Source organism: Hemicordylus capensis, chromosome 5 (genome assembly GCF_027244095.1).
Source record: "Hemicordylus capensis ecotype Gifberg chromosome 5, rHemCap1.1.pri, whole genome shotgun sequence".
Classification (NCBI taxonomy): Eukaryota; Metazoa; Chordata; class Lepidosauria; order Squamata; family Cordylidae; genus Hemicordylus; species Hemicordylus capensis.
Window position 1 is genome coordinate 192,760,153 of NC_069661.1, and position 70,657 is coordinate 192,830,809.

At 43.8% G+C, this 70,657-nt stretch overlaps 1 long non-coding RNA gene across 1 annotated transcript; it reads left to right on the forward strand.

The window, feature by feature from the left end:
• Positions 1-13,896: 13,896 nt before the first annotated feature.
• On the forward strand, positions 13,897-35,304 carry LOC128327245 (uncharacterized). The gene is made up of 3 exons (XR_008308542.1): positions 13,897-13,966; positions 32,957-33,053; positions 33,322-35,304. It is a non-coding gene; the product is annotated as an uncharacterized LOC128327245 (long non-coding RNA).
• The last annotated feature ends 35,353 nt before the right edge of the window (positions 35,305-70,657 follow it).

Genomic DNA, 70,657 nt, shown 5'->3' on the forward strand with positions numbered 1-70,657 from the left:
ATAACTTCTGAATGGGAACAACCACCAGTGTGGCATCCAAGCTGGAGTACATGTAAACAGATATTTTTATCCACAATAATCTTGCAGTCGTGTCGTGGAGGCCCACCAACTCTGTAGGGGTTGGCATTTACAGTGATAGCCACCCTCACAGAAGTGCCCTGGCTATGACAGTGGAGTAGCTCCCAAAGTGGCATTGGAGCCAAGCCTAGGAAGATTCCTGGCTCCAACAAAGGAGCTCAAGCCCACCCACCCCCCACACACACTTTGGACCCTTGCGCTATTAGGGGGAAACCACCTTCACAGTTTACAGAACAGCAGAATTGGTTTCTGAGGGTGTGCATCTTCAGAGGACAGTTCTCCCCACCCAACAGTGATTTTTCCCTCATGGGCTCCCAAATTGCTGCATATATTAGGAACATAATTAATAATTACTGTACTGTGAAAATAATTATGGGGAAGAGAGCTTGTCTTGTGGTAGTGAACATGAATTGTCCCATTTGCTAAGCAGTATTTGTCTTGGTTTTGCATCTGGATGGGTGATTACATGTGAGCACTATAGGATAGTCCGCCCAGAGACGAAAGTTTGGGCAGTATATACATGTGATGAATTAAATAAATAAACAAACAAACATAAATATTCTCTTTAGAAGATAGGGCCATAGCTCAGTGGAAGCACATTTGAGGTCCCATATCCACTTCCTGGCATCTCCAGGTAGGGCTGAGAGTTACTCCTGCCTGAAATCTTGGAGAGCCATTGCCAATCAGTGTAGACAATACTGAGCTAGATTGACCAATGGTCTGACACAATGGCTGCATTTGGATGTAACATGAAACCAGAGGTTGCTGAACCCACAGTTAATTTCTCAAACCATGAATCACATCACAGACATCTGTAGCATTGCCAGATTGCATTGCCAGATTGTGGGCAAGGCATCAGCACATCTCCAGGGTGGCAGCAATTGGCCACGATCTTCAAGGGGGCATGCCAAACACGATTGTGCCTTTTCAGAATGGTCCGCCCACCCTCAGCAGGGCATTTAAATCCCTTTAAGTGCTATGCCATTCAAGCCCTTCTTCTGATGGTGATTGCACTGCCATGCTTGTAAAAGCACAATTGTGGGGGAGGGGATCGGGGGGGGCACTATTTTTCTTGTTACCTGGGAAAAGGAAGGGGACATGATGACTTCCTAGGAGCAGATATGTATATGAGGGAGGGCGAAGGATCCTGAGATATTGCCTGCCATGACCAAGGATGCTCTTGCGAGGACTCACCCCAGCAAAGCAGTCGATGGAGACCAACCACACTCCTGCCCCCATGGCAGCTTGCCATAAGGGGACTAGCAATCTCATGAGAGGGCCAGTCGACTAGGGAGGGCCTTAGGGTTGCCAAAACTTTCAGTTTTCCACCAGACTGCATGCTCATGAGTTGAGCTAACCTAACAAAGGGGGCCCCACCCTTTCTGGTTAATGATAGAACTTTTGCACAGTGACCCCCTTTTCTCCAGGGAGGCCTCCACACATTCAAAGAAGAATTTGATGCCCCATGGGTTCAGGTGTAGCCAAGTGAGCACACTGGGGAAAGACTGGGGTCCGGGGATGGCTCTTTAATTCAAATTTCCTGGATGCAGACTAGCATCACGCCATGTGCAGATCTGCCGCCACAGGGAATCACAGGAGAGGGGAGTCCTGATTTCCAATGAGAAGAGCTGGTCTTGTGGTAGCAAGCATGAATGGTCCCCTGGCTAAGTAGGATCCACCCTGGTTTGCATTTGAATGGGAAACTACATGTGTGAGCACTGTAAGATATTCCCCTTGGGGATGGGGCTACTCTGGAAAGAGCATCTGCATGGTTGTATGCAGAAGGCTCCAAGTTCTCTCCCTGGCATCTCCAAGATAGGGCTGAGAGAGACTCCTGCCTTCAACTCTGGAGAAGCCGCTGCCAGTCTGTGAAGACAATACAGAGCTAGATGGACCAATGGTCTGACTCAGTATAAGGCAGTTTCCTATGTTCCTATGACCCCAGGAGAGTGTGATTGCCATTCTGGGCAAAACCTTAGCCATTTAAGAATTCCTGGTTGGGGCTGCCTTTTAAACTCAACCCTGGGTATCGCCACCCTGCCCTATGTTGCTGTCCCAGTGCTCTAATGGGGTTGCCCTGCTTATGTTACCTGGGGTGCTTGTAAACATCCTTGTTGCTTCATTTTCAGAGAACAAAACACTTAGTGCCCATCTTGCCACCCTCTCCCCTTTCTGTCCTGATTGCCAGCAGTGGGAAGTGGGAATGCCCCTGTGGCCAATAATCAGGGTGGGAGTTGTAGTTCAACATCTACAGGTGGGCCAAAGTTGTGCAGCCCTGTTCTAGCAGAAGTATGATCTACTCATTTCCACTCATGAACAGAATCAATTTTTTGTTGGGGGGGTGGGTGGAATTAGTCCCCTATTAAAGAACTGACACTAATCAAGAGGGAGGGAAAAATATAATGGCTGAGTAAAAGAGTTTTGGCAGGTACAACTTGTCAGGCAGAGATGAAAATAGTTACCCCTGCCAAAATTTCCTTTTCTTTATAGCTATTAAAGGTACAGAATCCCTGGCTTCCTTTGCATCTGGCAACACTGTAATTTGATAAAGGGCAAAAGTTCATGTTTTGTGTAGCCTGCATACCAAGAAGACGCCAAAGAGGAAGTACTAGTGAGTGACATCTACCTTCTGCAAGTAAAATCAAACAGTCAGTGTTTCCAGTGCCTTAAGACAGCCTTAATTCATTCTTCTGCACTTTGACTGTCAAATGTTCCTTGGTTGGCATGTGCGCAAAGGGATGTGTGGCCCTTTTCTGAGACAAATGAACTGGCAGCATGATTAATTCCAAGAATATGAGAGAAGCAGAAGCTGAAAACTGTTTACAGTCATGTCTAAAGGCAGTGCTGTAGATCAACAATTGTTTTCTGCTAGGATGTCAACACCTGGAATTGACTGACAGACAAGAGGGCTGTCTGTGCGTACCAGTTTAACTGTCACCTTAGCCATTCTAAATGTGACCTCTTTCTGGTAAGAATGGGTGGTGCAAGTTTGGCTTTTTGCTACATTGCCAAGTAGTGGGAAATTCTGGCTCAGAGCTTGGCTTTTCACATGATTCTTGTGTCTGAATTGGCACAAACTGAAAGTGAGTTTAACATTGGCTACACACCAGTGTGTGGCTGACCTGTGCAACAGTTGCAGTGCACTGTCAGGTGAACCAACTTAATGTTGTAGCTGCAGTCAAAACAAACCTCATGCAGACCAATGTGCTACTTTGTTTTGGTACCTATATAATTTCAGAATTGATGCCACACCACCACTGAGTGTGGTGTAATGGCTAGCGCCAGTGTGGTGTGGTGGTCAGACTAGGAGCAAAGAGACTCAGATGCATAATCCTTGCTGAGACACAGAACTTGGTGATCAGTCTCTATCTCTGTTTTACATAATAATCTACTGCACAGGGTTGGTGTGAAGATAACAGTAAAGGTGAGAAAGAACCTTGTATGCCACACTGTGTTCTGTGGAATAGAAATGCAGTTAACCACAATGCTATGCCATCTCTGATTTTGGATATATCATTAGTACTTCAAACATGCCTGCTATGATCACAGCTTGTTACACAGCAGGATTTGATTAGTGGCCCTGTCTGGAGAACACATTTAAAAAGCTAGGTGGACTATCTATTCCAGGACAGTTGTCCAATGAGGACTGTGCTCATGAAATCTCTTTCTAGAGTCAAGATTTGAGCAGATGATTTTAGGCTAGAACTGGTCCTTTATCTTTGTGTCTGCAAGGGAAAATGCACTTTTAGGCCTTTCCTCCACATATGGCTGATCCCTCAGGAACCATATCAAGCACAGCTGCACGTTCCCTGCCCTCTCTGTAGGAGCAGCTAATGTTAATCAGTTTAGGAAACACCTCATGTATTTTTGGGTTGGGTATAAATAAACCCAGCACTTCCTGTATGGCAGTTCATCAGAATTTTTTAATCCTCTCATGTTGGGGAAGCCTGCTGTGCAAACTGACGAGTTCCCTTTCCAGTTCTTCTTTTTCCAGTGCTTTAACTCCTGGTATTTCAATCATGTGCTTTGCCGACAGAGGTTCCTCTATAATAACTTTCTGTGCAAGCCCTTTATCATATTTTATTTCCTTCCATAAAATGGAAAAGAAGAAATTTTCACCTAGAAATTTAAAATGCTCGTCCTCAGTGGCTGCCCACATCTTTTAACACCTCCACTTTGAAAGTCCAATGGGCTCATAAATGTTTTAATACCATATTCTACAGGCATTTACTTGGCAGAATATACTTGCTCTCGTGCAGATGTTTTTAAGTATAGGCCACACTACCTTGATTCCCCATTCACCGTGGCCACTTCAGCCCTGCTTTGAGTAGGCCAACATTGTTTCAAGCGAAACCCTTTGGCCCCTCAAAGTTTTGTTCCCCATCAAACTATTTACCGGGACAAATGAGTGACAGGAGACCAGCTTCTTTTGTTCCTCTTCAGTCCCCTCCATAGGAGAACAAGCAGCCACCTTGCGCACCTCACTCTTAAAGAATTTTTAATCCCTGTCAGAATTTCCTTTGGAATCTATTATCTAGGGAGTGGTGTGGGTCCTCTTTGTAGTCTTTTCTGGTACTTCAACAATTGTTTCCTGTCCCTGCTGGTCCCAGTTAGTAGTTTGAGGAGCAGGATGGGGCCAAAGTATTTGGCCTGGTTTGCTTCACTGTGATCCCACTTCAGCCCCACCAGACAATGCTTCACTTCTAGTCTAAAAAAACAGAAGACTGAGTGGGAAGCAGGGTCAGGCAATGATAGCCATCTTCAAATATCTGGTTGCCACTGTTTCATGTAGCACTGTCCTCTTGCACAATATTTCAGACTCACAGAAACAACGATTAAGCAAACTCTTTGGCCGCATTCACACGTAACGTGGAACTGGAGTTTTAGGGGGCAGAGTTCTTCTTACCATTACACATGAACACATGCAACTCCGGTTCCACACAGTGACCGACCCGAGGTTCTGTCTTTTTAACTCCAGTTTGAACCCTTGGGTTGCAGTGACAAAACTCACTGAGGTTCTGTCTTTTTAACTCCATTTTGAACCCTTGGGTTGCAGTGACAAAACTCACTGCAACCCAAGGGTTCAAACTGGAGTTAAAAATACAGAACCTTGGCTTGGTAGCCTGCAGTGTGTCCAAATTCAGAACCACAGGCTATGTCCCCTTCAACTGGAGTTAAGGGAGGACGCTTATCCCTCAACTCCAGCCGTCATTGGCTGTAAAGGTTATCCTTCATGCCAGAAGGACATTATCATCATAGCAGTTACTTCCACATAGTGAAATTCTTAGATACAATGTTATACAGATAAACTGACTGCTTTCTAGCATAAGAACATGCAGCAATCATGACTTTCCAGAATGTTATGCATACATAACAATTGACACACTTGTAGGATTATCCTGTGTTACAAGCTACTCCTGAAGACGGAAAGTTCCCTGTCAGAATCTGGCAAGGTGTGAAACCCCCTTGAGTACTACAGGTGAAATGAGATCTGAACCTGAATATTAGGGCTGTGTGAAACGTCAGGAGTCCCTGGTGGCGCAGTGATAAAACTGCCGCCCTGTAACCAGAAGGTTACAAGTTCGATCCTGACCAAGGGCTCAAGGTTGACTCAGCCTTCCATCCTTCCGAGGTCGGTAAAATGAGTACCCAGAATGTTGGGGGCAATATGCTAAATCATTGTAAACTGCTTAGAGAGCTTCCAGCTATAGAGCGGTATATAAATGTAAGTGCTATTGCTATTGCTGCTATTGCTATTCAGGGCCTGTTCTGGCTATGACACTTCAAAGCTTCTGGTTAAGCCAACTTATCCTATGAGGAAAGGCTAAAGGATTGGAGAGATTTTTTTAGTTTAGAAAAAGACAATGAAGGAGGGCCATGATAAAAGTGTATAAAACTATGAAAGGAGTAGATAGTGGTTTGTTTGTTTCTCTCATAATAACTAGAGTTCAGACCTACCCAGTACAATTATAATTGGCAACAGATTCAGGATAAAAGAAAGGGGTATTGTTTCACACAATACTTAGTTAGGTTATAGAATTAATTGCCCGAAGAAGTGGTGGTCACTAATTTAGATGCCTTTCAAAAAGGTGAGCCAGCAATTCCCAAACTTGAGTCCCCAAATGGTGCTGGAGCACAACTCTCATTACGCCACAATGCCCTTCAAAAGCTATTCGCTGTGATCTTGAAATAAACCTCTATATTCTGAGGCAGTATATTTTATTTTATCAATCAATCAAGCATATTTACATACCACCTGATATCTGTTTCTCTAGGTGGTGTTTCAGATATATGTATCTCTAGGTGGTATATTTCAGATGATGCTAAGGATATGAAATGTGAGAGCACTGTTGCCTTCCTGCCCTTCTTATAGCTTTCCTGAAGGCATTTAGCTGGTCACTTTTGGAAACAGGATGCTGGACTTAATGGATCTGTGGCCTGATCCAGCAGGGCTCTTGTAGTGAAGCTCAGGCAGGACCAGCCAACAGGAGGTGAAAGTAACTCTATGGAACTAAAAACTTCCGTCTATCCTGGCATGCCCAAACAAACTACTAACTGGAGGCTATTTTTATCCTGGGATTTTACTCCAGCCATGAGCACATAACTTCCACATATTTCTGGCTGGGATTCTTGTCCTTTAACAACCATGCTTGATACTCCTAAAATGGATGGCTTGTTGACTGATCTGGTTAAATGGCATCAGGCCAGCTCATCAGCTTTCTCCCCTCTTTCAACAACTAAGCAGCGATAAATTTAGAGGATCAGCCTACAAGACAACATGAGGACCATATCTTCTTATTCTTCAGGAAGTGAGAGCCCCTAAAGCCTGAATACCTCAAGCCACTTTATACTTGACATCTGTGGATGTTTGAAGTACTGTATGTGACAAAAGGAAAAACTTGGTAGAAGAGGAAAGGATGCCCTGCAGTGTCTATAGTCATGGCTAGCTGTCTGTGTTGGAGATACATACCAGCTGGGGACCAAGAAGCCCCATCGAGCATACTTGCTAGGAGAGCACTGCATTTAAGACATGAGCACTGTCTTCACCCAGCCACTTACATCTGAAGCAAAAACGACCACATAGCAGAAGCAAGAGCTACTAGTAGTAGCAAGTTACATCTTCACGGGGGTCAGCTGGCCTGACAAGCAGCTGAAGCATATTTCCCTTCCAAAACAAGAGTCCCATCCTGCCACATGATAGTATAACCATGTGGAACTGAGGTAGTTATATACAAAATGCAACATGAAAAGCATTTGCATTCATTGTGCTCTGTGCAAAATGCAATGTGTAAGCTGGCTCAGGCACAGTCTGATGACTAGTGTTACTTGAATTGCCCAGTGGAAAAAGAAAGTTATATACAGTTCTTCCATACTAGCTTCTAAAACATAATTAAGCAATTTGTAGGTAAGAGACTTCCCTATTTAGACCTGTTAAAGATAATTGGCTTGATTATAGATAAAAGGAACCACTACTGGTATTACTCTAGTACTAACTGCTGTTTTGATGACATGGCATGCTTCTAGGACACGAAGGCACTCACATAGCCTTAGTTTATTCACAGTGGAATACATCCTACAGCCAATGAAACATGCAGCTATTCAGCAGAAGGAAAATAAGACACTAACAAGCATTTATGTCAGTTTGTCAGACAACTAAAAGTTAAATCCATCAGTCACTCAAAATTGCTTTGGAAAGTCTACTCTGGGGTAAGAAATCCAGTTTTTAGAATGTATGTGTGTGTGCCATTGTAAGTACCATTGAAATAAGTGAAAATTATTTCTGAGTAATCATCTATTGCAGTGGGCTGCATGTATATATAAAGAGCTATTTTGTGTAATGTGTCATCCCTGGTGTACTTTCTTCTCTGCATGTACATGTCCAACAGGTCTCCAAAAGTTTAACTGAATCATTTCAGTTGCTTCTAAATATTTTGTAGGACAGCAGCCAACTTTTAGAAGTGGCTTAAGGATTATTACTTTGAATATTATATAATGCAATTTGTGTATGCAGGACTGTACACAAAACACATTCCCAAAAATCTAAGCTAGCTTGATTTCTGCAATCAGAATGCATTATACAGCAAGTTAAATTGGTCTGTATCAGATTCTGCTCCCAGAATCTGGGAATGGAGCTTTTAACTTCAGGAATCTGTCCCCCAGGGTCATGTAGGGGACAGATTCCTGAAGTTAAAAACTTTATCTGAATGGAGTTGAGAGCAGAGAAAATCATGTTCCCCCTTCCACTGCACCAGCTAGGGCTGCGGGTAGACAACTATAGAGCAATCAAGGCCCACTCTGTTTGTGTCTCTTCTGGTAGCCCAGCAAAGAATGTCCACCTGTACATATAATGAATTGTTCTTTAACATTTATAATGATGTAATTATTTTATTTTATTACAAACGGTAGTCTTCATAGTCATATGGTAGACCTGGAGACAGAGTACAATGATATTCTTGAATCCTGGTTGGTCTCCTATGGCAGGAACAATGATGAGAATACCACAGAGAAGCATGGAAACTCCAGTAACCAGAACAATCACAGTGGTGTGAGCACTGAGCAAAAGCTCTTTGTAAATACCTTGCCATAGAGGAATGATCAAAGGGTTGAGTGCCTCTTGGGGAATAAGCTTTCATTGGAGACATCAAAGGAGTTTTCAGAATGGGAATAATATCCTCCACAATATCTTCCTTATCAAGACTCTGGCTAAGAAAACCTCTAAATGTCAAAACCAAGGGACTGCTTCCCAAAGAATCCAGCAGAGATAGTAAGGAACAGCTTGCCACTCAGTGAAGGTCTTAACTAGTAAGGATCACTTCCTCGTCTGTGTCCAAATTGATAATGGATGTCAAGGGGAAAAGTTGGTCCCATGATAGGGCTTGTGATGCTATCAATCTTGAGGTTGTGGTCAACACTGATGGATTGGTCCATGTCGACACAGAAGTTGACATTGACAGTGATGAATGTGGAGATTGCGGCATCAGTGTTGGGCGGTGAAGTGCTTGCCTGTATAAAGCTGCCCTGAGTTGTAGTGCTCAGTTATTTAATATTTGGTGAGAGAAGGGCTTGCAAATCTGGCAGGTCCTTTTATTATGATCTTTGCCTAAACAGAGCAAGCAGGAGTCATGCCGATCTGTTGAAGGCAATTTTTCTTCACAATCCTTACACTTCTTGAACGTCTTTCTAATTTCCATTGAGATATGGATTTACTTTGATTTATGTTTGTTTATGCTTGTACGCTCTTATACATGCTTTATATACTCTTGTTCTAACTTACATCACTTCTTCCTGCAGTAGAGCCCCCAGTCTGGGAAACCTCCTGTTGGGGCTTCCTTAGTTTGTTTAGAGTACTACTCTATCCTGAGTACTAACTCTATCCTGACACAGCCCCATTTTTCTTTTGTGTGGGTGTGCTTGAAGAATAATGCATGTTCTGTGGAACCTTGCATGCAGTCCTCTTTGCCAAGTTGTCACAATTTTCAGGCTGATTCAACTGATACTTCATCCAAGTGACCCTCCTTGTGTGTGGTAAGGTCATGTGCGTGTCCTGAATGTGATGTCCATTCTCCTTCCCACTGTGTTAGGGCACCATTCCTTAATCAGGGTGGGCTGAGGTGGTGGACACAAGTATTACTTTAAAACAGCATTTGTAGTGTGTGTAGAAGGACAGTTCAGAAGAACCATGCTTCTATGCTTCTAGCATGCCAGAAGGGGGAAAGAATGTGGGCACCCACAGTGCATGTACAAGGAGAGGTGGTCAGGTGAAGTATGGTCCAAACTGGCCCAAAAAGGCAGCCCTACATACAACAAATTGCAATAATCTGATTTATATAATCAGAGGTTACAAGATCGTAACTGTGGCCACACTATATCAAGGGATGGCCTGGCCATGTGGATTAAGGCTTCAGGCAGTAGGTTAATTGGGGGCAGGGGCCACTGCTGTCCACCTCAACTCACACCTGCTGCCTGCCTCAGTTGCTTCTTCTCTCCCCCCTTCCCGCATGCTCCCTGGATTTAAGAAGGCAGAGGGGAATGCCCAGACATTCTAGCCCACTGCTCCTGTCCTCCGCACTTTCTTTTCTGCTCTGTTCCCCTCTTTCTTTTCAAATCTAGGGAGCACAGGAGGAGGAGGAGGAGGAGTGGCAGCTCCAGGTGAGTCGAGAGTGGTATTTGATGTGGCAAGGTGTTATATGCCACCAAGTGGGGTGGGTGGTGGTGGCATGTGGCACACTGCCTCAGGCATGGGTTAATTTTTGGCTAGCCCTGACTATATCTGTCCAGGAGGGACTGCAGCTGGTGCAGCTTTGCCTAAACTGCAGCTTTGCCTGAATTGGTGAAAAGCACTCTGTGCCTATGCCAGTGACAAAACTGCCTTGGTTAGCTTGTTTCCCCCTTTATGTTTCAATGAGATTCATGTTTCTTGGGACCCTTTGGTCTTGATTCAAGGCTCTGTGGAAGAGGGTCCCAAGGCACACATGGAGCTCTACATGAGTGAAGCAATGGTTTTGTCAGGATATTTCATTCTCCGTTATGTCTTCATTTCACACCACAGTCCCTTAGGGTAATGTAGAGAAGTAATGATAATATCAGTGCCAAGAAAAGGGTTGCCCAGGCTCTAGGCATCAGAGAGCATAATGCAATCTTGTGCTGCCAAGGAATGGTTCCAGAGCTTCAGTTTCAACTTTAATTTTTATATTCTAACATAACTGTGGACTTTTCCCCTACCCCAGAGAAGAATGAGTAAGAACAGAAAACATGTAGCTACTTTCCCAAGTTTGGCATATATCCCCAGTAGTCTTAAATCTTTGTTCCTGGCAACCTTCTAACATATGAATAGCACTGATGTGCTCCCAATCTCAACTGCTAGAAAACTGCTAGTTGTTTGCTTAGCACTGTTGTATCAATCAATAGGTTTCCAAGGACCACAGAGTCAATTTGTCATGTTTTAAGAAGCTTGTTGTTAGGTGCAAAGTAGACCCAGACTGGCTACTTCTTCCTCATACAAACCTGCACAAACCAAATTTCACAGCCAGAACTCTTATCCAACATTCTGTTCAGTGCTATTTATCAGTGCCCAACACTTAAACATGCAATTATCCTGATGTATGGTACAAGATCACTTTCTTCTTATTATTTAATTCCATTTCCCACTCTAGCCTTTTCCCTTTATTGGAAAAAGAATGTAATATTTATAGGACCTCCATTACCTCAGAAAACAGGATATGAAGATAGATAACAGAATATTATCAAAACTGCAGCTTGCTAAGCCTTATCTTTTCTGCCTTTCTTCCTTTTAAAAAAAAGAAGAAGACGACTTGAAAGTAATTTTATTATGGTGTTTTCCAATGCAGCTTTTATCCACTTTATTTAGTTATATATCAGGCATTGTCAAGTCATGACTTTGGAGGCAGTTGTATTTCTGTTGTTTTTTTAAAAAGAAAATTAACAGAAAGCATTTTCAGTTAAATTGCCTAAGCACTACCATTTCAATGACGAATGTGAAATTACAGATCTTGGTGCCATTAGCTTCTCATCAATGTGCAGTTTCAGTAGAACAGTTTATTTGTCCCTCTTCTAATTATTTATTACTATTAGATTATAATAATTAGATTTTATCCCCTCCCCATTTTGCTCTTCTTAACCGTCAGATTTTAATAGGGCTGGGCTGAATATTCTCCAGTTTTTATTTTCCAGTTGGAAATAGCAATTTCAATGGAATAAAAATATCTCCTGAAAAATTACCTAGATTGTATGAACGTTCACCATTCCCCTCCCCAGCCCCCCGTTTGTTGCTCTAACAGTAGCTGTTTTGCAACTATTTCCCCCCTTTCCTGAATTAGTTACATGGATGATACCAGCCAAATGGGGTTCACATAGATAAATGATGGCATCATAATGCTAAGTAGCCAATCAGATTTGTCTGAACAATGACATAAGTGACAACTGAAGTCAATTGAGAGTGAGAGCAAGAGGGAGTGCTACAAATGAATAGGCAAGTAATTGTTTATGGAGCACTGAAAAGTCATAGAAAGAGCAGGTGTTTTTCCAACACTGATGAAAATATTTGTGAAAAACTGTTAAGTAATTCTGCTTCAGAGTCCTAGATTTCTATCTTTGCCATTTTTGTTCTCTCTATTTTCATGTAACACATGCAGATCAATTTACTTTAAAGCAAAAGAGTATTTATCTTTCTTTAGTCAGAGCTCCCAGATGACTCATGAGGAACAGACTGCAGCTTCCATTAGACAATGACAGAGCTTCAGGCTCACTTGAGGACATGGTAGTGGTTGGTTGCTCATAATCTTTGCCATAATTCATCCCCTGCTCTGACAAGAATTGCTTTCCTCCCATCAAAGTTCACACAGATAGGTGACAGCATAGTTTGACTTTAAATTGTAGTTCAGTCTGAAAAGAAGAGATCAGTGTCGGGGTTGATAGTTGTCCCAGAATGACTTGAAAACTGTTCACTTTACAAAGCCATGTATCGTGCTGTGATGTTGAATTGAGCCATTTTTTTTCTTATATCATTTTACTACAAATAAAAAACATGAGCCCCATTTTAAGCTGCACATATTTCTATTTCTCAGTAATGCCAACTTCTGTTTAAACCTCACTCCTGTTTGTGTGTGGTTTTAATATTCACAGGGCAATCAATAATTGCTCATCAAGTTACAAAATCTGAGCAATAATCATTAGGAGGAGTGTGTTCTTCTGCACACCTTTCAACCAGGCAGCAAGTGGACTACTGATGCTATTGTCAGAGGCTCAAACCTAAGAGTACCTTAGGTAACAGAGCAGGCTGACTGGCTGAAGGCCGGTCATATAGGCTGGTGATAAAATGACAGTCAGAGAGAGGATCTGGCAACCTCTCTCTTTGACCTTGCCCAGAGGGAAAGCAGTAGATCTGAGTCTTTATAGCATCCATAGCACTGAACTGAGCCTCTAGTATCATTTGACTTCCCAGTCTGAGAGAATTATGGGCTCTTGAATTAATCTTCTTGTTGGAATTGCCTGTAGTTCACTCCTCTGAGCAATGGTCCTGGTGGTGTGAGGAGGAAGCCAGTCTCTGATCCACAGTTTGAGCACTGTAGTGTCTACCACCTGTTCACCTGACCTGCGGATTTGTCCTTTCAGTGAGAGAAGAGCCATGGTGTTTGTGTTCTTGATAAGTATTTCTTTTTTCTTGTCCCAGCAGTTGCTCAAGCAGATATCTGGTATTGCAAATCTCTTTGTCTCTGGCATGCCAGTAAGTGTTCAGGAATTTCTTGGTTAGGGGACAAGTCTGGAGAATGAGTTTTTTCTAATATAAAGAATGATAATTATTTATTGCTGCATTCCACCGGCTCTGCCAGCTGGCACTGGATAGCTTTACAAATTAGTAAGAGGTACTCGGCTCCCAGTGCTTCAAATAAAATGATAACATACATGTTTTGTAAAGGAAAGGAAGGAAAATTACAATTGGGAGGGAAGGCAACCTTTGTCCCCAGTAACAGGTTATTTTCCTAGCTTGTATAGCCATGTCCAGGCGCGTAACAACGATAGGGCAAGGGGAGACAGTTGTCTGGGGGCCCCACTGCCTGGAGGGGCCCCCCAGAGGCACCTCACGTGACTCCCCATTGCCCCCTGCCCAGCCCCAAGGCTCCTCAGCCACTTGCCCTGTTCGCCGTCTCTCCAGCTTGTTCTCCTGGCCGCAATCGAGCAGCAGACACGCTGCAAAGAGCTCCTTTTCTCCCGCCTCTCAGCTGATCGGCGGGTGGGCGGGGCTTCCACGGAGGTCTGGTGTAGGCCTCTGTGAAGCCTGAACTCCAGTAGGGCCCAAGCCAGCCAGGAAGGAGGAGGCAGCCAGAGTGGCCACCACTGCTTTCTGCAGCAGAAGACCCCCTGCTGCCTGGTAGAGTGTGAACTCCTTTTTGTGGTTACCTTCCCCACCCCCCCACCCGGATATATAGGGATCTGCTTGCCATAGGGCTTTGATATGGGGGGGAGGGACTGAGAAGTCTCTGAATATTTATTTTTAAACAGTTTTTTTAAGCCAGCAAATTTTCCAAGCTATCTAAAAAGTCCTATAAGTGGCTTGTTTCATGGCAGAAAATTACAAAAACTTCTGGAAGAAACAGTATTATATTTATTTTATTCATTCATTTATAAATGCACTTATGTTCAAGTTGTTTTGCAACCCAGAAGGTCTGAGTGAGAACTGTGAAGCATGTCTTCTGCTTTTATTTTATTTTATTTTTCTTGTGTGTGAACTGCTCCCCAATAACTTGCAGGGACTTCAGGGTAAATCTGGCCAACATGTGAATGCAGCACCTCTATTCCAGAGGAGATGTGTGTTAAAGGGCTTTAAAAGCCTCCTGTGAAAAACCTCCTGGAATCAAACTTGACTGAATTGGTTCAGAATTCTGAGAAAACAAACATAGGCTCACCCTGCATGGTTGAAAGTCTCCTTTGCTAATCTGCAGCGAGGGGCCCATTTTAATCATTCATCTTTCTAGTGTGTTCTAGGCATTAAAAGTAAAACAAATGTATAGTACTCAATGTATATCACTGTATATTGTAACGTGTGCGTGTGTGTATTCAGTGAAATGTATTTCCAGACAGCATACTTATTTTGGAATATCAGACTTAAATCCTTGGGGGCCTGGGGTGTGCGGAGGCCCTGGACTTTGAGTGGGGGGGCCCCATTTTAAAATCTTGTCTCTGGGCCCACTCCAACCTTGCTACGCCCCTGGCCATGTCCTTTGAGGACACCATTACACATTCTGGAAATGACATTAATCAGCTGCCCAGCACATAGCTTGGAATCTCTGAAACCTGTTCCTCAGCTGCACTGCCCACCTTAGAAGCAGGGAAACCCAAGGAGTAGATTATATGATGCGACCTTCTGTGGCTTACTATCTCCAGGCCTGCTCCTAAATTGCATGATCGTGACTGCATAATGATGTCATTGATAAGCATGGCGTTTTTCTATCAGATTAAAGCATAAGTCCCATCTGGAACAGAAATCGTTATATGGAGTCCCTCAGGGCTCCATTCTGTCACCAATGCTTTTTAATATCTACATGAAACCGCTGGGTGAGGTCATCAGGAGATTTGGTGCTGGGTGTTATCAGTATGCTGATGACACCCAAATCTACTTCTCCTTTTCATCTTCAGGAAATGGCACTCACTCTCTAAATGCCTGCCTACAGGCAGTAATGGACTGGATGAGGGATAACAAATTGAAGCTGAATCCAAGCAAGATGGAGGTGCTCTTTGTGGGGGCTCAGAATCTGAGGAGTGAGTTAGATCTCCCTATGCTGGATGGGGTTACACTCCCCCAGAAGGAGCAGGTGCGCAGCTTGGGAGTACTCCTGGACCCAGGCTTCACCCTGGTTTCTCAGGTGGAGGCCATGGCCAGGAGTGCTTTCTATCAGCTTTAGCTGATTCAACAGCTGTGTCCATTCCTTGAGGAGGATGACCTCAAAACAGTGGTGCACCAGCTGGTAACCTCCCGGCTTGACTATTGCAATATGCTCGACGTGGGGCTGCCTTTGTACATAGTTCGGAAACTTCAATTAGTTCAGAATGCGGCAGCCAGATTGGTCTCTGGGGCAACCCGGAGAGACCCTATTACGCCTATTTTGAAACAATTGCACTGGCTGCCGGTATGTTTCCAGGCAAAATACAAAAGTGCTGGTTATTACATTTAAAGCCCTGAATGGCTTAGGCCTGAGTTACCTTAGAGAGCGCCTTCTTCCGTGTGATCCCCACCGCACATTAAGGTCATCTGAGGAGGTTCGTCTCCAGTTACCACCAGCTCGTCTGGTGGCAACTCAGAGGTGGGCTTTCTCTATAGCTGCTCTGGGGCTGTGGAATGCACTCCCTGCGGAAATCTGCAATTTGAATTCTCTATTAGCCTTCAGGAGAGCCCTTACAACGTATTTGTTTGGCCTGGCTTTCCAGGGTTTTAAAATCTGTTTTAATATTCTAACCTGAAGTTGGGGCTTTTAATCACTGTAATTGTTTAACTGTTGTTTTAAAATGTTTTTAAATTGTTAATTGTTGTTATATTGTTTTTAATTTGTTTTAGCTATTTACTGTTTTAGCGGTTTGTTTTAATTGTAAACCACCCTGAGCCATTTTGGAAGGGCGGTATATAAATCAAACAAATTAAAAAAATAAAAATCGAACACGCATGAAATGCAAAAGGGAAACTGTAAAACAGCAGATCTTTACATGATCACCCAAGAGATGGCAAAATACTCCAGCAATATGCCCAAAATAATACAACACGAGTTATGTAATCTGACAGAATTGTATATATTGAGTGATTTATTTAGGGCAATCAAATTATTTCCTACTCAAAATTTTATTGCTGAGCTGAGAAATGACTATACACTTGGACAAGAGTAATTTAACTGTAATTGTGCTATCTTTCCAAATCTTTGTTTTGTACGTGTTTTCAATAAACTAAAATCCTTATGGTCAATTGTCTAGTCTATAAAGTGCAATGTGATTTGGACAGCCTGTATTTAGGACACTGAAGCGCTTGGGAGAGGAAATATGAATGTGTCACTGGGCTGTCTTCTAGGTTTGAGCAGTAGGGATGTGCACGGAACCGCAGAGATGCAGTCCGGAGCGGGTCTCCCTTTAAGGGCTGGGGGGTTTGCACTTACCCCTCCCACCGCTTCCCCCCACTGGCACTCTGTTTCTGTGAAAAGTTTTGGGGGCAGCAGCATTCCTCCCTGCTGCCCCTGCCCGTTCTTATCCAAAAATACTAGAAGTAACAAGTGTGTGCCCGCCGCACCGCTCGTTACTTCCTGTATTTCCAGACAAGAACGGGGGCAGGGGCAGCAGGGAGAAATGCTGCCACCCCCAAAACTTTTCACAGAAACAGAGCACCAGCGGGGGGGGGAGGGGAAGAGCAACACCCCCCGCCCTTAAAAGGAGAAACACACCCCTGCTGCCGGACTGGCCCAATTTTGAACCAGTCCGGTGGCCTCTGTAATGGCCTCCAGATCGGTCCATGCACATCCCTATTGAGTAGTACCTTTCGAGATGTTTCAGTTGGTTATTGTGAAGATGGAGTAAACCTGATTTGCTATATGGTTATTCATCTGTAGCGGACATGTTCTTAATTCTATATCCAGTTTCTACACTTTGCACACTGAAACACACTATCAGTGTCATCAATATTAAAAAGTGGCTACCATAAAAGAGCCCTTCTGTAAAGAACATCCATACATGTTCTGCACAATATGACTTTATTCTTTCTTCTGTACTGTGTTTCCAAAACAATGATGAATCATCTTAAAACAGGGAACTTCTATCTATCTATCTATCTATCTATCTATCTATCTATCTATCTATCTATCTATCTATCTAATTTGTACACCGCCCCAAACTTTCATCTCTGGGTGGTTAACAATAGCATAAAACAAGTTAAAAACTTATTTAAAAAACTTAAAACAATTTAACAATTTAAAAATATACCAGAGAGTAAAACCTAAAAAATTTAGAAAGCTGAGAAAGCTTGGGCGAAAAGATGGGTTTTCAGGTGGGTTTTGAAAATTGCCAGAGATGGGGAGGATTGTATCTCAGCAGGGAGCACGTTCCACAATTTCAGGGCAGTGACCAAGAAGGTCTCTGTGTAGCCACCAAACGAGTTGGTGGTAACTGGAGATGGACCTTCTCAGTATGACCTCAATGGGCAGTGGGGCTCATAGTGAAGAAGATGCTCTCTTAAATACCCAGGACTTAAGCCATTTAGGGCTTTATAAGTTATAACTAGCACTTTGTATTTTGTCCACAAACCAAATGTTTCCTGTTAAGAATTGATAGTATCCATTTTTGAGGAAGAATGTAGGCAGCCAAGTCGTTGCAACCTTGATTTTTGTGATTATTTCATCCTGTCTAGTTTACAATCTGTTTCTTATTCATAAACACTTTGAACTAGCAATGAGAAATGTGGTTTTTAATATCCTGTTTATATTTTCTCAGACAAGTCATGGCAAACTCTTTCAAAATCATAAAATGAAAACAATACAAGAGATATATTGAGGATAATGTAAAAATGTAAGGTAGATTTACAGTTGAAGATCTCTTCTCACTGATCTTATCATTCCTAAATAAAGTATTGGAGTCTTGACAGAGTTTTAATATGCCAGCTATGAGTCAAAGAACTTCCTTGAGTGTGAAGTCTCTGGATCTTATCTGGAAAGACTGCAAAACAAGTAGCTTGTGGATTGTTCTCTACATTGTACCCCCAAACAGCAGCCCTGCTGGATCAGGCCCAAGAGAGACACATCTAGTCCAGCAACCTGTTTCATACAGTGTCCCAGTTGCCTCTAGGAAGATGCGGGCATGTCCTCTCTCTTGCTGTTGCTCCCCTGCAACTGGCATTTAGAGGCATCTTGCCTCTGAAGCTGGAGGTGTCCTATAGCCCTCAGACTAGTAGCCACTGATAGACCTGTCCTCCATGAATTTATCTAAACCCCTCTTAAAGCCACCCAGGCTGTTGGCTATCATGACATTTTGTAGCAGGGAATCCCATAGGTTGATTATGCATTGTGTGAAAAAATACTTCCATTTGTCAGTCCTAAATTTCTTGGCAATCAGTTTCATGGGATGACCCCTGGTTCTATGAGGGGGGAGAAAATATTCTCCTCTCCACTTTCTCCACACCATGCATGATTTTATAGACCTCTATCATGTCTCCCCTCAATTGTCTTTTTTCTAAATTAAAAAGGCCCAGGTGTTGTAGCCTTGCCTATAACACCCGGGGCTTTTTAGTTTAGAAAAACAGAGTAGCCCTATTTATCCATGTGATTCCATATGAGCACTATGAGATCTTCCCCTTCTGGGAAGAGCAGAAGGTTCCAAATTCCTTCCCTGGCTTCTCCAAGATAGGGCTGAGAGAGTTTCCTGCCTGCAACCTTGGAGAAGCCGCTGCCAGTCTGTGAAGACAATACTGAGCTAGATAGACCAATGGTCTGACTCAGTATATGGCATCTTCCTGTGTTCCTATCTAACTTCCCAATGAGCCATATATTTGATCTGACCACCCCAGAGCACTCAAATAAATAAGTTTTGTATTTTATAGCATTTCCTTCTTATCTTTTCCAAATAAAAAATAAAAACATATTTCTGCATTAAAGACACACACATTTCAAACAGTTGTCCAATTAGTAATTTCAGTCAAAATGCTTTGTTTTATTTGGAATCTATAACATAGGAAGCTTCCATATACTGAGTCAGACCATTCTAGCTCAGTATGGTCTATCTAGCTCAGTACTGTCTTTACAGACAGGCAGTGTCTTCTCCAAGGTTTCAGGCAGGAATTTCTCTCAGCCCTATCCTGAAGAAGTCAGAGGGCACAGACTGGCAGTAGCTTCTCCAAGGTTTCAGGCAGGAATTTCTCTCAGCCCTATCTTGAAGAAGCCAGAGAGGGCACTGGAAACCTTCTGCTCTTCCCCGAGCGACTCCATCCGCTGAGGGGAATATCTTACAGTGCTCACACATCAAGACTCCCATTCATATGTAACCAGGGTGGACCCTGCTTAGCTAATAGGACAAGTCATGCTTGCTACCCAGGAGTGTATCTAGGGTGGGGCAGGCAGGGCACATGCCCCGGCCGCCACTTGAAGGGGGGGCACCATTTTTTAAAATGAATTTTTTTTAAATGGCTGCCAAAAACAAAATGGCCACCACACATGCTCAAATGGCCTCTGTAAGGCCCTAGGTCATGCCAGACCTCGCAGAGGCCATTTGAGCATGCACGGCAGCCATTTTGTTTTGGGTGGCCATTTTAAAAAAAAAATTAAAAAATGGCCACTGCACATGCTCAAATGTTCCCTGCGAGGCCTAGGCCTTGCCAGGCCTCATAGAGGCCATTTGAGCATGCGTGGCAGCCTCCAAAATGGCCACCACACCAATCTTTGCAGGCCCAAACAGGCCCAAAAATCAGCCTGGGATGAGCTGCAGCAGTGAATTAAGAGGCTGGTGGGGGGAGGGGGAACCTTTGCAGACCCTCCCCCCCCAGCCTTTAGGAATCTCCCCAAAGGAGCTACAGGTAAAAGCATTTTTTAAAAAATTAATATAATATAAGTCACTGTACACATATTTAGTTTGGCACTATGTACAGAGAATCAGGGCTTCTGAATACTGAGCTGAAGCTTATGAGCTAGGATTGTATTCATTTCCTCTTACTTTGCTTCTTGTGATAAGTGAGTTAAATGTGATGTCTTAATATGGCTATTAATGGTGAGTTTGTCTTTGAATCAGTGTGAAATCCTTAGTTTTAAGACCCACTGGGATTTTCTCTGTATATCCTTTAATTATTTTCAGAGTATCTGGGAAAAGTCAAATTCTCCATTTATTTTTAAAACTTATGTAATAGTGATGCTACAATGCATAGTAGACAATTAGACAGGCACTTCTGTTTCATTTTCCAAGTACACCTCCACATAGTATTTGGGTATTTCATGAGCCCCAGCATATTGAAATTTGTAATTTTCCAGCATTTTTTGGTCTGACTACTTCCACTGCTATATAGTTTTTGAAATATTAAAAGATTAATGAGCTTGACTTGTATTTTTTAGCTGATATTATGGTAAAGTTATCTGAAAGATGGGTGTCAGATGTTTGGTCAGGAGGCACAATTTCAGTGCTTGCCCTAGGTGCTATTTTCCCTAGATAATGCCTCTGTTGCTGCCACAAGACCAGCTCTTCTCTTCACCCTCAAGAGCGGTGAGAGGGTAAGAGAAAGGAGCTAGCTTTGCTTAAAGTTCCAGAAGAAGAGAGAGGTGCTTCCCTGCTTGCTTTTTAGTAAAAGAACTACCCGGAGGAACTCCCTGTCCACCATATTTCCCATTTCCCCCCGCATTCTGTAGATCTCTTTTGCCAAGATTTGCTAGTGGCATTTTTAAAAGGAAAGGAAAAGACTTCCCAGCAATTGCTGGAGAAATCCAATGTCTCCTGAGGGCTTGGTTGGGGTGTTGAGTGAAGAGAAAAGAGACGGCTTCCCTCTGGAGAAGGAGAGGCTGAAGAACGGTAGCCAGGGTTCTTATCTGTTCTGAACTCCATTTGCTTGCAGATTGTGTGGTCTCATTTTGCATACAGATCTCTAGAGAATGTGTTCAGCCTAGAAGGAACCTAGGAAATCAGATGACTGGGCTGGCCTTGTTTGTTGGTTATTGGTCAGAATAGGTGCCTGTAAGCTATTCTGACTGGTTAGGGGCTGAACTAGCCCCTGCCAACCCTTAGGGAAGAGAGGCACATCATGACTGGTGCTAAGGCACTAAATATGCAATTTGGGTAGTGACTAAGTGTGGTAATCATTTGGCAACAGATCCCACTGAACACCCTAAGAGGAAGGAAATGGCTTTACAAAGTAACTTAGAAAAAAGACCAAGAACAAGCGTGAAAATGCAAAAGCAACATTCAAGCAAGAGAGAGAGAGAGACACACACACAGAGGGAAAGACAGAGAGGAAGAAATGGCATGTTTGGTGAGAGAATGGGGGGCTGGCAAAAATGTGGGGCTGGCAAGGGGGGGGCAACGTCCCCTCTGCTCCAAATGAGGAGCCGCCTCTGTCATTCACACAAAAACATGTACTTGTGTGCAGATATCTGAACGCAGGTACAACATAATGTCTGGATAGAGCTATTGTCTCTTTAATATGTGTTCTCCATCTGCTGCTGACTATACGCTGATGGGTTTTATTGTGTATTTACGTGTCTCCATTGTTAGCCACCTTGAACACACTATTATGCAGAAAAGGCAGAATGCAAACTAACCAACTAAATGCTCTAAACTAGTGCTACTATGAATATATGTATATTCTGCTTTTCAGCAACGTGGTTTCCACAGAAAAATAAATAATTAATAAGGTTTCCCCCTGTCCCTAAAGGGCCCATAATCTAAAAAGAAACAGAAGGTGGACACCAACAATAGCCACTGGATGGGTGCTGTGCTGGGGCTGGGTAGGAACAGTTGTTCTCCTCCTGCTAAATATAAGAGAAAGGTGCCTTTCTGCTCAGTTAGCAGGGGTGAATGCCAAGCTAGCAGTTAAGCTCTAAAGATATGCACTAATTTTGACTGTACTATCAAAAGAAGACTGGTTCTGCGGTGGCATTACCAAGTGCAAACAGTTCCTGCTCGACCACAACATTCTGCATGCCCTTGGGCCAGTCATTTGATTTGTCTGCTTGGTATTTCCTGCCTGTCCTGTGGACATAATATTTCTTATTTGCCATGCCTACATAAATAGCCAGTTCTTTGTCCCAAAGCTTAATGTGTGTGCACACATCCAATACCTAGCACAAAGTGGCCCTAATCTCCACTGGAGCCTCTGGGTATCACAGCAAGACTAAAAGGTTATCAGTATGGACAACTCAGTTTGGAAAATTATAGATAGCTCCCAGTAAAACAAAGAGACTATTCTATTTGTTTTCTAAAAGGGTGCTGAGATGCAGCTAAATACTAATGTTAGAAATAGCGATGTCCTTGAGTAATATAACATTAGTTCTTAGTAGGCAGGCTAAAGCAAACAGAGAGTTTTTTCATTCCACCCCCCACCCCCACCCCCGCCGGCCCGCCTTCCAAACAGAGCCCTCCTGCTGTGAACACTGAATAAGGACTTGCCTAATGGACATAATTTCTGGCTCAATGTTTTATGTGCTAATTTCATTGTAAAGAATTGTCTTCTGAGATTTGACCAGTGCCGCTGAGTGGCTTGTTTATCTGGGGCAGAGAAGTTCATCCTGTTTTTGATGGGTGGGGGTATTCCTGGATCCACTGGATCCTTGTCGCCGGAGGCCCAAGTGGCCTCGGTGGCATGGAGTACCTTCTACCAGCTGAGGTTGATACACAGATCACAATCCCTCCAGATTAGGCTACTGACTGTATCACATGGACGGTGTTCCCTGGAACAGGGATTCCCAGATGTTGGTGGCTATAACCCCCATCATCCCCACCTGGAACAGCCTTTGGGTGGGGATGCTGGGAGTTGTAGGCAACAACATCTAGGAACCCCTGTTACAGGGAACACTGTGCAGTCTTGGAAGACTATTCAGAAATTACAGTTAATTCAAAATAGAGCTGCTAGGCAGCTAACAGGGACTGGGCAATTCAAAGTGCCGTTTTTAACCTTTCAAGGCTTTACTTGGGAACCAGCGTTCCCTGTAACAGGCATTCCCAGATGTTGTGGACTACAACTGCCATAATCCACAGCCAAAGGCCACTGCAGCTGAGGATGCTGGGAGTTGTAGTCAATAAGATCTGTGAATTCCTGTTACAGGGAACACTGTTGGGCACTATCTTCCATCTCCAGCATAGGCCTCCCTGTATGCAGGGGTCATTTTTGGAAGCCCTCCTCCAGGTGCCCCTGCCACCTGTAGTTAGGTGACTGGGGACAGGGCCTTCTCAGTGGTGGTGTCTGTGAAATGCTTTCTCCTGGGAGGCTTGCCTGGTGCCATTCTTTGTGTCCTTTTGGCATCAAAGACTTAAAAAATTCCCCAAGCTTCTACATTTTTAATAGTTTTTTAAAATGCTGCTTTAAACTTCAGCTTTCCCTACATTTTTTTCCTATTCCATTTAGCATGGTCATGCATTACTTATTATTTACTTGTAGTCAGAGCTGGCTCAGTATAAACTGACATTGGTAGCAAGGTGCACAGAGTACCACTCAGCCCCTGGGCTGGAGCCCACTGCAGCCACCTGTCTTCCTTCCTCTTTCCCCTTCCCTCCTTCTTCCAGGGCACACTCTGCCAGCTTCCAGCTCGTGTTCATCCACTGCAGGAAGCAAGCAAGCAGGAGGAGGAGGAAGCAATGCAACCCCTTCCTTCCTTGCTGTCTCCTGCTTGCATCAGTCCATCGCCACAGGCAATGAATGTATCTGAGCAGGAGGAGGAGGAATGAGTGAGTAGGAATGAGTGAGCAGGAGGAGGAGGGAGCAAGCAAGATGGGATCAAGCAAGGCAGCGAGTCCACTCTGGTGCATAGAGAAGAGGGCATTGCTGGGACAGAGGTGAGCAACAAGCCTGCCCCCAGGCAGGGTGCTTTGGCAGCATATGCTAGGGTGATGATGGTGTAGCTGCCATGGCAGGAGGCAGGGGCACCTTCTTTTGTGCCCCCCCCCCCAATAGCCTTCAAATCTGCTGCTTGAGGCTATTGCCTCATTTCACCTCACAGGGGAGCTGCCTCTGCTTGCAGTTGTAGGTTGCCCTGGAAATATTTTTTTACTAAAGAGTGCCATATATATTCTTTAAATTATAAAATAAATGCAGTTTGGCTAACTTGCTTTAAGACTTAGTTCCTAGAAGCATATTTAACTCTTCTGCCAGCAAGTGGTAACACAGTAATAAGGGCTGCATTCAAACGGTGACCAAATTTGGAGGGAGGAATGATTTTATAGTCATGAACCCTTTCACATGCTTAACATGCCTGATCCATTCAAAGGGTGTTGCCTTACATGCACATGCCTCAAAACAAGGTCTTTCAAAGTAACAGTTATTTTAAAAAGAAAATATAAACAAATTAAATTATTTCACTTTATATGGCAAAACAATTAATACCAATAAACTCACATTTGAACCTAAATTTTTGCCTAGTAATAGAAGTCTGGACAATGGATAATCCTGGGGGGAGTAAGCTGAGCAAGGAATCAATAACTAATAGGCAGGGGCAGTTGGATCTTTCTGTTGGGAATTCTCTCTGGTAAGAGAAACCCTTTTTCATTATAGCAGAGTGCACAGAGGCACAACACAGTGGAATTTGGTTAGGCATGCGTGTATGCTGAGAGTAAAGTAACTTGGAGCCAGTTCATAGTTTCAAATCAATATAAATGGTATTTATTAGAGAACTCCATTCTAGATAGGAAAGTGAGGAGTTAGGATCTCTGATCTAGCTAGCTAGCTGGATACAGATGGATTCTGCTTCTCTGTACACATGGTGCAGTGGAGAAGAGCTTGCATGTTGCAAGGTAGAAGGAACAGGAAGAGAAAGGAGAGAGGAAGTGCAAAGCAGGAAGGAAGGAAGTTAGTCCCTAAGAGTAGCAATCTACATTCTAAGGGATAGTTTCAGAGCAGTAGAGAAGGGATGACCAATGTCTTGACCCTCTAGCCCTCTGACTCACTAGTCTGTCCTCCACTGTCATTGAGACAAGAGACAGAGCATAATCCTTCACTTCCAACACTTTCTGTGTATACTCTGCAGCCTAAATTCGGCAGTACCTACTTCCCTAAATCAGGACAGGAAAACAATGTTGCAGAGATTCCAGCCAGTAAGGCTCCTAAGATATTTCAAATGCCCTTTTCTAATCTCCAGACAGTTTAAAAAAAAAAAAAAAAACTTTTCCAACTTCCTTGAGGTGGAATTAATGTAAATGAGGGGAGATAAAGATGGGCTCACCAAGTCTAGCATCCCTACTGATCAGAGTTCTTTTAGACATTCCACAAATATTGGGGAGAGAAGAACACTCTCTCTCTCTCTCTCTCTCTCTCTCTCTCTCTCTCTCTCTCTCTCTCTCTCAAAACAGGGGCATAAACTTTACTGGGCAGATGTGTTTCAAGAACATGGGCTGCCCAGAGAAGAAGGGCCACCAGGGTCCCTTCAACCTGTCCCCCACCCCTCCTGTGCTGCCGCTTCCCAGTGGAAAGCGCTTCCCAGTGTTTTCTGTCTTTGCAGGGCCTTGCCGCTGCCATGCTCCCTCTCCCTCCCCTTCCCCTCTCCCTTTCTCTCTTGCCTCTTTCCTGTCTGCTGCTGCCGCCTGCCCACCCACCCGCCCGCCCGCCTACTGCTGTCACTTCTAGCTGGCACATGTGGCAGGAAGGGGCTGAATCAGCTCTTTCCTCTCTTGAGCTGCATGGTCGGCATCAAGGCGCCCACCATTTCCCAGGCAGTTCACTTTAAGAGGCTGAATCAGCCAGTTTCTCTCTCGTTCCCTCGAGAGTGGACAGAGCTGATTCAGCTCCTTACCACCAGGCAAGGCAATTGGGAAGTGGCTGTGGTGGCAGGCCAGTGAGGCAGCAGCAGCAGGCAGGAGAGAGGTAGGGAGAGAGAGAAATAAGGCATGGCAGCGGCAAGGCACCACAAAGATAAAGAACACTTGTGGTGTGTGGGGGGGGCATTTGTGTGTGGGGGGGAGGGGGCTTTGTGATTGTGGTGGCAGTGGTTGCCACCACCAAAAGCGAAGATTTGACATTTTTAGCCACATCTATGGTGTGACCCAAAAAAGAAAAAAATATGAGTGATGTTCATTTAAAGAACACAGGACCCTTCTGACGTCACTATGCCACCGATTCAAATGCATACAAAATGATCCCCAGCTACTGTATGTGCCAGATTCTCTGTGAGTTGAGCCTAGTAACATATTCATGCTAGTCATAGGCCTGACTTAGGAAGGAGTATGTCAGGGAGAATCAAGGCTATAAGGAAGTGTGTGGCCTCCGCCAACTTCCTCCCATCAAACTCCCATGATTCCTGTGTCCACCTCCTTGTGCATTGGGTAGATAAAGGATAATTGGTGCTACTGCGGGATGTCTCTAACTTTGGGTCATTCTGGGCCCTTTGGCAACAGCTGTGCCAATCAAAGGGAGCCAGCTGGCAGGTAGAGCCACCAAGGGAAGCAAGCCACATGAGTGGGGAGAGCAAGAAGAGATGGAGAAGAGACTCTCCTTTCCCTAGCATTTGCTTCCCCCATTGCAAGTGATCACAGATCCTCAAGCATAGCGTAGTGGTTAGAGTGCTGGACTAGGACCGGGAAGACCCGAGTTCCAATCCCCATTCAACCATGAAACTCACTGGGTGACTCTGGGCCAGTCATGCATCTCTCAGCCTAAGTTACCTCACAGGGTTGTTGTGAGAATAAAAATAAGCATGTAGAATAAAAATTAATAAAAAGAATAAAAATAAGAGAATAAAAATAAGCATGAGCTCCTCAGAGGAAGAGTGGGATATACATGTAAAAAATAAAAATATATTAATAATCTTCTCCATACCACTTCATAGCATAGGGTGAAGAGTGTGGGTTGCCTCTTCTGTTCCATCTCACTGGAATCCTGTGAGCTACCTCACTTGCCAGGTGGAGATCCAAGGCTGAAAATGTCATCTAGAGAATTCATGGAAGGGGACAGTTCTCAACAGTTCATTTCCACTCCCTACCCATTAGGCTATCCCTAGTAAAAGCACAATGCAGTGCTTTCCTGTTATGGTGAAAGCTTGGCTGTGAGTGAGTCTTATAAGTAGAATTCGTTACTCAAAAATAGGAAGCTGTTTGTTGTTCTTCAATATAAATGCCTGCCTATAGTAAAATTTTATGGCATAAACTGCTTTAATAGATTTAGTATGCCAAACATTTATTAATCATTTTTACAGCATTTTTAAAAAGAAAAACATGAAGTTCAAGCATAATCCGCCCCCCCTTCTCACAATGGCCACTTGAGGGAGTAATTATAAGACCTACTTTACAGATGGGCAGCCACCCAGCAAGAAACAGCTGAGGCGAGATCTGATCTCAGGTTTCACAGATGCAAGCTCAACAGATTATCCCTTGAACCACATGTGTTTGAATGTTAGGGGAAATGAAATTATTACAGCCTGGTCTAAACTTTTCATTTTGCTAAGTGTCAGATCCAATCTGGAGGAGTACATCACCATGTTAATAAACCAACTTAGATGCATCTGTGTTATGCTTATTCAGAACAAGAAAGATGTTTCTTTGTGGCTCCATTTAAATGTTTCTATGGCACAGCAGGGAAATGACTTGAATAGCAAGCCAGGGGTTGCTGGTTCAAATTCCCGCTGGTGTGTTTTCCCAGACTATGGGAAACACCTATATAGCTGCAGCAATATAGGAAGATGCTGAAAGGCAACATCTCATACTGTGCGGGAGATGGCAATAGTAAACTCCTTCTGTATTCTACCAAAGACAACCACAGGGCTCTGTGGGCGCCAGGAGGCGACACCAACTCAACGGCACACTTTACTTTATACTGCTAGAGGTGAGATAAGGAAAACAAGTACCTTTTGGACAAGACGGAAGCATTATGACTCATTCTGAGTAGGATGCAGCTGAATCCCATTGTACTGTCACTCACTTCCAAGAACATTCTGAAGGCAGTGTTCAACAAACCAGCAGGGAAGAATCACAAGAAGGAGGGAAATACTGAGAGGCTGCAGGTCAAAGGCTGCAACTCTATGCAGACATATTTGGGAGTAAGTTGCATTGCAACCAATGGGTTTACTTCTGAGTATGCATGCAGCGGGTCTGGATGTTAGAGGCCTAAATGGAGTGCTGGGGAAGAGAAAAAGATATCAGCACTTCAAGGAGCCAGCTGCAGGCATTTCCTGCTGCTGTGCTGGTATTTTCTGTTTTTTTCTCCAAGGAGGCACATCAGAGATTACCCTATCCAGCTTTCTTCTTCATTGTACAAAAGACACTTCTCCCCTCCTTGGTTATATAGCTTCTCTTTTTAGAATCACATTTGCCTGGGTACTGTCCTGCATATCAGGGACTTATTTATTAGTCAGAGTATGATCAGCCAAATGGGTCATATAAGACACACTGGTGACTCCCATAGTACTAGTCTATGCACTTCTGAGCAATGAGTATACATGTACAGCTCTAAAGCAGCATTTGTTGGGTGCTTATTATCTGTCACTTCTGCCTATGTTCAAGTGCAAAGAGATTTGTCTTGGGCATTTTTGGACCCTTTTAGCTGGTGGCACGGATAATCAAGCTAGGGGGACTCAGTAGTACTGAACACATGCAGCTTCAGCAAGTGTAATGAGTCTTCTGCAGCAGCACAAAAGATCCAGAAACAAAGGTGATAGGCCCACTGACAGCTGGGAAAACAAGAGGTCTGCTCAGGAGAACTATTTGCTTACTGTTAAATCAGTGGCACTGACATCTTTGAGCTCAACAGTATCTCCTTCCTGGCCTTCTAGGGCATGAATTAATGCTTCCCTTCTCATTTCAGGTTTGAACTCTGATTTCTCATCAAAATCTCTGAGGATTGTCACGGTTCAGTTTCATCTTGGATTTTTTAAACAATGGACAGTGGACAAACAAAATACATAAACAGCTGAATAGGGCTAAAATGTTATATCGGAGTAAGGGACAGATACTTGCTGGGAAAACCCTCATGAGTACTAGAAAGTGAATGTATAGATCTTGACTATCAATAATAATTAGTGTGTTGACAAAATCCCCATGGTGTGGAGAATCCCAGAGGATGTTCTACATGTATAAAGCGAGAGAAATACTTTCTTTTGCAGATGAAACAGCCCATAATGATTGCTTAAGGGATGGATAGTTAATTGGGCTTCTGCTGCACAGAAGAATGCACTCCACAGAATTCACTAATGACCAGGAAGGTGCTCCTCAGACAGAGATGGAAGCCTTGGTTAGGCTGAGGCAAGGCCATAGATCACTGGCAGAACACATGCTTTCCATGCAGACCATCCTAGGTTTAATCCTTGGCATCTTCCACAATGTCCCCTTCTCCACCACACAATTTTCTCTCTCTCCTTCCACCCTGCTTGCCCAAGCTACCACATCCTTCCTTTTCTCTCCTTTAACTCCTCCTTGCCCAGCCTGTTGTGTCCTTCCTTCTTTCTCTCTCACTCTCCTTTCACATCCTCCCCTACTATGCTCACTTACCTCATCCAGAAGCACCTTTGCTCTCCTCTGTCCACCTACTCTACTTATTGTGCCCTCAGTTTTGAAAAGCCAGGAAAAGGAATGGAAAAAATGAAGCACTTTGAACCGGAGAATTAGCATTCTGGCCTAGAGCAGCTTCACTTTGCAGATTTTCAATCCATTTTTCTGTCTCTACCTTTTGACAGAGCAGGAGCAGAGGAAGAGAGGGGGAGTCATTTTGGAGCAGATCTTTGCCAATACCTGCTCCCATGGTAAAGTGTGCTATTGAGTCTATGTCAACTCCTGGCGACCACAAAGCCCTGTGTTTTTTCTTTGGTAGAATACTGAGGGGGTTTTCCATTGCCTCCTCCCACACAGTATGAGATGATGCCTTTCAGCATCTTCCTATATCGCTGCTGCCCGATATAGGTGTTTCCCATAATCTGGGAAACATACCAGTGTTTCCCATAATCTGGGAAACATACCAGTGGGGGTTCGAACTGGCAACCTCTGGCATTTCCCTGCTGCGTCATTAGGTGGCTGCTCCCGTGGTAGTGGGTTGCAAAGCAAGGCAGATGAGGCTGTAGGGGGCATTTTGCTACCCTGTTGGCACCCCAAAATCTGCTGCAGTCGATGGCCACCACACTCTGCCTTATAGAAGAACCACCCCAACAAAGAAGATTCAAAACACTTTGGAGTCGGGGTTTAAAATAAATAAACAAACCAACAGTCTATAAGGTTGTGCACATTACCAAAACAGCTGGCGGGGCAGAGGGCTAGTGGGGAGGCAGGGTCCTCCCTGCCTCCCTGCACACAAGTGATCTTTTTTCCCACAAGCTCTGCCACTCACTGCAGCACATGAGCAGTGCTGCAGGGAGCCGGAGGGGCGCAGTGCGTGGAGGGATCCCTCCCTCAGCTGAGTGCTCTTGCTGCCCGGCTCTGTGTGCCAACCCTGAACATGACCCCGAACCTGGGGTTAAGGGCTCACTCATGCCCTGAAACCCAGGTTAAAGCCGGGGGTAAATTCCTGGGCTTGGGGCTGATCCCACCACTTCACACGGGCAGCCAAGCCCAGGCTGAGCTGCCCAAATCTGGGCTTGGCTGCTCATGTGAACAGCCTCTATATGTTTTAAATAGAAAATAGGAGCGTTCTATGTACGTTGTCAGGACTTCCAAATATTATCTTAAATAACAGTATCAACACTGCTAGCTGTACTGTGGAATTTGAAGACCCACTTCATTTTAAATAAAAGCAATTCACATAACAAGCTACATTAAAGCTTGCTATGTTTCTATCCTTTTAGAATATATTGCCAGCTATATACCAGACCAAATCTATGGATCCTAAAACCATGAACTATAGCATTTTGCAATCCCATAGCTATTCATAAGATTATTTTACAGATCATTTTTGCATGATACAGAAGAAGAAAAAGAGAGAGAAATCCTGAAACTTTAGTGGCTTTATTAATGCAGTGATTGATATTTAAGCTGAAAATATAAACTTATTTCATATTTTGGCTCACATTTGGTAGTGTTTGAGACTAAAGAAATTATGTGCTATGACAATATTAGCATTTTTTTAAAATAGACAAAAATATTAGATTTCCTGATGGAATGGAATGGCATTATGGCTAAAGAAATGGCCTCATTGGTACTTTCTCATGATCTGCACAGTTTAGCGTTATCAAAAATTCAGGATTATCTTGTGAGTTATCTCCTCTCTTCAGATTCAGAGCCTGGATGGGATGGTTTCCTTACAAGAAAGCAGGAATGAATTGAGATTAACTCAATCTATGAATCTAGTAATTGTTCAGGTGATGTCAGCCCCACTATTCAGGTGATGGCAAGCTGGGACCGTGGTGTGGTGTGGGTGGGTGGAGTTTGACCTCTTCCCCTGTGCTGTTTTCCCAGTGCAAATGGCTCTTCCCACAACTGCTGGTTGACCATTACAGAAAACTAAACCATGTTTTGTGACAACAGCCACTTGTTATCCATCTTGCAGCAGCTCCATGCTTGTGTCAAATAGAATGTCTGGCTCATTTGCCATAAACAGAAGCAGGGTAAGGCGTTCGCCTCAGAAACCGGTGTGAGGAGGGGGTGCATGGAACAGCAAATGCCAGGCCCCTGCCACCCTGGGCATCTATTGCCACCACCCTTCCTCACCCTGCTGGGGCATGCTGTTCATTGATTGGTGTGTGTGTGTGTGTGTGTGTGTGTGTGTGTGTGTGTGTGTGTGAGAGAGAGAGAGAGAGAGAGAGAGAGAGAGAGAGAGAGATTATCCTTCACCTCAGGCAGCAAAATATCTTGGGCCACCCTTGAGCAGTTGTTGCCAGTTTTGAATGGTTCCAATGTTGTGTGATGGAATGCAAACCTGGCAGCTTCTGCTCATGGCAAACAAAATCAAACGACTCTCTTGACATGCCTTGCATCAGCTGAAAGGAAGTGGCAGCTCCTTGTTTTGACTAGTGGACATTTGGATATTGTTACCAATTGAGCACATGATAAAGCAGTGGCCCAATCACTGCACCATGTGCCAAACTCTGCAGGGATCCACCACAAAACCACACTCTCCAAATAACAATTTGAAATGGCACTACTGACCTGAGAGCTCCCTGTTGTGTTGGCAAATTGTATCATTTCTCATTTCCCATGCAATAGAACTTGTCTGAGCCTGAATATTGTCATTTGCTTCTGTTCCATTCAGGAAATAAAAGCTGAGCTCAACCTGGTAGCCTGAATTACGGCATTATTTTTAAAACAGAAGCTGGTTTAAAAAAAAAATTCCTAGTGGGAAAAAGCAGCTACTTAAAATTTACTTGAAACATGCCAACGGCTGTAGATGTATCCGTGTTTATATTCACTGACTCTGTTCATGCCACACATGCCGACAGAATGTCTGTACCTGAGGAAGGAATTAGGCATGATTGCTTTCAATCTTGCTGTTGTGTGCATTCATGTTTTTGCTGCAGCAGAAAGGAAAGGGTGAAAATCCTGACAAATAAGAGAGTGTATATCCAAGAGCTGAAAAGGGACAGCAGGTGCGTTCACATCAAACCTCTTCCCTTGCAGCTGTAACTTCTATGACTATCATTGACATGGCTGATAAATCAAAGTTGTGTTGACCTTGGACAGTGTTGCACAAGGAATTCCCTTTACTCAAATGGGCTTCCTGAGAGGATGGAGTTGGCCCAATTGGCTACCATATATAAGTGACAAACAGGCTTTTCTTGAGCATCCCTAATTTCTTCTCCACCAGTTTTGTTGCAGATGTCTTTTATCGTGAGCCATGAAAAGAAACAAGCCTCCATTTACAACTGAATTTCCCTGTGTCCTCTTCACTGCAACAATTTAAGGTATTCATGCTGTACAGAAGACACAGTGCAGCCTTACATCTTTGTTCCTAGCAAAGCATCGTAGTTGTGTATCAGCTGGAAGGCTTTGGTGGCACATTCTGCCAGGAATCCTGGGACCTCAGAAAAAGCAAATTGATGAATAACCATATATCTAGCAAAACAACAGCTTGGTATTTTGCTTAGAATGATTTAATGTTACATTGTACTATTTATTTGTACTGTTGTGAAAACATATGGAATTAGAGTGGCTTACATTTTGCTTTCCCAGATATCAAGGGTGCTTGCTACAGAGTATGAGTGATGGCAGGATTCTTGGTCTGACTCCGTGGTTGATGAGACTCACGTGACTGAAGGTCAACGCTGCAGAGGGATAGACTCCATTACGGGCCGGCTTTCTGATCTCACTGTTCTGAATTACAGAAGAAAGTCTGGCAGGATTCCAAGTATCAGGGCTGAAGGCTTGGGAAACAAGCAGAGACCAAATCAGGGGGAAAAAGAGGAGAAGGTAGGAGACAACCTTGCTCCTCACTAGTCTTCCTTGTAACAGGGATTCCCAGGTATTGTTGACTATAACTCCCATTATCCACAACTGCAGTGACCTTTGGCTGGGGATGCTGGGAGTTGTAGTCAGCAGCACCTGCAAATCCATGTTACAGAGAACACTGCTCCCCACGTGCCCACATTATTTAGGAGGGCTGACTAGGATCAATAGTGTAGTGGATAAGGAGTGCCTTCAGTCCCCCAGGGCGGAGTTATAATTGAGCACATGGGTTCCTGTCTCTGGGGCTGCCTCATTTACCCCTGAACAAAGCAGTGGGAGCACTGAAGACTCCAGGAATGCTGGCTGCAGCAGTACCGCATGGAACATGCTGTCATGGGGTGAGGGAGTCATGTTGCTGGGGTGGACTTGCCGCAGCAGGGGAGGGAGTTGCTGTCACAGAGTGGGGTAGTTGCCATCACTGCCGGTGGGGGGTCGATGCCACCACACTGCCACCAAAAGGGAGAGGATGCAGCCTCTGTGAACATGGGCCGCTTATACCCTCCCTCCCTGTTGGTCCCACTACTTAAACTAAACTTTCATAGAGAAATGGCCCACAGGACCCCTGTGCTCATGCTTTGTTTTTGCAATTACATATTTTCAAATCATGCAGGAAAATGCTGTTTTAGGAAGCTGAGGCCCAACTCTCAGTTCCTCTGCAGAAGCTCTCTGTCAATTTTCTGCTGTGTATGCCTTCTAATTAAATTCAAAGCTCCCATTAATTTAGTGCCACCAGCTGTCCAACGATCACATCAATACTTCCCAAACTTCCCAGCAAAAACTAAGAATAATTTAGCACAGCATATTGATTCTTAAGAGCTATGCCTTGTCAGCTGCTATGAAAACAAATGGAGTTCACTTGAGGGCATATCCTCATTGTAACTGGAATTGAGTTTGTTTTGTTTTGCAATTCTTTCCTGCTATTGAAAGGTTTGAAATCTAATTTGGCCTTAGGTATTCAGTGGTGTGCAAATCAAACTACCTTCCTTCTAAAGCAAAGAGGAATGTTGTTATGCATGACAAGCAGTCGTTCCTCAATATACACATGGCAAGTTCATGATTTCAGGAGGACATGAATGCCTTCAGCTCATTCAGTCAATAAAAGGCCACCTGCCTTCATGTCTCATAAAACTGGCACAGAAGAGCATATAGAGAGGGATGTCCTCAATGGCTTTCATGCCATTTTGGAATTCCCTCCTCTTGGAGAATTGCCAGATTCTGAGTGCCTGAGGGTGTTCTACCTACACGTTACCTTCATTGGTTATAGAAACCTGGATATGGCCAAATTAAATAATGCCCGTTGCATACACTGTTGCTCAAGTAAAGTGATCATGAAATTGCATTCCTTCTCCTTGCCTTTGTAATACAAGTGCATTTACATTAATACAAAGATTTATCTTTATTTCAAATAATTGTCCAGACAATAATTTGGTTTGGATCTGGGATATAATGCATGTTTTGGATAAAAATACATGTTTGCCCTAATGCATGAATTTGGAAATAAAACTGAAGGCTGATATGCAATTCTGGCATCAGATTTGATTATGGCAGATTTCACATGGGACATAACACCTCTTTCCTGATTGGCCCAGTTCATCTCAGTATTTTCATGCTGAAATTCATGCTCAGTATTTTCATGCTGGCTCAAAGAGTTGGGTGCCAAAGCCACAATTAGTATTTGAGCTGCAACATAAAAACAAAAACAAAACCCCTTCCTTCTCCTCCCCTTCCTTCTCCATCTTCAAATATTTGCTATTAAAATCCACTGGGGCAAATTCAGAGATGGGTTTTGAATACAGAATTCTCTTGAGCAAGTAAAAACATCCAGAGCATATGGCATGTTTATACTTTTTTAAAAAATCAGGCAGACTCATAAATATCAAGTTTGTGTTGCAAAGCATTTTCAGACAGACTATTCACTAGAGGGAAGTACAATTCTAATATCCACAAACTCCTCATATCTCATCACCCACACGTTTCTTTTTTTATAACTCTCTATATCTCTAACTACTCCTGTTGTCCAGCTGAGGCCGCACAATCACAGTATGTAAGCAGAGAATTTTGTTGTCATAAGACAGAACTGACAACTGAAACATGTCTGTGCAAGATGCATGCTTAATCTGTGTAGTAAGAAAGAAAGTAGCATAGAGAATTAGGAAGTCATCATATAAACTGTGGTTGAAAATTTCAATAATAAGGAGGAATCCCAGATGTTTCCTCCCCCCCTTATCACCTCTCCTCCTTTAATTACTTTAGTGTGACAAAACAAAACAAAGATTAATGTAGAGCCCAGACCTAGAGATGAATGTTGATATTTCAGAGTCAGGCTGTTGCACATTACAATTTCAGAATATGTCCACCAGAGTGGAAAGGAACTCATTTCGAATGCCAGGTTTCTGGGTTGGTTTATTTTAATAGATTTGCACCCTGAACCAATTGTTTACTCAGAAGTAAGACCCACTGAAGTCAACATCAATTTACTACTACTTGTACCATTAAGGCATATCTGTTTATACTCCCAAACCCCCAAATTCTATGCTGATAAAACCCAAATCTAATCAAAAGCCCTTAAATTCAATGCTCAGAATAAATTATGTAGATCATTACTCTTTTTGAATATTTGTTTAATTTTCATACTTTATTCAGATATAAGAGCCCAGGGCACATTTTGTTGGAGATGCAGCTCCTGCATGGCATCAGCTCTTAGCACCAGCAGCCATATTGACCACTAGGGGCATTTGGGGTAGAGTCAGTAAGAGCATTCCATCTCTGACTACACTTTCTCTACTCTACTCTCCTTTGTTAGACTGATAGTCACAGGTTTCATTCTCTCACCTGGAGGGAGAGACTTCCTTCTTCTCCCCGCCCCCCTTCTTCTTGTATATAGTTAGCAGCAAGGCATGTAGGCTTTAACTATCTCCCTGATGGATTTCCTAAACAAACTACTTTATTTAGAACTTTAACTCCATGTCTCCAGCTAATACCAATTAGCAGTGCTCTCCTTATTTGTGCACATCTGCTGCAGCTGGGATAGATAACAAAACCTCCCCTCCAAGCTCTCTAACATATTTAACCTTTTCTCAGTGCTGACTTGGAAGATGAAGAAAATCCCTTTTATTATATCTTGGGCAACATGTTGCAGAGGAATTACTTATCTTTTATAAGTGATTGAATAGGAAGTCAACTTTAATAAACATGAGTTTGATATTTATTACTTATTAAACATAGGCCAAACAATCAATAAACAGGCTAACAGTTTCTTATGCAGAGAGAGGGAGAACCTCTCAGTTTGAATTTAAGTCAGCAATTGAGGAGAAGACAAACACAGTGACTCCAACCCCAAGCCTGAACACAGACACATTCAAATATATACAAGCCTGTCTTAGATAAAGAACAGAGACAATATCTATAGAAAATCTCAACATTCCCTTCTCATTGTCTCATTTTTTAATTAATGAGTCCCAGTGCCTCTTGCAAATTCTGAAATTGTCCTCTGGCTAGAGGTTTTGTAAGACTGTCAGGGATGTGCCTAAATTGTTTCGGTGCCTCATTACAGAGGTGCCGAAACAATTTGAGCTGCCGCAGCTGAATCATTCTGGTGGGGGGTGAACAGTAGCCACGGTGGGACAGCGGAGGATAGCAGAGGAGCAGGTAAGACTTGTTATATTTTTATAAAGTGATGCAATTTCTTCTATTGCCGCCTGGAGCCATTTATCTGTCTCTGAATCAGGTATGCCTTCAATTTTGTGCCAATCCGTAGGTTCTGGGGTTTTCTCCTCTCTAGCTGCCAATGGCAATCTTTTAGGTGGAATTCCTTTATTAACTCTGCTTGAGAGTCTCACTTCTTGTTCCATTTCAATCTCCCCTTCTTGATTGGAACTCTGATTCTGTCTCAATCTCCCCTTCTTGATTGACTTTCTCTGTTATAGTATAGTTTATGATTACTTGTTCATTTTGTTGCTGTGGTTGCAGTTCAGCCTTTTTGCTAAACAAAGCTGTTTCAGCTCTCCACAATATATTAATTTGACTACACAATCTCTGTCTAGGCAGGCAGACATATAGGTGCATGTCATGGTATAGAAGCCAAAACTCACATGCCCCTCTACTGTACCACAGGCACATTTCTTTATTAGTCTATTCTTATGTTTAGCGGGGGGAAGTACCCTATTAAGTGGTCCTTATTCTAATACAAAGCAACCTTTTGTTATTAGCAAAATCAAGCACTCTCTGACTTCTGACTTAAGCTGCAAACCTCTGCACATTTACATAGGTGTAAGCCCAACTGTACACAGTAAGGTTGTTCTCACGACCAGCCACAGTAGGGTAGGAGCTGTTGATGGAACTGGCTTAAGAATGATTGGTCAATAACCCCAGTTTGGGTGAATGTGGGGAATTTAGTTCAAAAGGGGAGACAGTCCCAAGCAGTTTTAACTTGTGCAAGCGTCTGAACAAAAGAAAACCAGCTTCGGAGAGAGGTTTTAATTAACAAAAGGAGTTTATTGTAAGAAAAACAAATAAAAGCAGTAAGACTAAGTTACTAGGCAGTCCTAGCATAAAAGTAATACAGGTATGTTTAAAAACAGACTATTGTAAGGCATGTTTAGCTTAAAGTTCCAAATTATGTATAAACTAGTGTTTTCAATCCCGTTGTAATAACGGGCGCTAGTAGGGGAGAGTTCTGCCGCCTCCCGCTGCAGTCTCTGCCTTCCCCGTAGCCCCCACCCCCGCCCCCTCCCAGCCAGCCCCGCCGCCTCGCCGGGCCCCCGCCGCCGTTTTCCCTGGCCTTCCACCGCCAGGCCTGCCGCCTTCTCCGGGTGAGTCCGCGGTTCTGGCTGGGCCCGCCGCCGCCTCCTCCGCTCGCCTGGCCTTCCCCCGCCGCCTCCTCCGCTCGCCGTCCACCGCCGCCTGCAGGCTTTGCTTCTTCGGGGCGGCCGCTCGCCTCGCTGGGCCGCCGCCCCCGTCTTCCCTGGTCTTCCCCCGCCGGGCCCACCGCCTTCTCCGGGCGAGTCGGCGGCTCCAGCCGGGCCCGCTGCCGCCTCCTCCGCTTGCCTGGCTTCCCCCCGCCGCCTCCTCCGCTCGCCGTCCACCGGCGCCTGCAGGCTTCGTTTTTTCGGGGCGGCCGCTTCTGGCCGCCGGGTGCTGGTGGCCGTGTCTCCTTGCTCTGTTCTGGGCATGCGCTCCGCGCATACCCAGAACAGGCCAAGAAGGCACGAACACACGCTTGGTGTCCGTCCACGGATGGACACCAAGCATTTTATTAGAGAGGATTCCCAGGCAGACTAGAGAGAGTTACTTTAAGGTGTGTGTGGGGGGAAGGTTTCATAAATTAGGGGGGGGGGCTAGATTTATTCCTGAAGGAGCTGGTCAAGAGGCTATATCACTTGTCCTCACAAAGATCTGACTCGGGCAGCTGGAGAGTAGCGTCTGTCTGGGGAGGTGAAATGGAAAGCAGGAGAGTTGTAGGAATTAGTGTGGAGGGATGCCATGAGAATGGCTTCTCGGTGGACCCAGCTTCCTGCACCTGCTAGGTAACCTGGCTGGATTGGTACAGGGACCACTCCAGGTAGTGATTTCAGCTCAGGTGGCCTCAATAGAGAGGGACACACCAAGGTGATCTGCTGGAGTTCTTGTTGCAGTGGAGTCCCAGGTGTAAAGCACAAGAGAACACGAAGATGTTTTGCAGTTGAAGTCCTGAGTTGGAAGGACAAGGGAGCACTTGTAGCAGTGGAGTCCCAAGTGTATAATACACAAGGAAGCACACTGAGTCATGGGATTAGGGATACTTATATCCAGTCGAGACAGGCTTTTTCAGAATGCATTGTGTCTGATTGTCCTTCCTGAGTAGGAAGGTGTATGAATCACCTATTGTATGCAAGACTGATTGTAAGGAAAACTAGGGTATGCAGGTGCGTCAAAAGAGTATCCTGTGTTGGGACTGACTCTCCCAATAATTCTATGAAAAGTTTGATGTGCTGTTTGTCAAACTTACGTCACTGACTCATCCCTATTGTGAGGGAGTCTGCTGCTGCACTTGTTTTATCTTTCTTCCCTACATGGCCTAATTGCTTCATTAGCACCAGGTGTTATCTCTCTTGCACGAGGATGAGGGGAGTCCAAAATGACCTCGCAATAGCTAGTTCTGGAGTCTGCTTAGCCGGGCCCCCATGTAGGGAGTGGGGGTGTGAAGCTAGTCCCCTTTGCAATTTGTGTTACTTGCAGCCCAAATGTAGGGGTGACCAGTCCATTGCCAACTAAGCAATTTGTCCCCATATATAACATAAACTGGGAGCTCACATTGTGGTGCAGCTCCTGAGCATAGCAAAAGTGCAATCTCCAAGCCTGGAGATGCAGCTGTAAATAGGGAGGCTTCTGAGAGCTGGGCGGAATAAGCTCAGCTAGTGACAGAGTGGAAAAACCTGGATAGAGAGGCTTGAGTGGAGCTTGGGACCCACACCTACCCTGCTGCCCCAGAGCCGGGATACCCTGTTAGTTTGCCTTGGCTTCTACCAATCAATCAATTAATCATCTTTATTAGGTCCAAGACCAGCATAAGACAGATCAGTAGAGTAGCATTAGTAAAAAAAAATAATAAAAGCAATTTATGGAACCATGAAACTATACTACTTTAAAGTTACTACTCTAATACTATAAAACTATATTATAATACTATAGAGCTGCTACACCTTAGAAAAGAGGGTAGAGGTGAGATTAAACAGCTATATTTAAATATGAAATATATAAAATGCAAGGAGCAATGATTAAAACGGAGTATATAAAATAAGATATCTAAATAGGACACTATAAAAGATAAAGTGGTCAGTAGTTTAAAGCTATACAGAGCTGATGCAAGGATATGGACTGGCAGTTGAGGCCCAGCAGATCTTACACACTGCCATGCAGAACTTGGCAGTGTTATATGTGAAGGCCGTGTCTTCATCTGAAAGCAACATTCGGGTATAGAAATGGTTTGGGAGACCAGGGTACTTGAGAAGTAGCAGAAATATAAGCTTGGCCTGCTGTCTCTGTAAAAGAGGCCAAAAAGAAGTATCTGTTCTGTGGTTTTAACCTCCTCAGTGTCACAGAGATGAAGTCCCTCCGCAATTGAGATCTTTCTGTATTTGCCTTCCAATACAGCGGAGAGAAGGGCATGACAACGGGTGAGGGTAAAAGCCCTTCTGTGGCTTGGGACTGGCTTTTACCAGGGCAAGAACCCAATCATGTGTGCCACTGGGACCATCTGCAGCAGTACCTGGCAGTCTGCCTCGCTTCCAGCAATAGAGTGCCGCCTATAGAGCAGACAGGAAGCCTGGAGCTGCTGCATTGACACAAGCAGCCTCTCCACTGCCCATGCAATGTATTGTGGGATACTGGAGGACATCTTGACTACCAAAGCATCTGTTATTCAAGCACCTGCAGGAACATAGTGAGACATTCTCCTGCACTCTGGAAGTGCTCTTCAGAAGTGGAAACATGCTCCTTAAAGCAGGGATATCTTTCTGCTTCCACAGGCTGCTTCCAGAGCACACAAGAATGCTGCCAAATACTAGGGCTCTTGTACAATTGTGCTCATAATGCAGAACACAACTGTTGTTGTGCTTTGATAGCCAGGATGTGTTTCAGTCAGAATTACTTCTGAGTAAATTTGCATAGGATTGCTGATCACACATCCATCCTTCACTATTTTCATGCAAGAGAGGGTACTTGTTCTTGGTTTTCGCAATGCGTTAATATGCAAACATCCCCACTTTCATCTCCCAAATTCATCCTGTGTGTTATGAAATCCCTGTGAGTTGTGTTTTTTCCTTCTACAACCATCCTGACAAGTGTATACAGAATGAACTAAACCTCTGAAATTTTTATAAGGCTCATACTCGGAGAAGATAAACATGCTCATTAAATATTCATTTACATGGTTGGTAAACTGCAGAAGCTGATATGATACCATTTTTGGAACGTACACACAAACATCTTCAAAGGCACAACTCCTCTCTTGATCTCCCAAGAAAGCTGATTTATGTGGGATTTGACCTTTATGTTTGTCATCTTACTAATACTATTCTCATTTCTGTGCTCAGACTGTGTTGCTGTGAAGTGGGCAAGTGAGCTGAAATCAGATGGCTTGCAGGGACTGGATATACTAAAGGTAAAGTGTGCCGTCAAGTCGATTTCGACTCCTGGCGCCCACAGAGCCCTGTGGTTTTCTTTGGTAGAATACAGGAGTGGTTTACCATTGTCTCCTCCCATGCAGTATGAGAAGATGCCTTTCATTGCCTTCCTATATTGCTGCTGCCCGATATAGTACCAGCAGGGATTTTAACCAGCAGCCTTCTGCTTGTTAGTCAAGCATTACCATGCTGCGCCATTAGGTGGCTTAAATCATACTAATCAACCTTAAAAAGTTATTGTAAGATCTTACCAAAAAAGATTACAAAAAAGATCATGCATGTGAAGGACTTTGAAAATGCAACAAACCCATACAAAAACCAAGTGTTAGTGGCAGACAGGATAAGGAAGAGTACTCAGAGTAGTTCTGTTGAAATTAAAAGGACAAGTTGATAACTTTTCTTACCATGTCAACTATTATTTCCATGCCTGTTCACAACAACTTTTCTACGGGCAGGCATGTTTCACAATGAATAGATAATTCATCTTTGGAGATTCCACAGCATGTGAGTTGTATTATTTTGGGCTTGTATTATTTTACCCAGCTTAATGTGTGATCTCCATTTTTGCTATTGTGAAATGTTTCACTTAAAAAATACATTATTGTGATTAATAATGGTGAGACCTCCCCTCCCCTCCCCTCTCTTAGATAGGATTCAACACAAGTTTGCTTATTTATTATTTATTGTATTTGTGCACCACCAAATTTCATCAAACTTTAAATTAATTTATTTAAAATCAGGTCTAGTCTAAATCTAATTAAGAGGAGCATGCCATCACTAATCACAAGATTAGTGCCTGAGGACTTTGCTTCCCTTGTAAACGCAAAACATCTTATGTAGGTTTAACTGAGAACTTTAATAAGAAACAACTCAATTTCATTCCTCTCCTTTCTTCCTTCTTTCTCTCTGTCCTCCTGATTCCACCCCTCTCACTCTCTATAGGATACTCTCTAGGACAAAATTCTAAATAACAAAATTGATTATCAAATAGGATACAACAGCCTGCTATAATTTCCTCTTATCGAGGTCACTGTCAGTTGGAGAAAGGAAAACAGCCAAGAGGGCTGGTGGCACAGAAGGAACTGACCTCCTTCAATCTGAGCCTGAGCTGAAAATGCCTGTGGAGGCTCCAGCAGCTGAAATGCACTTTCAACCCCACACTACCAATTTTAAATTTGGTGCAACATGCCATTGCATCAAAGCAGTTGGCTGGGCGGGGGGCGTGGATCTGTAATATCTAAGTCAGGTGGTCTTGATCTAAAGATCTGTTTAAGAAATGCAGTTCAGTTCTTGCACACACAAAAATCAACAGATATATTGTTTTTATAGTCTGTTGGGGCTTTTCGGCAGCTCTCCAACAGTGGGCCAAGCAGGTCCTACATGCTGACCTCAAGGAAGAAGAAGGAACGCAGAGTAGGAGAAAAATACTCCTCAGACAGCCTAAGAGAGCTGTGATTGATGACATTAGTGGTAAATCCCATTATAAAACAGAAGGGTGTTGTATAAATCTGGGGGTGGACTCTTGGAGGGGGAATTTTTAATGGACTCTGGAAGTGTTCTGGAAAGCATATCTTCATTCTGAACTTCACTAGGCTTGAAATAAGGCCTGACACACCAATACAGGTTAGTGGTGTTGATAAACATCATGTAGGCCTGTGCCTGGGCACTGCTGCGACAATCACCATTTCTATTTAACGCTACAAAAGTATAGTGAGTATTCAGGTTAACTATGAATACTGTCGATGTCTCTATAATTGCAGCCAGAGAGGATAAGCCAGTCTTTCTTAAGATAGAATTGGTTAATTTATCAAGTGCAATGATTTTCAGAACCTTAACCATTCCTTCATGAGAGTAAAATAGGAGATTTCCAGCATGATCTTTACTGCCACTAAAAGTTCAAGATGAGAATCACAGAACTTTGAAAACTCTTATCCAGATAATTTAACAAAAAGCTGAGATTGGTAACACAATTATGAGTGCTAAAAGGAAGGTAGAGGCAGTAGTTCAGTTATAGAGCACATACTTTTTGATTAAGTCCTGAGTTAGAACATATAAGAACATAAGAACAGCCCTGCTGGATCAGGCCCAAGGCCCATCTAGTCCAGCATCCCGTTTCGCACAGTGGCCCACCAGATGCTGCTGGAAGCCACAGGCAGGAGTTGAGGGCATGCCCTCTCTCCTGCTATTACTCCCTCCAACTAGTACCCGGAGGCACCCCACCCCCGAGGCTGGAGGTGGTCTACAGCCCTCCGACTAGTAGCCATCAATAGACCTCTCCTCCATGAAGTTATCCAAACCCCTCTTAAAGCCATCCAGGTTGTTGGCTGTCACCACATTTTGTGGCAGAGAATTCCACAAGTTGATTATGCATTGTGTGAAAAAGTACTTCTGTTTGCTGGTCCTAGATTTTCTGGCAATCAATTTTATGGTATGACCCCTGGTTCTAGTGTTATGGGAGAGGGAGAAGAATTTCTCTCTGTCCACTTTCTCCATACCATGCATGATTTTATAGACCTCTATCATGTCTCCCCGCAGTCATCTTTTTTCTAAACTAAATAGCCCCAGGTGTTGTAGCCTAGCCTCATAAGAAAGGTGCTCTAGGCCCTTGATCATCTTGGTTGCTTCTTCTGCACCTTTTCCAGTTCTACAATGTCCTTTTTTAGATGTGGTGACCAGAATTGTACGCAGTACTTCAGGTGTGACCACACCATAGTTTTGTATAAGGGTATTATAATATTATTTTTTTTCCAATCCCCTTCATAATGATCCCTAGCATGGAATTGGCCTTTTTCACAGCTGCCGCACATTGAGTTGACACTTTCAACGAGCTATCCACCACGACCCCAAGATCCCTCTCCTGGTCAGTCACCGACAGCTCAGATCCCATCAGCATATAGTTGAATTTGGGGTTCTTCATCCCAATGTGCATCACTTTACACTTGCCAACACTGAACCGCATTTGCCACTTTGTCACCCACTTACCCAGTTTGGAGAGATCCTTTTGGAGCTCTTCACAATCAGTTGTGGATTCCACTACCTGAAATAGTTTGGTATCATCTGCAGATATGGCCACCTCGCTGCTTACCCTGCTTCTAGATCATTTATGAATAAATTAAAAAGCACCAGTCCCAGTACAGTTCCCTTGGGGACCCCACTTCTTACTTCCCTCCATTGGGAAAACTCTCCATTTATAACTACCCTCTGTTTCCTGTCTTTCAACCAGTTAGCAATCCACACATGTACTTGTCCCCTTATCCAATGACCACTAAGTTTCCTCAGGAGTCGTTGATGAGGAACTTTGTCAAAAGCTTTTTGGAAGTCCAGGTATACTATGTCAACTGGATCACCTTGATCCACACACTTGTTGACACTCTCAAAGAACTCCAAAAGGTTGGTCAGGCATGATTTACCTTTGCAGAAGCCATGCTGGTTCTCTCCCAGCAGGGCCTGTTGTTCTATATGCTTCACAATTTTATCCTTGAGGATGCTTTCCATCAATTTGCCTGGAACGAATGTTAAGCTAACTGGCCTGTAATTTCCCGGATCACCCCTGGATCCCTTTTTGAAAATTGGTGTTACATTTGCTACTCTCCAGTCCTCTGGTACAGAACCTGATTGCAGGGATAAGTTATATATTTTAGCAAGGAGGTCAACAATTTCACATTTGAGTTCTTTGAGGACTCTTGGATGGATGACATCTGGCCCTGGTGATTTTTTAGTTTTCAGTTTTTCCAGACAGTTTAGAACATCATCCCTTGTCACTTCTATCTGGCTCAGTTCTTTAGCCGCCATCCCCGAAAAGCCTGGTTCAGGAACAGGTATATGCTCAGTATCCTCTGCCATGAAGACGGACGCAAAGAACTCATTTAGCTTCTCTGCAACCTCCATATCCTCCTTAATAATCCCTTTCACTCCCTCATTGTCTAATGGTCCAACTGCCTCCCTGGCAGGTTTCCTGCTTCTGGTGTATTTAAAGAAGTTTTTGTTATTCCCCTTGATGCTTTTAGCTAAATGTTCCTCAAACTTTCTTTTCGCCTCCCTTATTGTTGTCTTGCATTTCTTTTGCCAGAGTTTGTATTCCTTTCTGTTCTCTTCATTTGGACAGGCCTTCCAATTTTGGAAGGAGATCTTCTTCCCTTTTATGGCTTCCTTGACAGTACCTGTTAGCCATGCTGGCGTCTTCCTGCACTTAGTGGTACCTTTCCTCTTTTGGGGAATACAATCTAACTAGGCTTCTGGTACTGTGGTTTTGAGTAAACTCCATGCATTCTAGAGCGAAGTGACTCTCCTGATTTTCCCTTTCAGCTTCCTTTTCACCATACTCCTCATTCTAGAGAAGTTTCCTCTTCTGAAATTCAAAATGTCTGTGTTATACTTCCTTAGTGATTCTCTCTCCACATGTATGCTGAATTTGATGGCACTATGGTCACTGTTCCCTAAAGGGTCAATGACACTGACATCCCGCACCAGATCCTGGGTGTCACTCAGAATTAAGTCCAAGGTTGCCTTCTCTCTGGTCGGTTCCAAGACCAATTGTTCTAGGGCACAGTCATTTAGCGTATCTAGAAATCTGACCTCTTTGTCATGACCTGACTGTGAATTTACCCAGTCTATGTGTGGGTAATTGAAGTCACCCATGATTACAGCCCTGCCTCTCCTAGACGCCTCCCTGATTTCCTGCTGCAACTCCCAGTCACTCTCAGCATTTTGATCAGGAGGGCGATAGCACGTCCCCAGTAGAACATTCCCTTTCAGGCCTTGTATTGTCACCCACATGGTTTCTGTGAAGGACTCCAGTCCACCCAGGTTTTCTAGCTTGTTAGATTCTATGCCTTCTTTAACATACAGTGCTACTCCACCTCCAAGGTGCTCCTCCCTGTCCTTTCTATAGAGTTTATATCCAGGGATAACAGTGTCCCACTGGTTCTCACTCTTCCACCATGTTTCTGTTATGCCCACTATATCTATTTCTGCATTAGCCACCAAGCACTCCAGCTCACCCATCTTGGCTCGGAGGCTTCTGGCATTGGCATATAAGCATCTATACGCTGAATCTCTCACCTGATGTACGCTATCTTTCTTTTGACTCTTTGACCAGATGGCACAGTCTCCCATCTGCTCTTTATGCAGTACTGCTCTGTCCCCTTCTGTTTTATCTGAATCCTTTGCACCCTCACACTTTAAAGGATGGTTTTTGCTGAACAGGATACTGCCCAGCTCCCATCAGCTGTTCCCCAGGTGTCATTTTAAAAGCTGCTCTGCAACCTTTATGATTTTAAGCACCAGCAGTCTGGTTCCATCTTGGTTCAAGTGCAGCCCGTCCCTTTTGTACAGGCCTTGCTTACCCCAAAATATATCCCAGTGCCTAACAAATCTAAACCTCCTCCCGGCACCAACGTCTCATCCATGCATTGAAACCCCTCAGCTCTGCCTGTCTCACTGTACCTGTGCGTGGAACAGGTAGCATTTCTGAGAATGCTACCCTGTGGGTCTTGGACTTCAATATACTACCTATCAGCCTAAATTGGGCTTCCAGGACCTCCCGACTACATTTCCCCACATCGTTGGTGCCAACATGCACCATGACAGTTGTCTCCACCCCAGCACTGCCTAAGAGCCTATCTAGATGCTGCGTGATGTCCGCAACCTTCACACCAGGCAGGCAAGTCACCGTGCGGTCAACACGCGAGTCACAAACCCATCTCTCTATACTTCTAATGATCGAATTACCCACTACAAGAAGGCACCCATCCCCCAGAGGACTATCCCCTGTGCAAGAGGATACGGGCTCATCATCCATGGAAAGGGTCCCTTCTAAAGGAGCATTTCCCTCTTCCTCAGACCGATGTCCTCCTTACCCGAGACCCTCATTCTCCCTGACAGCAGAAGAGCTATCAGCCCTGGAGTGGGATGTCTCTATCATGTCCCTGAAGGTCTCATCCACATGCCTCTTTGTCTCTCAGAGCTTCTCCAGATCTGCCACCTTGGTCTCAAGGGAACGAACTTGCTCCCTGAGAGCCAGGAGCTCCTTGCACCGAACACACAACCATGACTTCTGCCCATGGGGCAAATAGTCATACATGTGGCACTCTGTGCAATACACTGGGAAGTGCCCCCTCCCCTGCTGGCCTTCTGTCTTCATACTGTTTTTGTTGGCTGTTTACAGTATTTAGAGATAGCTTATTAGAAGGATAGCTCTCAGCTATAATGGTCAGGAATTTACTGTCCAAGCAGCCTTTCCCAAAAATATGAGGAAGGGATTTGTACTTACGTTCTCTTCTCCACCAGTCTCCTTGTGATCAATTGGGCTTGTTCCAGGCTCCCTTGCACACTTCCCACTAAACTCCTGCAAAACTCCTATGTCCTGTTTGCTATTCCTGTTCGCTATGCTCTTGGCCCTAAACCTCTTATGTAGAGAGTAGTCTTCCAACTGACACAGGTTGTGAGTCAAAGGAATGTGGGGCCTCCCCCAGCCTTAGCTGACTCCACCCCCTCCAGTCAGGGACAATAAACAAACACTGGAGTTAGCTAACCTTTGCAAATTCTAACCCTTGCAGGGACCAACAACAAACACCAGAGTCAGGGGCGTAGCAAGGTTGGAGTGGGACCAGAGACAAGATTTTAAAATGGGGGGCCCCCTCACTGAAGCTCAGCTTATGAAGTAAAGAAATCTTAAATGAGGCTAAACAGTTGTAACAAAAAGCATCTCTCTCTCTCCCTCTCCCCTATGTGACACAGTAGAACATCATCCTAAATTATTATTTTTTAAGGCTTTGTAAATTGTGGACGATGCAAGTCATTTAATGGTACTAGAGAAAGACATGCTGTTCTGGTAGCTCCAGGTCTTAACACTCACATCAGTTTCGGAGGATGAATACAACTGAAGGAAGCCCAGGTGGGTGTGCAGCTGGGGGAGTCAGTCATGTGGTTGCCTCTGGGGGGCCCCCAAGGCAGTGGGCCCCCAGACAACTGTCTCCCCTTGCCCTATTATAGTTATGCCCCTGACCGGAGTTAGCTAACCCTTGCAAATTCTAACCCTTGCAGGGACAAACAACAAACACTGAAGTTACCTAACCCTTGCAAATTCTAACCCTTGCAATTACAAACACACACACACCGAGACTAGGACTTATCCCTTAAAGAGAAACCAGCCCCTGAAAATCTCCCCTCCTCCTGTTAGTTGGCTTGAAGGGGGGAAGGGCTAGATGCTTAGAAAAGCTTGCTCACCTCCCCAAGATGTGTCTGCTCTTCACAGAGTAGTCTTCCAACTGTTCAGTCCTTAACAGCTCCTTGCAGGGGTGGGGAAAGGTTTCCATTTGAAATACTGTAGAGTCACTGCCAGTGACCTCTGACCACTGGCTTAGAAGGACCAATGATCTGACTCAGTATAAGGCAGTTTCATATGTTCAAAAACAAGCCATTATTTGTTTTTTTAAACAATAAGCCACATTCCATTATCTGAAACATAGCTGCATCAATACGTATTTTTAGACTCGCTACACATGCTATTTATTTACCAGACAGAAACTGACTAGGAGAGTTCAAAGAGATCTGTTGATTTTTGTTTCAAAGTCCTCCAATTAATTTCCTTACTCATCAACAAATAGTTTTGAAGTTAAAATTGCTTGAGTGTCTTAGGTCTGAGTTTCTCAAAAGCAGAAGTTGACTGAAGTACTAGAGAACTGTTTTGGTGGTCCTTGAAGGCCTCTGAGTCTTCAGGGCCATATTTTCAGGGATATTGGGGCAGCAGAGGGAAGAGATCAGCAAAATATGTCTCTCCTCTACGTGTGAGAATGAAAAGTCTTTCCACATGCATAATGCTAGTCAGTATGTGACCCTGTATGTTTCTCCCAAATCCATATTGGAATATTGGACCATGAAAATCACAGGAAGATTTCATTTCTTATTAGACTTCCACACATACGCGAGCACGCAAGCACACACAGAGGGTTTGGACTGAGTACTAAATACCACCAAAATGGTATTTCTATCATGAGTAACTCAAACCTTAGAAACGTGACAGGCCTGTAGCTCAGGGGAAGGCAAGGCAGGCTTGCCCCCACCCCCCACTTCTTCTCTGCCCCACTAGTTCTTTTACAAATAAGTATACGTGCTCCAGACCACAAGCTGTCTGCCTCCCTCTACGTTCTTTTGCTCCCCACCCCGCAAAAAAACACAATGAGACTGGCTATGGGTCTGAAACTTGAGCAAATGTAACTTCAAACCTATTTCTAAAGAGGTTTATATCAAATCTGACAGTTGGGAGGGTCTCATAAACATATCAGTTTTCTGCTTATTGAGAAAGGAACAGCAGCAGCTATGTTAAAGGATAATGTAGGAGGGCATTAAAAACCTCATAAAGGATTCTATCACAAAAGCCCTCCTTAAGGCTGTACCATTTCTTAGCTTCTATTTTACATAATAATGCTTAGTTTGTCTAACACATAATCTGTGTCTTGATACCAAAACCGTACAATGGACTTTGCATCAGTGTGGGTCCTATAGACCGGGAATGGGCAGAAAGTAGCTTGAGGTCTGCTGGTAGAACTCTAGATGATTTACAGTGAATCACAATTGACTCCCAATGGTCCAATAATAAATAAGGTGTTTTAGAATCCCTGATCCATAGTCATTCAGATGTAGGTTTGGACTTGTCTATGTGGGCCATGCCAGTGCCTGGCGCATTTGTAATTGACTACCATTTTGCATCTTGCTCTCTCTCTCAGCCTCTATTTTTTACCTCATGGTGGTTGGTGGATTTCAAGGTTCTAATAAAAACAAAGTAGATCCCCCACAAGCATGAAAACTGCCTATGCCTACTGTAGGCCATATGATCTGTAACAAGCTTTACCATCTTTCTTCACATAAACTCCATTGACTATTTGCTGGCATATTATGAAGGGGAAAACAAGGCCAGTTCCTGCCTAGTTACAGTCATTTTGTCAAGCCAGATGCATGGCTAATATACAGTAAATACAAATTCATATTCAGACATGCAAATCAGCAACTGAAGCTCAAATGACAAACAAGTATGTGCAAACCAGCCGTAAGCATGCTTTGAACGGGTCAGTCCTGTGGACTGAATCAACTCTGACTTGAACACAAATTCTATTTGAAAGGTGGGGACCAACAACCTCAAGGTATACCAACAGGTGTACCTTCTTTTTCTTAAGGCTTGTAATCTTTTCATTCGTATATTTTATTTATCTTTTCAGTAAAGAAATGATGTCTTCAGGGGAACTCATACTGTGGTCCCAAACAGTTTATCTGTATCCTGAATTACATCCCTACAATGCAGGTGTAACAATGTAGGCAACTATTGATAATGTGCAATCCACTGTCCTGAGCTATCTTTGATAGTGAAACACGTCTTCTGATCAGGTTGACTGGAAGTCATCTTGTTGTTGGTCATTATCCTTTCTAGAGTATTCCTACCCCACCCCCACCTCCATAGCTTCAGAGTCACTGGCTGACGTTTCATGCAAGGAACCACAGACCCAAGAGAGGGGGACATACACTGCTATAATCACACTACAATGGCGTGGGGGCTGCTCGATGCCTGCTTAGCATTGCGTCAGTGCAGCTGCAATGCGACTTCCATCATTCCCAATGGGAGTAGCATCACAAATGCACTGACGCAATGCTTAGTAGGCGCGGAGCAGCCCCGCCTCTGCAAGCAGCAGAAGAGTGCCTTGCAGCAGCACAACCATGTCTCTCTTGGATCTGCAGTTTCTTGCATGGTTGTCAGCCAGCCACTGAAATGGGAGAAGAGGAGGAAGCAAGCAAAACCGAAGAAAATCAATTGTAATAAAAATAGCTCATCTCCTCTACAGGCTCCAGGACTGCATGCTCTTGCTCTCCAATGAGTAGCACACACTAGTCTCATAAAATCAATCATTAGAGCAGGGAGAGCAAATGGGTTGGTTAGTTATTTTCAAATGGTGTTCAAGTGTTGTTGTTATGGCAAACACATCCATTTGTTTCTGAACCAATCTGAATCATATTATCATTTTAAGAGATGGAAGCTCTTGTAATATTCCCAGGCTTTTATGAGAAAGTGATCTCTTTTCCTGAGCAAAGTGATCTCTTTTCCTGAGTTGGTTAGCAGCAAAGGTGCCTTTAGGGGGTAGCCCATGGGACACGGGTCCTTAATGAATTACTCAGAGCCCTGAATTCCATCATCCACCTCCCTCCTTCATGACCTCTTCCAGAAAGGCAGTGCAACGGTGGATACACCTGCAGAGAGCATGGGAGAGATCTCCTAGCTTCACCTGGGTCTCTGCTGCTTCCACCTTCCTAGGTACTATTAGAGACTTCAGAAAACATATGTAATTATTCTTGGGAGGTGGTGCTTCATGATTGAGTTTCATTTTCTAAGGGGGGCTGTGGGCAGTGCCCCTGGTTAGTAGAATTCTGGTTTCGGAGTTGCAGAGGTCTTTTCAGAAGGCATGGTTATAAAGCCCAATGGCACAGGGGGCAGAGCCAACTGGCATGCTCCTGGTGTCACTGTACCAGGGTAATGTACCTTCAGGGGCACAGCTATAATTGAACAAGGGGGAACAAATGTCCCTGGGGCCCTGAGGGAGAGGAGCCTGCCTCTTGGGTGTCAGCTTGCTTTTCACTCACACCTCTCTAAGGAAGAAGGGGGAGCAGGGGCCAATCTTCACTTTTTGTCCCAGGGCCCGCTCCAACCTTGCGATGTCCCTGTGTACCTTCATTCAGTCATGATGGAACAATGTTAATATGCTGGCCAAAAGGAAGGCACAGACCCTAATCATTACACAAGAACCCCAAATGTTTCTCTCCCCTGTGCTTTGTATTTAGCAAGACTGTGGATATTAATTCTTAGACACTGTATTAAGCAGGAGTTCTTTTAGCTACATATGCACTAGTTCATTCCTGCTGAAGTTTAAATAGAAAGACACTGTTTGAGCACCGTAGACCAAACAAATATCAATCCTGCAATAGAATGAAAAGCTCTGAATTGCATATACAACATGAGCAATTTGGGTTCAAAAATAACAGAACAGGACAAATGATTGAATTAATGAGTTTTGCATTGTGATTACTGAAGTACAAATGAAGCTTCCTCTGCTAGTGTTTTCAAAGCCAATGGCTAGGCTGTATCCAGCAGCATAACAATGGATGGACAGGATATCCTCTCACCCAAGGCAATGACACATGACACAGGTAAGCTGGACAGACATGCTTATGCTTGACTCACACATGTGTGTGTGCGCGTGCGCACACACACACACACACACACACACACACACACACTAACTATCCAGAAAGCAAATTCTTGGGTATTAAAGCTGGAACCTTCCCAGGGCACAATGACTGCTAGTTATAGCCCTGCTATAATTTGTTTTTGTGGAATGAAAATATTGCCTAAAGTATCTTAAATTTTGCATGTGTCTTTTCTTCAGATCTGTGCACTTCCTTACTTTGGTCAAAGAAAATTCAGGTTTTTAAAATAAACCTCAAGGGCATGGGGCAGTTTTGACGTGTGTCTCTACTCCTCTCCCTGCTACTGCCAAAGGCAGCACAGACTCCCTTCCTCCCTTCCAAATCAGAAAATACAAATAAAATAATGATATAAAATATTAAATTAATGATCTAAAACAGCAACATGCACGTGGCAATCTTATGCCAAGGCTTGTTTTTTAGAATGCTGAGGAGAAGCTGAGTAACAGCAGCAAGTTTGGCTAGAGAAAAAAAGAGAGAGAGACTGAGAGGCTGCATTCGCATGTAACATGGAACCTCAGTTGAATGGACCAGTGGTTCCGTGGATGTTACACCCGAATGCATGGAAATACAGTTTGGCACGGCACAAACTGAGGGTTCAGATTTGGAACTCCAATCTGAACCCTCGGGTTGTGATGAGTTTCGTCGCCGCAACCCAAAGTTGGATGCAGCCTGTGGTACATTCGAATGGGGAACCGCAGGCTGTGTCCCCGGAACTGGAGTTGAGGGAGGAAGCTCCTCCCTCAACTCTGGCGTGATTGGTTGTGCAGGCTGTCCTTCAGTCAAGGAGGAAGTCTGCACAAGCAGTTCCCACTCCTATCTGCAGTCTTACTGACTAAAGATATGACACTCTCCATTACGTCCAAATTCAGATGGGAGAGTGGGGGGAGGGGGAGCACAAAACAGTTTGTCCATGTTATGTTTGTCCATGTTATATGCCCCTGCTAACTGGGCAAAGAGGCACCTTTTTAATGTGGTGATTATCTTTATTTAGCAGGGGGAGAGTAACTGGCCCTATCCACACCCAGCACAGTACTTCCGGTGATTGTTGCTTGTGTGTGTCTTGTGTTTCTTTTTAGAGTGTGAGCCCTTTGGGGACAGGGAGCCATCTTATCTATTTGTTTGTTATTTCTCTTTGTAAACTGCCCTGAGCCATTTTTGGAAGGGCGGTATAGAAATTGAATTAATAATATTAATAATAATAATAAATGTGAGAATGCATCCAGAGAGAGAGGGAGAATGGTGTGCTGTAAGTGGGCTGAGAAGCATATATCAGGAAGAATTAGTAATTAATAAATTGAGAGTTAATTTGTAAGTTGTTTTGAACAAGGAGCCATTTTTAGCCTACTTATGCAGTCATCTGGCATTGTGTGTGTCCATGTCCCCCACTATCAACTTCACAATGTATAGGGCCAATTTGAGGGCTAACTTGTGAACTGTCTAATCAATTTGAACCAAATTTGCTACTGCTGTAGGGACACATAGGGTCACCTCAGTGGCATAGTTTGTAATGATGTCACCCATCCCAATTCAAGATGGCAGACATGTGAATGTTTGAGGCACAAGTGGAATAACCTGTGGACCATCTAACCGATTTGAACCAAATTTGGTAGAGTTGCAGTGAGTGACACACAGTGACACTTCAATGGTGTAGTTTGTAATGATGCCATCCACCCCGATTCAAGATGGCAGAAACATGAACGTTTGAGGCGCAAGAGGAAGCATGAACGTTTGAAGCAACTTATGAACTGCCCAACCAATTTGAACCAAATTTGCTACAGCAATAGGGACACCTCAGTGGTGTAGTTTGTGATGATGTCATTTACTCCAATTCAAAATGGTGGATGCATGAACATTTGAGGCGCAAGTGGGCTAACTTGTGAGTATAGTAGTTATCAATTAAGATTATAGTGAAAGGAAAGTAGGCAGATAAGTTCTTACCAGAACAACTTATCTTTGATAAGAAAAGACTTACCTCTTATGGACTTATCTCCATGTTGGTGGTGACCACCTTTCTCTTTTACATGTCACCCTTCCAAGTCAGTGCAAGGATGCTTATCATTGGACTTCTTGTTATCAGTTTGTTGCTTTCCAAAACTGATTGAAAACCATGAATTTCAAGCCAGGCCATTTCTTGCAAATAAAGCACATTGTGATGTTCTTGCCTCTCATTTGCTAGGAAAGAAACAAATGGCTGCTTTCTTTAGCAACAAACCCTTTCCTCTGTGTTGGTGTTCATACCTGAAGTTTTCCACTTCCCTTTTCCTGAAACGGTGCAACAAGTTGTGTTCCTTACTTTGCATCATTCCTTACCTTGTATCACAATTTTTGCTATGAGTTTATTTTCTTAAACTTGGCTGAATCTATTATTCTTGCAGCAATTCCAAATGATTCCCAAAATGAAGGTTGTCCTGTTGTTGTGCATTTGTCTGTAGTTTCAAGTTCAAGTTGGTCTATTTCTAGGGTGAAGGTACTTCTCCATTCAACATAGCATCTTTCCCCTTTCTTTCTTTAGATTTAAGCATAGGCAAAGGTTATTTACAGAGCCAAACAAAGAGCAGAAGTGAAAGATTTGGCATTTAGAGATGCTGGAATACTTGCTTCACATGGAGGCAGTTTCAAACTGCCTCCAGCCATTACAAATTCCTGTTCTAGTACAGAAAGATGCTTCTGACCTGGCAGCCTTACCACTCATTTGTAAATTTAAAAAGGAGGACAACTGCTTTGCCATGATTATCCCAACTTTCCTTGGGATAGGAGGAGGAAAACCGACCTGCCCCTGTGAGATGCTTCTTCTTCTCCTGCATCCTCCACACCTTGCTGGCAAAAACTTGGTGATGGAGCTTTAGCCATCACCAAGGAGCACATCACAATAGAGAAACCACAGGCAATGTCATAATTGCCACCTGCAGAGGTGGGGGCAAAATGTCATCTTTCAACACTGGCGAGAAATGTATCTGGTGGGTACCAAACATATACATGTTCTACATACAGCAGTCCTATCCTGGGAGTTCTAGTTTGGAGAGGGTGCTGATAATTCTCAGAGTTAATCATCCTTTTGAGTTTCCCATTGATCCCTCTGAGAAAATTATCTGATTGGGCCGATGTTCAGCTCTTGCAAAGAGGCTCCTTCAGAGCTTGTTATACCACTTGCCACAACTAAGAAGGCCCTCTCTGGTGCCCACCTACCATGTAGCCAATGGACCTAGGGAAGGGTTTCTGATGTATAGACGTGTTTGCACAAACTCAGACTGGGAGAGGTGATTTTTTAGATACTGTGGTTCCAGGACTCTAAAGGTCAAGACAAGTACCTTGAACTGGGCTAAGAAGGAAACTGATACCTGGATGATAAAGGATCTGTGTAATGTGATTTGATCTGCTGGCTTTAATTTGAACCCCAGTAGCAGCACTGCAAACCAAATGTAGTTCCTTCCCAAACCATCTTCAAAGGCAGCCCCATGCAGGTTACATTACAGTAACCTGGAAGTGACTAAAACATGAATGAAAGTTATGTGTGACTCCTCCACCAAAAAAGTGCAACTAGTGCACCAGCTGAAGCTGTTAAAAGGCACCCCAGGCCACTAAACCCTGCCCCCCCCCCCATCATCCAAGTGTAGGGCTGGGTCAGATTGGAAAAGGTTCACATAAAGGTTTCCTAGATGGCTGTAAAACATAAGAACAGAGCTTGTGAATAAATTTAACACGAGCACTAATGGAAAATCCCAAAAGTCCTGTACATTGCCACTGTCTTTTCTTTCAGAATCTGACAGGAGCATGATGTACACTGAACCCCCTGCTGGCCAGCATTTGCTTTCCATGATCAACGCCAGTCACCAGAAAAGTGGTTTGAAAGAGTGTGTGAATATGAAAACTATAATTAAAAGCCCTATAATTAGGACTGTAACCTAATTAAAGAAATTAGTTAATTGCATTTGGTGAATAAGTTAATTGATTAATATGTATATATTTGGAATTTTTAAAAACCTATTCTAAAGAGAGGGCATACTTTGATTTTAGATGATGGATTATGTAGACTCATCTTAGAAGAGGCATCCTTCTTTCTCACACAAGGAGTTCCTTTTTTAAGAGAGTGCATGCCATCTGCTATTTCTATAATACTTGTATTAAAAATAATTTAAATATCTTTGTAATTAATCAAAACATTTTTATTTTATCAAAGTGACAAATTAATTGAACAATCATTGCAGCTCTAATTAAAATTAATTAATTTAGTGGTCATCTAAATGCTCAGTGTTTTGTTTTGTTTATGTAGAAAGCTCATGGCTGCAATGTCTGAACAATTGTCCTGTCTTTAGTTCTACAGATAAGACTGACTTACTCAAATGTCCTCTTGCATGTTCTTTAACAGCAAAGAAGGCAAACACTAGGTAGGTAGCAATATATTTACAATATTATTTATATAAAATATCACAAAGATTTTTAATATACAATTGCTCATAGCAGTGTACTTGCTCTTCTATTTATACCCTTATACTGATATTTACTGATACTATAAGGGTCTGGTTACAAATATCAGGGTCCATTTTTAGCCTACTTTCCAGTAGACTTATGAGATCACCCGGCATTCTGTGTGTGTGTGTGTGTCTGTGTGTTCCCTGCATCAACAAGATGGCGGCTGCGTGAACATCTGAGGCGCAAGTGGGCTAATTTGTCGACTGCCTAAACCATTTGAACCAAATTGGGTACAGCTGCAGTGAGTGACACACAGGGTCACCTCAGCGGCATAAGTTTGTGATGATGTCATCCACACTGATTCAAAATGGCAGACACGTAAACATTTGAGGTGCAAGTGGGCTAACTTGTGAACTGCTTAATCGATTTGAACCAGATTTGCTGTGTCCCAATTTGCTATGGAACACATAGGGAGTTGGGACACCTCAGTGGCGAAGATTGTGACGATGTCATCCACCCCAATTCAAGATGGAGGACATGTAAACCTTTGAGGTGCAAGTACACTAACTTGAGTGATATCTAACCTGTTTGAACCAAATTTGGAACAGCTGTAGTGAGTCATACACAGGGACACCTCAATGGTGCAGTTTGTAATGATGACATCCACCCCAATCCAAGATGCCAGACACATTAACATTTGAGGCGCAAGAGATCTAACTTGTGGACCTCGATTTGCACCAAATTTAGTCTAGATGTAGAGACAGTGAAAGGAAAGTAGGCTGATTAGTTCTTACTAGAACAACCTTTTTAATTATTAGCACTCTATTTAGGTATTAATAGAATATTAAAAATGCTTTTACAAAATAATCCCATCATCCTCATGGGCATTATATCAGTGGAACAATGAACTGGGTCTGGGATGCTGATAGAGAAGGAGCAACAGTCTGTTGGGGTCTGGGGGCCCAACACAAAGACCTGAGATAGTTAAGAAGGCTTCATCAGGGATCAGCAGATTTCAGTATCTGGTACCATCAGATGAGCCATTGAAGGGATTCTAAAATGCTTATGGCAAGACCTGAGGTAGATTGAATAGCTGATATTATGTTTGTATCATGCTGGCTTTTAATTAAATTAATGAGGAACTACAATTACACTCCTGTCAGCCTTTCTACTAAGGGTCCTACAGAACAGCTTCTGATGCCCATATTTGATTTCTGTGCCTGAGTAAATTTGGCCACATAGCAGAGGACACCCCGTTGCCTGTGTTTGACAGTTTTGCTTTTGAACAGTTTCCAGAGTCTGGAGCTGGCAAGGGAAAACAAAATACAGAATGATTCAGCTGTGACAGCCCTTGCTGTATGAATAAGAATTCATATCATGTGAAGGAACTTCAAAAGGGAATTCCAACAAATGACCATTTCACTTGCTTTTCTCGTAAGTTGTAGACTGGGTAAGGTCAAGGCCTGTGAGCCAAAGTGAGAACAGTTACATCAGAGGTGACTTGGGGGCATTAACCTTAAGGAAAAATCAAGCCCTTAGCAGAATATATCGCGCACACACTGCTTCAGGAATAGTAGTTTGAAGACCCAAAGAGAGAAAAATAATGCTAAAGAAAAGGCTTTTATTAATCCTTGTGAAATGACACTATCAAATTTTGTCCATCTTTGGTACCCCAAAACATTTTATTTGTATATAGAAGCTTTTGGAGGTGGAAGAAGAGCTTAGATTAGAACAAAAAAACACAAAATCTATTTGAACTAAATGCTTTCCTGCATTAGGGAAGGATTTTTCTTCCAAGAACATGTGTGTTAAGTTAGCATCCCCATGCAACCTATACAGCACCACCCAAATTCGGCTCAGTGCACATAGATACTCTTCCCCTAGAAACATATGAAGCTGTCTTCTACTAAGTCCAGGGCGTAGCTATCATGGAGATGGGAGAGGGAGCAGATATCCAGGGCTGCATGTGTTTAGGGTCCACCTGCCCACCTCCACTGGATGCTTGGCCTCAACTTATGCTTGCTACTCTCCAGTTATGCTCTCCAGCAGCTGCACTGGATGGGTGAGGCAGAGTGAGAACAGGCCTTCCTTAAAGGGGCTTTCTGTTCTCTCTGCATTGGGGCAGCACTGCCTCACTGACCAGGCACAGCCAGTGATGTCACCAGGCCGTGCCAACTCAATCAGAGAACGGTCAGCACAGAGTTGAGGCCAAGTGTTCCAGAAGATAGGCACTACCCTACACTGCTGCTCAGCAAAGGCAGAGGGCAGCGAAAGCAGAGGGACCCTCAGATCTTGTCCCAGGGCCCCCTCCAACCTTTCTACATGCCTGACTGAATCAGGCCACTGGTCTTTCTATTTCCGCATTGTCTACGCTAGTGTTTTCCATTATTTTTCAAGAGCAGACCCCGTCTTCAGTGTGAGAGCATTTCCCCACTGCACTGGTCTCCACTCAGTGCTGCATTTCTCTCAGTGCTGGGAGTGGGCACTTTAACAAAAACAGAGTCCTGTTGAGCCCCAGCACCTTCTTGGAAGACATGAACAGAATGCTAGGAAATGTAGTCCACATACAGCAATATGGAAAAAGAGAAGGACTACATTTTTCAGTGCTCTGTGTCCACCTTCCAAGATGGTGCTGGGGCTCGAGAAAGCTCAATTTCCCTTAAAGAAGCCCCTTGGTTCTGGGCAAAGTGCATCGTTGTGCAGTGGGAAGGGTCACCTCTAGGTGATGGGGGACTGTGCAGAATATTCAGTTTTGGTTGAAGCTTCACACAGGCCTAATAGTCAGGGAGTCTCTCAGGGAGTTGATCAAGGAGTTGATGGGAGCTGCACCTGACGCCCAGGCCTGGCAATTAAGAACACTGGTCTGCATTGACAGGCAGTGGTTCTCCAGGGTTTTAGAAGGGGGTTCTTTCCCAGCCCTATCTGGAGATGCTAGAGATTGAACCTGAGACAAGCATGTGCTCTACCACTGAACTGTAGCCACATCTCAATTCCCACGTGAACACTGTCGGTGGGTCCAGATCATGAGCTGAAAACAGTCCATACAGAGAAAGAGCCATGTTGGTTGGCTAGTAGTTTTCTTGCTTATTTGTATGTTTGTTCTAAAATCTCACTTCTTAGAGGCAAAAGGTCCCACGGTTGCTACCTTTCTTTGGAAAATGTTTCTTTCTGTGCTTCCAGTTTAGCACTATAAAAGCCTGGTTAATAAGCCCTAAATGGCTTAGGCCCTGGGTATTTAAGAGAATGTCTTCTTCATTATGAGCCCCACCGCCCATTGTGGTAGTCTGGAGAGTTCGGTCTCTCAGCCGGTGGCCACATGGGGACGGGCCTTCTCAATTGCTGCCCCGAGACTGTGGAATGCGCTCCCTACTGAAATATGATCCTCCCTATCACTGACAATTTTTAAAAATCACTTGAAAACCCACCTCTTCACCCAAACTTTTTCAACTTTTCAACTTTAGGTTTTAATCTGTTTTGACTTTTAGATTGTCTAAATTGTTTTAAGATTTTTGTGTATGTTTTAACTTCTTTTATGTTATTGTTAACCACCCAGAGACGAAGGTTTGGGGCAGTGTACAAATCTGACAAATAAACAAACAAAGTGTACAAAGCTCCTTTGGAGAAAGACTTTCAGGATAATAACAGCCTACCAGGAAACCACACGGTGCCTACTTTAAAATTTACCATGGCAGCTACAAACCTGTGGCAAGGCCGTCATTTGGTAGCCTCCTGCAACACAGTAAGCTCTACAGCACTTCTATGAGTTGAGCATCCTGGATTTCCACTAAGCAAGAGTCAGATACTGCTACAAAACCACCCTTCCAAGTAACAGACTAACTTTAAGACCCTGTGCATTCTGCTTAGTTCCATGAAAGTCCTAAAAAGACATAATGGAAAAGGAAAAGATGAAGGGAAAACTGAAAGAGAAAGGAAGTAATACATGGAGAGAAGGCAAAGCATGCCATGGAGGGAGAAAATGGTAAAGGTGTGTGTGTGTGAGAGAGAGAGAGAACGAACACCAAATAGACAAATTACCACCACAACTCCACCTTGGCTTGCCAACTGAAGAGATCCAAAATAAAGAACGGGCGGGGCAGCCAGGAAGGCTGCTTAAACTCACCTTCCCCCCAGATGAGTGATTTAATCTTTCTGGGAGCACAGACCACGCTTCCAGACAGGCAGCACTGCGTGGTGCAGCGTGGAGCTCTGGAGGCCTGGATGATGCATCTTGGTCTCCAGGAATCCCACAATGCAATAGACAGGCGCTCTAGGTGCCCATCTCTGTGTGCGGTTGGGCTGGAAAAGCAGACCATGCTTGCACACGAGCAGGTAGCCAGGGTTAAGGGAGCGCTTGCTCCCTTAACCTTGGCTAATTGCCGGGCTTAAAAGCCAGGCTAGGTGGCGCTGCCCCACTGGGATAGGGCCCAATCACGGTGGTTCTCAAGTGCAGTCTAATCCAGGCTGGGCATCCCTAGCCTGGGTTAGGCAGCACGTGAGAATAGACTCATTGTAAGACCTTAATAAAATGACGTTATGTGTGTCCGTCAGAACATGAACAATAATTTATTAGTAGTGTAATGTATTAATGTATTAAATTCATCTAATATATTTATATACTGTTTCCCTAAGAATTCATGGGTAGCATTCAGACTAAGTTAGCCATAACTGAGTTCCACTGAAATATATGGGCCTTAAGGTAGTAAAGATAACTCTCAGTGGTACATCTCATGAGTAACTTTGTCTGAATGCTACCCCATAAGCAATAGCAATTTTGAAAAGCAGCATCATAAGAAAACAACATAGCTGATAACACTACAATTTCAATCCATAAAACAGATAACACGTTAAAATTGCTTTTTGCCCTTAGAGTGCACCTCTTATTTCCCATGAGTTTTTTTAATTACTCCATGTTTGTACAATTTTGGTACTGTAAGCTGCCTTGAATAGCTTGGGAGGAGAACTGATCTTGTGGTAGCAAGCATGCATTGTCCCCTTTGCTAAGCAGGGTCCACCCTGGTTTGCATTTGAATAGGAGACTACATGTGAGCACTATAAGATACTCCCCCGATGGGGCCACTCTGGGAAGAGCACTTGCATGCAGAAGGTCCCAAGTTTCCTCACTGGCGTCTCCAAGATAAGGCTGAGAGAAACTCCTGCCTGCAATCTTGGAGAAGCTGCTGCAAGTCTTTGTAGAGCTAGATGAACCAAGGGTCGGACTCGATTTAAGGCAGCTTCCTATGTTCTAGCTTGCTAGAAAGGCAGGTCACAAAAGTTTAAATGAATAAATAAAACAAGGAAGCTTGATGCAACCATCCAGGCTCAGCAATATACACAGCACAGAAGAAATTCTTGTGTTCTTATCATTTTTCATATGCAGTGAGAGAAGCTTTTGTCACCAGAGAGAGCCCCTCAAATTTCTTTCACTTTCATTTAACTGGTAAAACAAGAGATGATAAAAAGATATACCTTTTTGGCTTCTGATGGACATTCTTTCATTAGAACCTTCTGTATGGCTTGATTTTGGGCCCTGATTTGAATGTTGTGAATGTGACCTTCTTCAGCTGCATGCTGTTTCACCTCACACACTCCACTGTGCAAAACTAGAGTTTATGATGCATATATTGCAATGAGCTTTCAAAGCATTATCACGCACTTTAGACAACTAACAGAACTCCTTTTCCCATTCTTCATGATATTTTTGCATTCTCCTGCCGTTTTTGCTGGAGGTTAGGTGAAACAAGATAACAAACAGGATGCTCAACTCTAGGGAGAGACTTTTGCGGAATGGGCCATACCTTCACAGGCCTGGCTGCTCTCCTCCACAAGGCCCAGCCTCCTCCTATCACCTGCAGGGGCAAAGGTGAACTTTTGGCTCCAAAAAACAAGCTTCCTCATGGGAGTTGTAGTACCAGAGTGCAATCTGCTATCCAGCCTGCAAGGCTGAAGAAGACTGCTGCTTTCTAGAGACCTGCAACATGAAGCCAGCCTCTTCATTGTCTGTTCACTGCAGTCAGTGACTGGCCTACCTCAGAGTTCCAAAAATAGAGAACAAACTGCATTCTTTATTAAGTTGACAAAGAATATGTACATGTTAATGCTAAATAAAGAACTGTTCTTTGAAATAAAGAATGGGTGGCAAGCCTAACTCCACCAAAGCAACAACTTTCAAAATACAGCGTATAGACCGCAATAAGACGAGCTAATGGAGCAAGATAGGTAAGTGCAAACAGCACTGCAAAGCATGCATGCAAATTAGAACATTTTCCCTGCTCCCTGTAGGACTGGGAGTGAAAGTCAATTTCCTTTAATCAGCTTCAGCAATGCAGACAGACTCTGAGGGAATGTATCAATTAATAAAATATTGGAATTGTTAATACAGTATTTTACGTATCTCAGGTGCAAAAGGAGGATGTAGTTAGAACATAAATGAACCATTATGTTCGCTATATAACGATTCACTGAAGGCTTCTGCAGAGGAGGGGCTGAGGGTGAAGTTTCCCACTTAATAAAACCTACCATGATTTGCTCATTACTCTGTTAAGCTGTTGTTAGCCATCTTGAATGTACAGATGCAGGTTGTAAATCTTTTGCTAGTTAAAAAACAGTGACCAGTATCATCATGTTGTTTTTCTTGAGGAGGTTATTGGTGTCTATGCCTATCTTTGCTACAGAATAAGAATAAAACTTGCACCTTCCCCTGCCTTAACTTGCCACACTCCAGTGCTTTAAAACAGTTTTTCATCTGTCCAGTTTGATACCATAAGCAGAGGAAAATTTGCTTTAAACCAGCCACGAAAAGTCAGGGTGTGTGGCGGGGGGAGGAGGGGGTGAGTTTTGCTGCCCTTTCTAGCATACACCTTTTTGTATAAGATGTACAGCTCCCCACTCCACTTTATAGGCAAATAAGACAAGCATATATTTAACAAATATCAATCAGTCAATGCTCTTTTTTGTTCCCTTTTGTCAACTGACCCAGGCAACTCACCCTGGCAAATATTAAAATACATTGGCCCGCATTGATGTGAATGGGGTGATGTGCACCATGATATCTCTGTAATGCTCCACTCCAGGGCTGCTGTGGACTCCTAAGGAGACCCAACACTGCTCTGAACATGCCGGTGGTACAAGCAGCACTACCACAATTATCCCTATTCTTTGCAATGGAGAAAACTGTGGTCGGTCGTGTTGGTGTAGGCCTGAACCAGACCAAAGCCATGTTACCTTTGATATATTCTGTCTGTGTAAGGGGGGCCTGGGGGATTCCTTATAAGGAGTTGCTTTTCTGTGCCAAGGAGGGCCAGGAGATACTAGATATGAAGGTGATGAGGTATTCACCTAAAAGAATACATGCGCAGAAGTTAGCTGGAAAATTACTGAGAGTCCAGACAAAGGAAAGGGGCAGTACCTATGTATCATCTTCTAGGCTATAAATATGTCATGCTTGTAAATGAACGGGGTCTTGGACTTGAGCGTGAGCTATCCAAGACCTTTGCTACTATAGAGCAAAATAAAGCCTTTTATAATCCTTCTCGGCTGGTGAAGTGTTTTGGCTACTGACCCAGAAAAGAACCTCTCTTTGTTGGGGTACAACAGTGTTACTTGTACAACTGCATGTTCAGAGCAGTGTCAGGACTTCTTAGGAGTCTACAGCACTCCACTCCCCAGCAGCTGCAGAGCCAGACGATTGGCGGCCTGGGTCCAGGCCCACTCGACGGCCCCCTCCCCATACGCCTGTGCGTGTGATGTCACGCGCATGGGGGTGTGGCTCAGGCTCCAGAGGAGCCCAGGGAAAACTCCCCCCTCCCGTTTGGGTTACCAAGAGTCCGAGCAAACTCTCCATCTGTTATTTCAGGCAACGCCAGCTGCCTGATAGGACATTCTTCCCTTTCTCTCCTTGAGGGAGAGAATAACTTCAGCAGCCTGATCAGATTTGTAGCTACCCATGGACAAAGAGTATTGTCCAAAGAATATTGTCCAGTCCACTCTTGCAAAAATCTCCTGTGTCTCATCTAACCTGCCCCTGGTTTGCATGACCCTCTTTGATTCATGGCTCGCTGCTTGCTTTTGATTCAGAATGATGGTGTTTTATGTTCTCTGAAATTCCTGTTGTACAGTGGTGGCCCTGTCTGCCTGTCTGTACTCACCCATTGTCCAATTGTAAACACTCAGGGTGGGGATGTGCCTCTTTGTGGCATGTTTGCGTAGTACCTATTGTCATATAGCCCTGATCCATGACTAAAATAGCATAATAATGATAATCATCAAAGCTCAAGGCAATTTAGTGTACAGATGTGTGGCCGTCATCAGAATGGCTACCTGCCTGCCTAGTTTGGGCTTTGTGAAGAAAGGACAATTTGTACATAAAACTGTAGCTATTGAGAGAAGTTTGTCAAAGGAATGGCCAAGTGACGCAACAGGAATCTCAGGCATAGATTAAATATAATGCAACAATAAAATGAGAGAAAGTGTTTCTTCTGTGCCGTATGCTTCCTAGACCCAGTGATGCTCTTACCCCTGGACTTGGGGCTGAAGTCCAGGGCCTCCACACACCCTGCCCCACCCCAAATCCTCTTTAGTCTATCCTGGGTGCAGTGGTCGCTGCTGGCCTGCACTGCGCTGGGTGGCCAAGTGTGATTATGACCCATGCTGGGTGCTTTAGAGACAGAAGTGGGGAGCAGGGAACTAGATATTTGGGATGGGAATATGTTAGGTTGTGTGTTGAGATGTTTCTGCTAATGCATATTTGCATAAATATACCTGTTTTATATTCTTACATTCTTGTGAGTTTGGTTGCTGTTTGTACCCTCAAGAACCCACATTTTAAAAATACTGTGTTTGTCATGGGGTGTGTGTGTGTGTGTAGAAATGATGATTAACTTGCATTGGGTGGGTGGGGTCTCCAAAGACCTTTAGGTCCAGGCTTCAAAATTACCAAGGTGCACCTCTGCTTGGACCTGAAGGGTTTTTCCTCTATCGGGGTAGTTATTAAGAGTATAGCCATCTGGGACTAGCATAGCAGTTTTTAAAAATAAATTAAGCCTCTATACAAGTGAGTATCACTTAGCAACTTTAAGCCTGCTTCCAGGACTTTCACAACTTACTGCATTTAAAAAGTCTACTTCTCTCACCAGAATATGTGCTTTTCTTGGAAAGTTCTTCCGTTTCATTCAAAAGTGTACATTATCAGAACACAGTGTAGAATCCAAGGGAAAGAGTTGTGGTTTGCAAGACAAGGCAGTGGAGGAGGGGTTTAGATTTGTTAGGCACTGGGATACATTTTGGGACAAGCAAAGCCTGTACAAAAGGGACAGGCTGCACTTGAAACCAAGATGGAACCAGATTGCTGGTGCTTACAATCAAAAATTTGTGGTGGGGGTGGAGTTTACATCCCAATGTGGGTGTCACTGATCATTGAATGACATTAGCCTGGTCATTTCAAACTGGTCAAACCAGTTATCACTTGCTTTTCTCCTTGTTATACTACTACTGATCCGAGAATCCTAGAGTGAAAGAGCATGCCTCCCAAGAACTTGCTTGCTGAGACAACACAGGACTGACTGGGTTGTTCAACTGACTGATGAACTCGAGCATACGAGCTTGCTGATGCTAATGGGCTGGTTGTTTGCAAGAAAAAGGCAGCTCTTGAAGCAAAAAAAAACCCCAAAGCAATTATTGGCTAATGTATTGGTTTCAGCAATGTATTTTAAAAATACAAAATACCTGAACAAATGTATGATAGATACAAAATACAAACGTATTGAAAATACATATTTTAAAATACATGTATTTTAGATACTGCCCATCTCTGCATCATGGGAGTTGTAGTACCAGAGTGCAATCTGCTATCCAGCCTGCAGGGCTGAAGAAGACAGCTGTCTAGAGGCCTGCAACATGAAACCAGCCTCTTCATTGTGTGTTCACGGCAGTCAGTGACTGGCCTACCTCAGAGTGCTGAAAATATAGAACAAACTGTGTACTTTATTAAGCTGATAAAGAACAGGTACATGTTAATGCTAAATAATGAATTGATCTTTGAAATAAAGAACGGGTGCAAGCCTACACTGGAGTCTGGCTGTTCTGCAACCAGGGTTGAGGGAGAAAGCTCCATGCTTACTTCGGATGCTATTGGATGCCGGGGCTGTCCTTCAGTCAAGAAGGAAGCCCAGGAAGCCAGTTCCCCCTCCTTTCTGCAGTCTCCCTGACAGAAAAGAGGGAGCTCTCTGTTATATCCAAACTCAGATGGGAGAGCGGTGGGGGGGGACCTGCCAATCCATTGGACCTGTGGTTCCATGTTACGTGCAAATGAGGCCCTTGTTTAAAGCAATGGCAGCAGTTCTCCAGGATCTCAGACAGGGGTTTCCCCAGCTGTACCTGGAGATGCCAGCGATTGATCCTGGAACCTTCTGCATGCAAAGTATGTGCTCTAGTACTGAGCAGCAGCTCCATCCTCCAGCGCAGGCTGCCAGGAGTTGCATATGAACCCATACTTCAGAAAATGTGGTCTGAAAAGAGCTCCTATTGCAATGAGTGCTGGATAAACATGTAAACAAAATGAAATTTTTGAAAACAGCTGATTATAAGAATATAGTGAGTCATGCAATTGTCTCCATTTTGATAGCAAATTATCAGCTCGGTTTTCTGCCTTAGACCATTCAGATTACTGGAAGAGGCATATTTTTCAAGATGCAAGTACAGCTGTATCCCTGATTTAGCTGCCAGGGTGTGTAAGTCGTTAACATCAGGGATTGATATCCTGAGCAAATTTATTTGAGAAATGTATTAGTATAATATACTAATATAACACAGGCTCCTACAACTATACAGGCTCCTACAATACAGGCCTGTATAATACAGGCTCCTACCTGTCTCCCCACACGTGAACAGAGCATGCAGAGTGGCTCTGTTGCTCACGCAGCACATGAGCCACAGCACAGCGAGCGACAGAGCAGGAAACTGGAGGAGGAAGTCCTCCAGCATCCCTCAATGCACCATGCCAAGAGCGCAGTGCCAAGAGGGATTTCCCCAGAGCTGGGCACTCTTGCCAACCAGCTCTATGTGCGCTCAGACTGCGTGTAGCCCGAGTACACACACAACTCTGGTGCCAGGGTTAAGGGCATGTTTGCACCCTTAGTCCTGGCTAAAGGCCGGGGTTAAAAGTTGGGTTAGAGATCTCAAGAGAAATCCTGGTGCTCCACACAAGCAGCCTAACCCAGGCCGGGCTGCCCTAGCCTGGGTTAGGCTGCTCATGAGAAAAGCCTTTTAGTATGCTGCCTCAACAACACCATGGGTTTAGTACGCATGCAAAGTTGCAAGCCAGGTAAATATTGTTAGTCTTCCTGTTGGTTTAAGTAACTCTAGAATTACTTAGTCTGTCATTGAATTAACTAGAAGCCATGCTGATCATGTAAGCAGAAAATAGCTAGTACAGTGCAGCCTATTTCGAATCAATGCATAGAGAATAGTTTAGCCAGATCTGTCTCAGTCTTAGAACCAATGAAAACATTGGTGCCTCCTTTGCCTTTGTATTCACCTTAGCAGGAAAAATGCTCTCTCTTAAGAAAGAGACCTTTAATCCCCAGATGAATGATGATCCTTCAAGCTCCCGTGCTAACGAGTACAAGTTTCAGTCTGTCCGTCTGAAAGAATTCATCTCCAATCTCCAAGTTTTACTACCAACTCCAATTCCCACATCCATGAAATAGCATCTCTGATGTGTCAGTTATTTTGCGTATCAGAAGTTTAATAAAATCAATTTCACTTGGTTGGTTGGTTTATTCGAGATGAAATTGGATGATGTTGAGCACAGTTAGCTATGTTATATATGTATTTATTTATGTATCAGCCATCAAACAATATCTAAAGCAGATTACATGAAAACAAATTAAAGCAAATACAAAGAAAATCTATCTATATATTTTTCTTAGGTGTAACCATTGCTAATTCCATGTGTGGCAGCTCTCGCGAGAGTTCATGAGCGAGCTGCCGGCAGGGGAAGAGAAAAGTGGCGGTGCTGGGCAGGCGGGTGGGTGCAGAAAATGGCAGTGGCAGCCAGCTTGGGGGGGGCGGAGAAAATGGCAGTGGCGGGCAGAAGGGAGAAAATGATGGCAGTGGGTGGGCGGGGGAAGGGAAGTAGAAAACGACAGCGGGCGGGCAAAGAAAATGGCAGTGACCAGCCAGCGGGGGGTGGGGGAGAAAACGATAGTGGGCAGATGGGGGAAAAATGGCGGCGGGGGCAGGGGAGGGAGAACTAGAGGTGTATATGCTCTGTGCCCAGCCCAGCTAGTATAAAATAATTGCCTTGCTGAAACACCAACTAAAAATATAGAACACTTCAGTATTAAAAGTGTGTCATGTACATTATCTCAGCAATTCTTGCAACAGCGCTGTAAGTAATACAGGACTGTTGCACAGCATCCTGTTGATAGAAAAGTGCAGCATGCTTGCTGGCTTTGTGAGATTCCAAACTGCGTCCTCGCTGCTACTGAGCTTGTAGAAGATTTGCATCACTGCTGCTCAATGTTGCTCCAATTATTCCCAGTGGGAGAAACACTGTTACAGTGGTGAAACAATTCTTAGGAGTCATGGAGGCTCTGTGAGCTTGGTAGCAGTGAGGATGCAGTTTGGAATCACACAGAGCCAGTGTGCACTCCCTGCTATTGCATCGGCGGGACACTGCATCGTACACATAAGCAGCTATTATTATTCTCATATTACAGATTGGAAGTTGATGGTGAAAGAATAATGGTTTGCCAGAGGTCACCAAAGGAATTCATGACTATGGGGAGACTTGAGCCAGGAATTTCCAGGCTCAAACGCCCAGCCACTGTATTACACAGCACAGCCTCATTCTAAAGGTACCTTATCGCTAGAATTAAGTGAACACTGAGGACAAATCACTCTAAGATCACTGCTTTGACTGGTATGTTTCTGTTCAACATGTCTGTCCAATAAGGATGGCCTGTAACATCAATGCAATGCTGGTGTAAGGTCGTGTTTTGTTACATTACAGGAATGGCTGGAAAGAAGCACTTAGGCCAACAATTGAGATAGAATGCCTGTCTTCCTATTGGATGGTTCAATATGACATCTTTAATCTTTGCCACTACAGGTAGCCAAGAATGTAGAACACCCTTAATGGTTTCAGTGGCATGAGATGTACTAATTGGGAACACCATTCTTTATCTTCATTGCCTAAATGTTTACTTCTGTGTAATGATTACACAGGAAAAATATATTTTATT